Source organism: Hordeum vulgare, chromosome 5H, assembly GCF_904849725.1.
Source record: "Hordeum vulgare subsp. vulgare chromosome 5H, MorexV3_pseudomolecules_assembly, whole genome shotgun sequence".
NCBI lineage: Eukaryota > Viridiplantae > Streptophyta > Magnoliopsida > Poales > Poaceae > Hordeum > Hordeum vulgare.
Window position 1 is genome coordinate 158,966,375 of NC_058522.1, and position 72,089 is coordinate 159,038,463.

A 72,089-nucleotide genomic window follows, 5' to 3' on the forward strand; every position below is an offset into this window, starting at 1 on the left:
TAAATTTGAAATCAGAATCTATAAATTTCCAAAAATGTTGAAAACTTTGGAAATGGTTGGGGATGTTATAACAATTATTTCAGGAGGTCAAAAATAGTTTTTACTTTTGTTTTGGAGCTGAATTAATTAGCAAAACAACAATTAGCAAAACAGAAAAACAAAAATAGAAAAAAATGGAAAAACCTTACCTGACGCCTAGCCTGGCCCGGCCCATCTCCCTCGCTCATCCCCTCCCTCGCGCTAGTAGGCAGCAGGAGGTGGCCGCCGCCCCCTCCGGCGCGGCCACGCACCTCCATGCCTGCCTGGCCGCCGCCTCGCGCTGGCAACGACGGGGATAAGCTCCCCAGAGCCTCCCCTATCCATTCCCTGCCTCGGTTCTCCTCCTCCTCCCGGATCTCCTCCTCCTCCTTGCTGCCGCCATTAGAGCCGAGCTCGAGCTCGAGCTGCCCGTGCCCCTGGCCATAGGATTCCCTCCCAGAGCACGCCATTAGCTCCGCCTCGTCGCCCTGGTCATCTCTGCAGAAGCCGAAGCTTCCTCGAGCCCTGCAACGCCCGCAACACCGTCGTCTTCCACCTCCGGCCGCCGGACCTCTCCCGTCGATTCGCTTCCTCCGGCGCATCCCCGAGCCCCTCTTCCGCGCCATCGGAACCGCCGTGAGCTCGTCGTCATTTCCCCTCTCGCCCCACGCTCTCCCGTGCATCGTATCCTAGTTCCCCACCAAGGCCGAGAGCTTCTCGCCGCCGGCCATGTCGCTGTCGTCGCTGTGATGACCGATCCATGCGCCCGAGCTAGGATTCGAGCTCCTGGAGCCTCCAGGAGCGTGTCGAGCCCTCCAGCTGCCCTCCCCGTGCCCTAGAACCGCCCCGTATAGAAGGCCGAGCTTCGGCCGCCGCTCCGGCTCGTCGCCGACGCCTCTTCCGGCGACCCTAGCCTCCCCAGATGGTCCTGCCATATCGGCCACTTCGCGAGCATGCTGTAGCTGCAAACCGCGTGCGTTTTGGTGCTGTGCAACGCCGTCTAGGTCGCCTCCGGCGAGCCCTCCGCCGCGGGCCTGGTCGCCGGCGACCACCCGCCGGTGGGGGTCGACGTGGCAAGCTAACCCAGCAGCTTAGGGACCTAATCACTCGCTGACAAGTGGGCCCAAGGCCAAGTCAAACCTCAGTTAGGGCTGGTCAGCGCGGGATTAGTCCCAGAGAGGCTGACCAGTGGGGCCCCCATGTCAGGTTTGACCTGAACAGGTCGGCTGACCTGCTGACGTCAGCCTCAGGCAATAAATAGAATTTCTAGTACAAAACTAATTCAGGAAATTGCTAAAAATTGTAAAAATCATAGAAATTAATCTGTAACTCCAATGAAAATAATTTATATATGAAAAAGTATCAGAAAAATTCAAAGATTCTGATTATGCTATTTTCAACTATGTTTGAAAAAGTTATAGAACCCTAAATTGTGGAATAAGGAATAATTCAATTCTTATAATTACTTTTTAAATGGAATTTGGAAAATTATTCAAATTTCATTATGAATACAATGATCACACACTGTCCTACTTATAAATCAGTACCATAACATGACATTTCATGCATGCTAACATCAAGTTGATCTGAGCATCAGGTCGAATCAATTAAAACGGTATCCGAGAATACCCCGTTTGAATTGCTATTTGAATGTGATTCAAATCCACTCTAAACCTAATACATGTTGGAAATAATAACTTATCACCTTGCATTCTCATGCCATGCTCATGCATCATTTTTAGTGCATATGATTGTTATTGAATGTTGCCATTCATTTCGGTAGGCTCCGCACCCCCGGATTCCACCGAATATCCGTCTGACGGATATCGTTCCTCCTCTGAGCAACAAGGCAAGCAACCCTTTTGATCATCCCGATAAATCCCATGTTCTTGCTCCTGCACCTATTTATTGCATTAGGATCAAATGCTTCAACTGCTTTTGCCACGATAGTTGGACCCACTTCCTTTGCATGACTTAACCTTGTCACAGTAAATAGCCAAACCTTGCAACCTAGCAAACCTGGTAGTTGCTTGAGCTATGATGTGCCTTATCCTGCTATGCATGCTATGCTTAGGGTTGTGTATGGTCTGTCATATGGCAGATGAACAGAATTGTGGAATATGTTCGGTGAGCAAAGGTTGTGTGTTGAACTTGATTTGGTAAAGGTACCGGTGAAAGGCTGTGTAGGAGTACATGGCGGGTTGTTTCATTGGAACCGTCCTTAGGAACTGAGTTCCGTGTATGTAATCCAAGACTAGATACTACCACATGCTGGGCCATGAAACATGACCCCGCTCGGCCTATTAATCGCGTAGTACTCGGTCCAGGAGTTGCAAGTAGTTTCTGGTGTTTATAGTAATGCTGGAGGCCGTGCATGGTGCTGACCTGAGAGGTGGGCCGTGATGCGGTAGGCAGTGGCAAGGTGTACCAAGTGGCACCCGGATGGTGGGCTTGGGAACCCTGCGCACATCGTTTGAGGCCGTGGCGGAAACCTCGGCCGGACTTACGTACGGGTTACTCTCAGATAGGCGATAAACCTGGACTAGGTACTAGTGTGGTTAACGGTCGTGGCCGACTCCCTCGCTGGGCTTCCGCTTGAAGGTTGCCGAGGTGCATGAAGTGCACATGGCGATAAGTTGCGAAAGCGTGTGTGACGAAGTACACCCCTGCAGGGTTATGATCTATTCGAATAGCCGCGTCCGCGGATATGGACTACTTGGAGACATATGTTGTTCATAGATAACTTCAATGGCTACTCATAAAATTGTCAAGATAAGCGTGAGTGTCGTGGACGGCATTTCCGTATGGAGATGGAATGATTCCACGATAGTGTATTGTTGTGGTGTTAGTGGACTCGTGTGCGAGAAATCAAGTTGTCAAAACTAATTTCAAAATGCAAGTTGTCTAGCCACGAGTCAAATACCAGCTTCCCGCATGAAACCCCACAATACCTTTTGATACCTTGCATGAGTAGTTAGTTCTCCTAAAGTCTTGCTTAGTACGTTCGTACTCATGTTTGCTTAATAAATGTTGCAGAGATTGCTAATGATCCTAATGGAGGGTTCTTCGTAGACATCGACGACGACGAGTAGCTGGTGTCCCAGCTACGATCTGGCCCTACGTCGGCTCTGTAGTATAGTCAGGCCATGTGCCTTCTAGTTGCCCTGTCTGTACCCAGACAGTTTATAACTCTTCCGCTGGCTTGTACTTGTATGACTGCTATTGTGGGTCGAGAGACCTTAATGTGTAATATTATGTGTGTGGCTCTTCCGAGCCTCTTAAATAAAGGTTGTATGTTTATGGTTATGTTGTGATGCCATCGATGTATCTATACATATCGGTATGCCATGCGTACGTGTGTCTTACTTGATATGTATGGGGTTCGAATACCTAGTCGTGGACTTTAGTAGCACTCCTTACAAGGAAATGCCCCTTTGTGATCCAACGAGCCTTGGTAGTCCGCTACTGCTCCGGACACATTGGTTGACCGGCATGTGTCCTTCTTAGCTGTTGTGTCTGTCCTCTTTGGGGAAATCTCACGCGACGTAACGGAGTCCTTGTAGCTTGCTGCGTCTCGTCTACGTTCGCTGATGACCGACACCTGCTTTGTTGGGTCATGTATGCCTGTCCTTGTGCGGAACTGCCACTTTGGTTTATGACTAGACATGTCGATCCGGGTTCTTTGACATTGGATTGCTAGCGACACCTATCGCATACGTGAGTCAAAAGATGCAAACGGTCCCGGCTAAGGTAAGGCTGCGGCCGTGGAGTTAACCATGCGTGAGACCACAAAGAGATGCGATGTGTTACAGGCTGGATTCCTATGACTTAGGATCGGGGTCCCGACAACGTTGGTATCAGAGCCTGACTAACTGTAGGATTACTAAGCCAAACTGGTCGAAGTTGAGCCTAGAATTTCTTAGTTATATATAAGGGAATTGTTTGTGGAATGGAACGTAACACTCTTGTTCTCTTCTCAAGATATTCTATTCTGGTCATCCTCGTCTTTTCTGCGGGAATTAAGGACTAGGTTTCTCATCTTCTCCTAGGCTCGTATTTCTGATCGGTAGATTTTAGGACTACGGGTCGAGAGATATTGGGTTTCTTTTATTCCTAGGAAGCAGGAAGTAAGTTTAATGATCAGAGAGTGGAACTTGATAGTTGAGTGGTTACGCTATTCAATTATGGGTTGTCTCAAAATTTGTTTTTGAGCATTTACACCCGTTATGCTGCCCAATTTTGCATTCAGAGCTCTAATGCTTTTGCATTACTCTCTATTTACATATGCCTAGCTGTCCTTCTCGTCAGGTGGTACGTCTGACCAGGTGCATTGATGTACCGGGTCATACGGCCATGCTGGTCAGGGTGATGTCGGTGTGCGGTTACCGCTAGTACCCCGAGTACACAGTGGAGGAACAGTACCGAGACTTCAACCAGAGCCAGTACATCTGCACTGTTAGGGTATTTCCAGACTACCCTGGAGCTGAGAAGCCAATCCATTGGTCCTATGGGTTGGGGGTCACCGTTGACATGGCAGTACAGGATGGTGCCTATTCAATGCTGACTATTATGAGAGCGAGACATGCACTGCTGCAGAATTCAGAGTTCTGCTATGTTCTGGCCTCTCAGTCTCGTGAAGAGGGATACCTCAGTGGAGTCTATTTTGATCCTTCTATGGAGGATCCACTTCTGCAGTCCACTGTTGAGATGCTAGAGAACAGAGACAGGGATGCTCGTGCTCTCCGCATGGAGCTTTATGCTACCCGTGCCCGTCTGTGGAAAGCTTTGACGCAGCTGGCACCGGTAGTCCAGACAGGGTATGGAGAGATGGAGATGCTGAACCCTGTTAGAACCCATCTTCCGGCCCACGTTGACTGGCCAGCTATAGGAGGAGTCACACCTCTTCGGGGACCCCTCTTACCCCCAGTCAGGGGACCAAGGCCACATCCGTGTCCTTATGGACCCCAGGGATCTCAGGCTAGAGTGTTTCCTGATCCGCAGGTTGAGCTTCCAGGTCATGGAGGTAATCTCTATGAGATGTTCTATGCGGATGCCTGAGCTGTAAGCGGAAGGATAGTATGGTAGTAGCCGTACGTTCACAGTCCTGCGTGACTTGTGAAGTATGGTAGTAATGTGAAATGAATTCCGGAGGCCTAGATAAATAATGTATAGGAAGCTTGTAAGCCTCTGATGAGTAGTTCCACCATTTCAGTAGTTTGCTCTTCGGGTAAGTTTGTACTGAACTATGTAAGGGTGTGTACGAACCATGGTGTATATATAGCAGTTGCTTGTTACCATGTTGTTCGGATATTCATTTCCGCATTCCGTGTGTTCAGTACATTCTTAATCCATAGCTAGTATTGATATGATATTGGTCTAAGCTATGAGTTTGTTTGTCAGGACGGTGTTCACCAGGTTGAACCGTGCCCCTGCTCATGAGCAAGGTGAGGGTAGTCAAGCGTCGCAGGAAGACCTGCCTCACCCACCTTCTCTGGTAGAAGTGATGCTTGAGGCAGAAAGAAACAAAAGGGAGACCAACCGACTGCTAGAGCGTATTGAGCAGAATACGGCTCGACAGCCTAGGAATGCTGCAGTGTCCCTCAATGACTTTGTGAAGTTGAATCCTCCAAAGTTTCATCATTCCGTCGATCCCCTCGACGCTGATGACTAGCTGTGCAGCATCTCACGCAAGATCCGCTCGGCAAATGTGTCTGAGGCCGACAAGGTGACCTTCACGGCGTATTTCCTGGAAGGACCCGCCAATCTGTGGTGGGAGAATTTTGAATCTATGCGTCCCGCTGAACCAGTGGCCACATGGGCAGACTTCAGTGCAACTTTTCGTCTGCACCATATTCCAGAGGGCCTGATGGACAGAAAGAGAGAGGAGTTATGTGCCTTCACTTAGGGCAAGTTGTCTGTGGATGCCTATAGCCGCGAGTTCGGTAACTTCGCCCGCTATGCAAGAAAGGAGGTGTCTACTGACGCCAAGAAGCAAGCAAGATTCCGTAAGGGTCTGAGCCCTGAGCTCCGTCGAGACCTGCGCCTCCATGAGTGCAAGTTTTCAAGCCCTGGTCAACAATGCGATCAGTGCGGAGACTGGTCATACTGACTTCAAAGCCACAAGGAAGCACTCCCGTGACTTTGGCTCATCTTCTGGTTCCGCGTTTCCAAAACGCAGGCTGTGGGTTCCAAACAGTTCTCTGCCGCCAAGATACACTCCGAGGCCATCCTACGTGGCGCCTCAGACGAATCAGGCCAACCCTCCAGCAAAAGTTTATGGTGGTCCAGCTAGCAATGTTGCACCACGTGCCAACCAGGTGATATGCTATAAGTGTGGAGAACCAGGGCATTATTCCCGTGAGTGTCCTCAGAATGTGGGTGCCAAGCAACCCGGAAAGTCCGTCGGGCAGGCCAAGTCGGGCAAAGCTTATTATGTGAAGCCAACTCCTGCACGTGGCCGTGTGAACTATGTGTCAGCAGAAGAAGCTGCAGAGGATCCCGACGTCATGCTGGGTACGCTTCTTGTTAATCATCACCCAGCGTCCGTTCTCTTTGACACTGGGTCTTCTCATTCCTTCATTTCAGAAAGTTATGCACAGTTGCATAACATGTCATTTTGTGATATGCCAATCCCATTGGTTGTCCAAACCCCTGGTAGTAAATGGCAAACCTCTAGGATAACCTATGACAATGAAATTCTAGTAGACAGGCTAGTTTTTCTAGCCTCATTGATAGCATTGAAATCTTCGGATATTAATATCATCTTGGGCATGGATTGGATGTCATCTCACTATGCCAAGATTGATACTCATTCTAGAAATGTCCAGCTTACCCATCCCTCGGGTGAGATAGTAAATGTCTCTACTCGAGTTGCCAAATGCCAACTCTATTCCCTAAATGCCAACCCTCTTCCGGAACTTGAAGACATTCCGGTAGTCCGTGACTTCCCGGATGTTTTTCTAGAGGAACTGCCAGGAATTCCACCTGACAGAGATGTAGAGTTTGTGATAGATCTTGTTCCGGGAACTGTCCCAATAGCCAGAAGACCTTATAAGATGGCACCCCTGGAGCTAGTCGAACTTAAAAAGCAACTAGATGAGGCCTTGAACAAGGGTTTCATTCGTCCTAGCTCTTCTCCTTGGGCTTGTCCCATCCTCTTCGTCAAGAAGAAAGACGGAATAGATCGGATGGTTGTAGATTACCGACCAGTTAACCTGGTCACCATAAAGAACAAGTATCCGCTCCCCAGGATCAACGACATGTACGATCAGCTCGCTGGATCCTCAATCTTCTCCAAAATGGATTTGAGGTTGGGATATATACCATCAAATCAAGATTTAGAACGGGGACATTCCAAAAACGGCTTTTGTTACTCGTTATGGCCAATATGAGTACACCGTTATGTCCTTCGGTTTAACCAATGCCCCAGCCACCTTCTCTCGGCTGATGAATTCGATCTTCATGGAGTATTTGGATAAATTCGTCGTGGTATACCTCGATGATATTCTCATCTACTCGAAGAATGAACAAGAACATGCCGAGCATCTAAGGCTGGTATTGATGAAACTTCGAGAGCATCGCCTTTATGCCAAATTTTCAAAATGTGAATTCTGGTTACTAGAAGTGACCTATCTAGGCCACGTAATCTCTGGTAAGGGTATTGCTGTCAATCCCGAGAGAGTTCAACCTGTCCTTGATTGGACTCAACCTGAATCGGTTAAGCAAGTTAGGAGTTTTCTTGGTCTAGCGAGCTATTGTCACCGCTTTGTCGAGAATTTCTCCAAGGTTGCAAAGCCTCTAACTGAACTCCTCAAGAAGGATAAAAAGTTCGAGTGGACACCACAGTGTGAGCATAGTTTTCAGGAACTGAAAGACGCCTAACTTCCGCACCTGTGTTGCTACCACCAGATTTTCTAAGGACTTTGTTATCTACTGTGACGCCTCGCGACAAGGATTAGATTGCATTCTCATGCAAGATTGTCATGTGATCGCATACGCATCTCGACAGTTGCGTCCACATGAGGATAATTATCCCACACATGACCTTGAGCTTGCAGCTGTGGTCCATGCACTAAAAACCTTGCGACATTACCTTCTGGGTAATCGTTGCGAAATATTCACTGATCACCAAAGTCTGAAATATATCTTCACCCAGCCGGATTTGAATCTCAGGCAAAGACGATGGGTTGAGTTGATCTCGGATTACGACTTAGGGATAACTTACACCCCGGGGAAGGCCAATGCTATGGCCGATGCACTAAGTCGTAAATCTTATTGTAACAATTTGATGCTACAACAGGTCAACCACATCTCCATGAGGACTTTCGGAAGTTGAATCTTCATATTGTCCCTCAACGATTCCTTTCTACCCTGGTGGCGAAGCCTACTCTTAAGGATCAAATTATAGCTGGCCAAAAGCGTGACAAGGGTATATCACGGATCAAGGAGAATATTTTTAGCGGAAACGCTAAAGAATTTTCCATGAATGATCAAGGTGTTGTGTTCTTCCAGAATCGTTTAGTGGTTCCTAAGAACCCACATCTAAGGCAGTTAATCCTTAAGGAGGCTCATGATTCTCCTCTCACCATTCATCCCGGTAGTACTAAGATGTATCAGGACCTATGCCAGAGGTTCTGGTGGACTAGGATGAAGAGAGAAATTGCTGAATTCGTTGCTAACTGCGACGTTTGTCGTCGAGTTAATGCAGAACATCAAAGGCCTGCTGGCACCCTTCAACCTCTAGCTATTCCTGAATGGAAATGGGATAAAGTTAGCATGGATTTCATTACCGGATTTCCCAAGACCAAGAAAGGAAATAATGCTATCTTTGTGGTCATTGACCGTCTTTCCAAAGTGGCTCATTTTCTTCCTGTTCGTGAGAGTATAACAGCTAGCCAGCTAGCAGAATTATATATCTCCCGAATAGTGTCTCTTCATGGTGTTCCCTTCGAGATTAACTCGGACCGTGGAAGTATCTTTACTTCTCGCTTCTGGGAAAGTTTTCAGAATGCCATGGGGACTCACTTATCTTTTAGCACTGCTTTCCATCCCCAATCAAGTGGTCAAGTAGAAAGAGTGAATCAAATCCTAGAAGATATGCTCCGAGCTTGTGTTATTTCGTTTGGTATGAATTGGGAGAAGTGCCTTCCATTCGCCGAATTCGCTTATAACAATAGTTATCAATCGAGCTTGGGCAAAGCCCCTTTTGAAGTTCTCTATGGACGAAGATGTCGAACACCTCTTAATTGGTCAGAAACCGGAGAGAGGCAACTCTTTGGCCCGGATATGATCCAGGATGCAGAAGAGCAGGTTCGCATTATTCGTGAAAAGTTGAAAACAGCCCAGTCTCGTCAAAAGAGCCAATATGATCGTCATCATAAGGCTGTGACCTTTGAAGTTGACGAGAAGGCTTACCTTCGGGTTACACCTTTGAAGGGTACCCATCGATTCGGTATCAAGGGCAAATTGGCTCCTTGTTACATTGGTCCTTTTCGCATTCTTGCCAAACAAGGAGAAGTTGCCTACCAGTTGGAACTTCCTCCGCATCTTTCCAAGGTTCATGATGTTTTCCACGTCTCGCAACTCAGGCGTTGCTTTTCGGATCCTATCCGTGAAGTGGACCACGAAACGCTTGATCTACAAGATAGCCTTTCATACCGAGAATACCCCGTGCGTATTCTTGATCAAGCTGAGCGTACCACTCGACGTCGAAACCTCAAGTTTCTTAAAGTTGAATGGTCAAATCATTCTGAAAAGGAGGCAACTTGGGAAAGAGAGGATCGTCTCCGACTTGAGTATCCTGCGTTATTCCCGACGACTTCTAAATCTCGGGACGAGATTCTTTTGAGTGGGGGTGAGTTGTCACATCCCTAACCCTTAAGCAAGATAGCATTGTGCTCATGTCTTCTTTGCATTTGCATCTAAGAAGTTTCAACAAAAGCAACAAAGTGGCAAGGAAAAAAAACTCAAAACCCTAGCCACCATTTCAATTAAAGGAAATCTCAAACTAGTTCAAAATCAATGAACCCAAAATGGCCTCAAGAAATGTTCAAACTTTCTGATAAATCATGAAAGTAAATGAGCATTGGAGAAAACTATTTTCTTGACACTTTAAGCATTTTAAATAAATGCAAAAGGCTACTGGTTTCAAGTTTTAAATTTGAAATCAGAATCTATAAATTTCCAAAAATGTTGAAAACTTTGGAAATGGTTGGGGATGTTATAACAATTATTTCACGAGGTCTAAAATAGTTTTTACTTTTGTTTTGGAGCTGAATTAATTAGCAAATCAATAATTAGCAAAATAGAAAAACAAAAACAGAAAAAAAATGGAAAAACCTTACCTGACGCCTAGCCTGGCCCGGCCCATCTCCCTCGCTCGCACCCTCCCTCGCGCCAGTAGGCAGCAGGAGGTGGCCGCCGCCCCCTCCGGCGCGGCCACGCACCTGCGTGCCTGCCTGGACGCTGCCTCGCGCTGGCGACGACGGGGATAAGCTCCCCAGAGCCTCCCCTATCCATTCCCCGCCTCGGTTCTCCTCCTCCTCCCGGATCTCCTCCTCCTCCTTGCTGCCGCCATTAGAGCCGAGCTCGAGCTCGAGCTGCCCGTGTCCCTGGCCATAGGATTCCCTCCCAGAGCATGCCATTAGCTCCGCCTCGTCGCCCTGGTCATCTCTGCAGAAGCCGAAGCTTCCTCGAGCCCTGCAACGCCCGCAACGCCGTCGTCTTCCACCTCCGGCCGCCGGACCTCTCCCGTCGATTCGCTTCCTCCGGCGCATCCCCGAGCCCCTCTTCAGCGCCATCGGGCTGTGAGCTCGTCGTCGTTTCCCCTCTCGCCCCACGCTCTCCCGTGCATCGTATCCTAGTTCCCCACCAAGGCCGAGAGCTTCTCGCCGCCGGCCATGTCGCTGTCGTCGCTGTGATGACCGATCCATGCGCCCGAGCTAGGATTCGAGCTCCTGGAGCCTCCAGGAGCGTGTCGAGCCCTCCAGCTGCCCTCCCCGTGCCCTAGAACCGCCCCGTATAGAAGGCCGAGCTTCGGCCGCCGCTCCGGCTCGTCGCCGACGCCTCTTCCGGCGACCCTAGCCTCCCCAGATGGTCCTGCCAGATCGGCCACTTCGCGAGCATGCTGTAGCTGCAAACCGCGTGCGTTTTGGTGCTGTGCAGCGCCGTCTAGGTCGCCTCCAGCTAGCCCTCCGCCGCGGGCCTGGTCGCCGGCGACCACCCGCCGGTGGGGGTCGACGTGGCAAGCTAACCCAGCAGCTTAGGGACCTAATCACTCGCTGACAAGTGGGCCCAAGGCCAAGTCAAACCTTAGTTAGGGCTGGTCAGCGCGGGATTAGTCCCAGAGATGCTGACCAGTGGGGCCCCCATGTCAGGTTTGACCTGAACAGGTCGGCTGACCTGCTGACATCAGCCTCAGGCAATAAATAGAATTTCTAGTACAAAACTAATTCAGGAAATTGCTAAAAATTGTAAAAATCATAGAAATTAATCTGTAACTCCAATGAAAATAATTTATATATGAAAAAGTATCAGAAAATTCAAAGATTCTGATTATGCTATTTTCAACTATGTTTGAAAAAGTTAGAGAACCCTAAATTGTGGAATAAGAAATAATTCAATTCTTATAATTACTTTTTAAATGGAATTTGGAAAATTATTCAAATTTCATTATGAATACAATGATCACACATTGTCCTACTTATAAATCAGTACCATAACATGACATTTCATGCATGCTAACATCAAGTTGATCTGAGCATCAGGTCGAATCAATTAAAACGGTATCCGAGAATACCCCGTTTGAATTGCTATTTGAATGTGATTCAAATCAACTCTAAACCTAATACATGTTGGAAATAATAACTTATCACCTTGCATTCTCATGCCATGCTCATGCATCATTTTGAGTGCATATGATTGTTATTGAATGTTGCCATTCATTTCGGTAGGCTCCGCACCCCCGCATTCCAGCGAATATCCGTCTGACGGATATCGTTCCTCCTCTGAGCAACAAGGCAAGCAACCCTTTTGATCATCCCGATAAATCCCATGTTCTTGCTCCTGCACCTATTTATTGCATTAGGATCAAATGCTTCAACTGCTTTTGCCACGATAGTTGGACCCACTTCCTTTGCATGACTTAACCTTGTCACAGTAAATAGCCAAACCTTGCAACCTAGCAAACCTGGTAGTTGCTTGAGCTATGATGTGCCTTATCCTGCTATGCATGCTGTGCTTAAGGTTGTGTATGGTCTGTCATATGGGAGATGAACAGAATTGTGGAATATGTTCGGTGAGCAAAGGTTGTGTGTTGAACTTGATTTGGTAAAGGTACCGGTGAAAGGCTGTGTAGGAGTACATGGCGGGTTGTTTCATTGGAAACGTCCTTAGGAACTGAGTTCCGTGTATGTAATCCAAGACTAGATACTACCACATGCTGGGCCCTGAAACATGACCCCGTCGGCCTATTAATTGCGTAGTACTCGGTCCAGGAGTTGCAAGTAGTTTCTGGTGTTTATAGTAATGCTGGAGGCCGTGCATGGTGCTGACCTGAGAGGTGGGCCGTGATGCGGTAGGCAGTGGCACGGTGTACCAAGTGGCACCCGGATGGTGGGCTTGGGAACCCTGCGCACATCGTTTGAGGCCGTGGCGGAAACCTCGGTCGGACTTCCGTACGGGTTACTCTCAGATAGGCGATAAACCTGGACTAGGTACTAGTGTGGTTAACGGTCGTGGCCGACTCCCTCGCTGGGCTTCCGCTTGAAGGTTGCTGAGGTGCATGAAGTGCACATGGCGATAAGTTGCGAAAGCGTGTGTGACGAAGTACACCCCTGCAGGGTTATGATCTATTCGAATAGCCGCGTCCGCGGATATGGACTACTTGGAGACATATGTTGTTCATAGATAACTTCAATGGCTACTCATAAAATTGTCAAGATAAGCGTGAGTGTCGTGGACGGCATTTCCGTATGGAGACGGAATGATTCCACGACAGTGTATTGTTGTGGTGTTAGTGGACTCGTGTGCGAGAAATCAAGTTGTCAAAACTAATTTCAAAATGCAAGTTGTCTAGCCACGAGTCAAATGCCAGCTTCCCGCATGAAACCCCACAATACCTTTTGATACCTTTCATGAGTAGTTAGTTCTCCTAAAGTCTTGCTGAGTACCTTCGTACTCATGTTTGCTTAATAAATGTTGCAGAGATTGCTAATGACCCTAATGGAGGGTTCTTCGTAGACATCGACGACGACGAGTAGCTGGTGTCCCAGCTACGATCTGGCCCTACGTCGGCTCTGTAGTATAGTCAGGCCATGTGCCTTCTAGTTGCCCTGTCTGTACCCAGACAGTTTATAACTCTTCCGTTGGCTTGTACTTGTATGACTGCTATTGTGGGTCGAGAGACCTTAATGTGTAATATTATGTGTGTGGCTCTTCCGAGCCTCTTAAATAAAGGTTGTATGTTTATGGTTATGTTGTGATGCCATCGATGTATCTATACATATCGGTATGCCATGCGTACGTATGTCTTACTTGATATGTATGGGGTTCGAATACCTAGTCGTGGACTTTAGTAGCACTCCTTACAAGGAAATGCCCCTTTGTGATCCAACGAGCCTTGGTAGTCCGCTACTGCTCCGGACACATTGGTTGACCGGCATGTGTCCTTCTTAGCTGCTGTGTCTGTCCTCTTTGGGGAAATGTCACGCGACGTAATGGAGTCCTTGTAGCTTCCTACGACTCGTCTACGTTCGCTGATGACCGACACCTGCTTTGTTGGGTCATGTATGTCTGTCCTTGTGCGGAACTTCCACTTTGGTTTATGACTAGACATGTCGATCCGGGTTCTTTGACATTGGATTGCTAGCGACACCTATCGCATACGTGAGTCAAAAGACGCAAATGGTCCCGGCTAAGGTAAGGCTGCAGCCGTGGAGTTAACCGTGCGTGAGACCACAAAGAGATGCGATGTGTTACAAGCTGGATTCCTATGACTTAGGATCGGGGTCCCGACAAAGTGTGAGCATGAACATAAAGTCAGTGAGAAACACGTACTCCCCCAAGCTTAGGCTTTTGGCCTAAGTTGGTCTACTCCCAAGGTTGGCCCGAGCGATATCCAAAATCATAATGGGGGTTGTACGGGAACGCGGCAGCTACCGCCTGAATCGCTGCCTCACGGAGGCGAGCAGCCTTTGCCTCCCTCTCATACTCCTCTGCCTCTCCTCTGGTTATGTAATATATCCATTTTACCTGAAAGCCAAAGCAGGCAGGAGCGGGAAGGGTAATATGGAAAACACGTTGTCGGTTGAATATTAACCGGCATAGGAGGGATTCATTATCGCTCTCAAGGAACTGATAATGTGTCATAGCGGCACGATCAAGGAAAGCTGTATGGAGCGGGTGGTGTCCTTCGCGGATGGGTACTCCAAGAAAATTTGCTATGCGAGTGGCATAGATCCCACCAAAGAAATCCCCTTCATTAGCATTATTATTCAGCCTCCTTGCTATTATAGCTCCCATGTTGAAACTTCTATCACTTCTTACTGCGCTCTTAAGAATACTAAGGACAGGTGCGCACTGGTGACAATGCTCGATCTTGCCGTTAATGCATCTACCTATGAAGACGGCAAAGTAATGCAAGGCAGGAAAATGAATGCTCCCCATGGTTGCCTGTGTAATATCTCTAGTTTCTCCGATAATTATACTAGAGAAAAAATCTCTAACCGAAGATTTAGGAGGATCACTTAGACTACCCCAATCAGGTCTCTTGCAAATTCTATTGAAATCCTCTAAATCCATGGTATACAATTTGTCATAGAGATCAAATAGTACGGATGTGTCACGGCCAGCTAAAAATTTGAATCTACGAACAAAAGAGGCAGTGAGAGTAGTATACTGTTCACATTTATCAGAGATGAATTCTTCAAGTACAACATTGTGAAGAAGTGTATCAAACTCGTCTTTGAAACCTGCATCAATCATGAATTCATCAGAAGGCCATTCACATGGTTGTACCTGTGCGTTCCTCGGTTGGTAAGGATCGGGTTCCCGAATCGCGAGACGGGGACCCCTCTTGCTTCAGGAACCACCCTGATAGTTTCTCGTGAACATCTTCCTTTTCTGAAATTTTTAGTAACTCAGAGGAAAAGTGAACAAGGCTCAACGAAACTCATAACAACTACTCCGACAAGTGCCTAGAGGCCATATCACGCATCAAAACTACTTGGGACCAGCTAAAATTAGCACGCAAAGCTCAAGAACAGTGTCACCATGGCAGCAAAAATACGCAATGAATAAGGCACTAGAGAAAAAACTAATTGGACCAATGGAGGAGTCACATGCTAAGGAACAATTCCCCCAAAACAGTTTGGTGAATGGGGCTTTGCACAAGGAAGAAGAGCAATAGCACGGGTTTGAGATGTAGAATGATTTTTTCTAGAGGTAGGAGAAGGAGATGGGAGCTGGAATAAGTGGAGGGGGGACACGTGGGCCCCAAAAGCCTAGTAGGCGTGGCCAGGGGGGTGCCCACGCCTCCTGGGCTTGTGGCCCACTGGTGCATCCCCTTGACTAGCTCTCCGTCTCAGAATTTTTCAAAAATTCCAGAAAAAATCATACTTGATTTTCAAGGCATTGGGAGAACTTTTATTTTCGGGACACTTTTCTACGGGATGCAAAAAGCAGAAAACAGGAGAAACTAAAGCTAAATCTATCATTTTTCTTCTAAGCAACCGAAGGTAAAGGTTTGAAACAGTGGGTTGTGACTCTCAGATTCATCCATCATGGTCATCAAAAGAAATCCGTCAATGAGGTTGATGAAGTCTCCTTGACAAACTTTTTCGAATCGCGTAAAAATGGAGAATTTTTGAATAGTCACAAGGTTACCTCAATGGGTATGTGCATATCCCCAACAAGATAATCATACTTCATCTTAACAGTAGGTATAGGGCATTCAAAGCTCCTAATAAGAACCGATGAAGTTTTTTCAATAGCATTGATGCAATGTACCCGATATTATTTCTTCGAAAAGTGCACCGTATGCTCATTACCATCGACATGGAAAGTGGCATTGCTTTTGTTGCAATCAATAACAGCCCCTGCAATGTTTAAAAAGGGTCTTCCAAGGATGGCCACCATGGCATCATCCTCGGGACTATCCAGAATAACAAAGTTCGTTAAGATAGTAACGTTAGCAACCACAACAGGCACATCCTCGCAAGTGCCAATAGGGAAAGCAGTTGATTTGTCGGCCACTTGCAAGGATATTTCAGTGGGTGTCAACTTATCCAATTCAAGTCTATGATAAAGAGAGAGAGGCATAACACTAACACCAGCTCCAAGATCGCATAAAGCGGTTCTAACGTAGTTTCCTTTAATGGAGCAAGGTATAGCGGGCACTCCGGGATCACCTAGTTTCTTAGGAGTTCCACCCTTGAAGGTGTAATTAGCGAGCATGGTGGAAATCTCAACCTCGGGTATCCTCCTCTTCTTAGTCACAATATCCTTCATGTACTTAGCATAAGGAGGCATTTTGAGCATATCTGTCAAACGCATTTCCAGAAAGACAGGTCTAATCATTTCAACAAATCCCTCAAAATCCTCATCATCCTTTTTCTTGGATGGTTTAGGAGGAAAGGGCATGGGTTTCTGAACCCATGGTTCCCTTTCTTTAACATACTTCCTAGCAATGAAATCGTCCTTATCGTATCTCCTATTCTTAGGTTGTGGGTTATCAAGATCAAAAGGTTCAATCTCCACATCCTTATTATCGCTAGGTTGAGCATCTTCATGAGCATCACTATCGATATTATCATTAGGCTCATGTTCATCACCAGATTGGGTTTCAGCATCAGAAACAAAGACATCGTTTGGATTCTCGGGTGTAACAGCAATGGGGTTGCTAGCTTGCGAGTTCCTATCATCTTTCTTTTTCTTTCGAGGATGACTAGGTGCCTCGGTGCTAACTCCTTGAGAATCTTGTTCAATTCTCTTAGGATGACCCTCAGGATACAAAGGTTCCTGGGTCATTCTACCGCCTCTAGTCATGACTCTTACAAAATTGTCATTCAACTCATTAAGCAAGTCATTTTAGCCTTAAGTACTTGTTCTACTTGAGTAGTAACCATAGAGTCATGTTTACTCAAGGACTTAAGATCATTGACGTTTCTATCCACACAAGCACTTAAATGAGTAAGCATGCGAGCATTCTGTTCCAATTGTCTGCTAACATAATCATTGAAACTTTGTTGTTTGGCAACAAAGTTATCAAATTCATCCAGGCATAAACTAGCTGGTTTATCAAAAGGAATATCGCTCTCATTGAACCTACAAAGATAATTTACCTCTACTACCTGTGTCGGGTTATCAAGACCATGGATCTCTTCGATAGGTGGTAGATTTTTGACATCTTCAGATTTAATGCCTTTCTCTTTCATATATTTCTTAGCTTCTTGCATATCTTCAGGACAGAGGAATAGAATACCTCTTTTCTTCGGAGTTGGTTTTGGAGGTGGTTCGGTAATAGTCCAAGCATTCTCATTGCACAAGATATTATTCATTACGATTTCAGCTTGTTCTACGGTCCGTTCCCTGAAAACACAACCAGCACAACTATCTAGTTGGTCCTTAGAAGCATCGGTTAGTCCATTATAGAAGATTTCAAGTATTTCATTCTTCTCAAGAGGGTGATCAGGCAAAGCATTCAGTAGCTGGACGAGCCTCCCCCAAGCTTGTGGGAGACTCTCTTCTTCATCTTGCGCACAGTTGTATATTTCCTGCAAGGCAACTTGCTTCTAATGGGCAGGAAAATATTTTTCAAAGTAGTAGATCATATCCTGGGGACTACGCACACAACCAGGAGCAAGAGAAGTGAACCAAGTCTTAGCATCATCCTTTAGCAAGAAAGGAAACAACTTAAGGATATAGTAGTGGCGGATCTTTTCCTCACTCATGAATAGGGTGGCTATATCGTGCAGCTTAGTAAGATGTGCTAAAACCGTTTGAGACTCATAACCATGAAAAGGATCAGATTTGACCAAAGTGATTAACTGAGGGTCGACACAGGATTCATAATCCGTATCGGTCACAAAGATAGGCGAAGTAGCAAACGTCGGGTCGTATTTCATCCTAGCGTTCAAATATTTTTCTTTCCACTTGCACTGTAATTTCTCAAGATCATAGCTATCCTTACAAGCAAGAAAGTCCTCAGCTATCTCTCCCTCCATAACATAACCCTCAGGCATATCAGGCAATTCATATCTAGGAGAGCTAGTTCTAACACGCGAAATAGCAGGTTCTACTTCATTAATCTCAGTAGTTTCAGAAGTATCATCACATTCAGCAGCAACTCTAGCAATTTGTGCATCAAGGAATGCACCTAGTGGCAAAGCAGTATCAAGCAAAGCATCATCATAAGCAAAATGGACAGCAGAAGTAGCATCATCAAGCACAGGTGACACATCAAAAGTTCTAGCAAGTGGTGGTGTCCCAAACTTACTCATAACTGAAGGTGAATCAAGTGCAGAGCTAGATGGCAGTTCCTTACCTGTCCTCGTAGTTGAGGGCAAGACTTTAGTTTTTGGATCTCTCAGATTCCTCATAGTGATCAGCAGATGTAAATCCCAAGTGACTCAGAGAATAGAGCTATGCCTCCCCGTAGTTGAGGGCAAGACTTTAGTTTTTGGATCTCTCGGATTCCTCATAGTGATAAGCAGACGTAAATCCCAAGCGACTCAGTGAACGGCGCCAGAAATTATTCTTGCTACCTCTTGAGCTTGCATTGGTTTTCCCTTGAAGAGGAAAGGGTTATGCAGCACAGTAGCAATAAGTATTCCCTCAGTTTGAGAACCAAGGTATCAATCCAGGAGGAGTATCAAGCCAAGTCTCTACCATACCTCTACAAAAACAGCAAACTTGCACCCAACGCTACAAAGGGGTTGTCAATCCCTTCATGATTGATTGCAAGGTGAGATTTGAAGGCGGAAAGAACAACAAAATAAAAGTGTAGGGATGAAAATATGATGTGAAGTAGACCCGGGGGCCATAGTGTTCATTAAAGGCTTCTCTCATGATAGCAAATATTACGTTGGGTGAACGAGTTACTGTCGAGCAATTGATAGAACAGCGCAAAGTCATGACGATATCTGAGGCAATGATCATACATATAGGCATCACGTCCGAGACAAATAGACCGATACTTTCCGCATCTACTACTATTATTAACACATCGACCGCTATCCAGCATGCATCTAGTGTATTGAGTTCATGACGAACAGAGTAACGCCTTAAGCAAGATGACATGATGTAGAGGGATAAATTCATGCAATAGATATAAACCCCATCTTTTTACCCTTGATGGCAACAACACGATGCGTGCCTTGCTACCCCTTCTGTCACTGGGCGAGGTCACCGCACGGTATGAACCCAAAACCAAGCACTTCTCCCATTGCAAGAATCATAGATAAAGTTGGCCAAACAAAACCCACAACTCGAAGAAAATTACAAGGATATAAAATCATGCATATAAGAGATCAGAAGAAACTCAAATAAGATTCATAGATAATTTGATCATAAATCCACAATTCATCGGATCTCGAAAAACACACCGCAAAAGAAGATTATATCCGATAGATCTCCATGAAGATCATGGAGAACTTTGTATTGAAGATCCAAGAGAGAGAAGAAGCCATCTAGCTACTAGCAATGGACCCGAAGGTCTATGGTGAACTACTCACGCATCATCGGAGAGGCAATGGTGTTGATGAAGAAGCCCTCCGTGTCTGAATCCCCCCTCCGACAGGGCACCAGAACGTGCCCCAGATGGGATTTTGCGAAGATAGAAGCATGCGGCGGCGGAAAAGTATTTTCGTGGCTCTCTCCCGTGGTTTTGGATTTTTCGGGGATTTATAGGCGGAAGAAATAGGGCAGAGGAGCCACAGGGGCCCACAAGCTTGATATGCGCGCCCCCGAGGCTGTGGTTAGGGGGCTTGTGGCCTCCCCTGGTGCCCTCTGCCTTGGTTCCCAAGCTCCCTGTGTATCATCTGCTCCAGAAAAAATCTTTTCGGAGGTTTTATTCCGTTTGGACTCCGTTTAATATTCTCCTCTGAAAAAGGTCAAAAACATGAAAAAAAAGGAACTGGCACTTGGCACTGAGTTAATAAGTTAATCCCAAAAAAGATATAAAAGGCACACAAAACATCCAATGTTTGACAATATAATAGCATGGAACCATCAAAAATTATAGATACGTTGGAGACGTATCAATACATACGCGAGATTAGTCCGAGTGGCTATTGGAACCCATGGGTTGTGGGTAAAGAGTACACCCTCTCTAGAGTCAAAACTATTCGAGTAGCTGTGTCCACGGTCATGGACGACTGGTTGACTAGTCAAGTGTCGGTCTGAGTGTCGGTCTTTGGAGGAAGTTAAAGAAATCATGAGACCAATCATGAAATATGGTGGATGATTATACTATTATTTTTACTATGGACCAACCCCTATGATTATGATTGTTGGATATCCCTCGGATGGTTCTACCTCCTGGATATTCAATATTTATTATTATATTTCTTATAAGCCCTTTATGTGGTGTCGCTCAGACGCCCGACTGTGGCATGCTTGCTATATTTCTTATAAGCCATTTATGTGGTGTCACTGAGACGCCCGAGTGTGGCATGCTTGTTATAGTTCTTATAAGCCCTTTATGTGGTGTCGCTCAGACGTCCGACTGTGGCATTCTTGTTATATTTCAAATAAGCCCTTTATGTGGTCTCACTCAGAAGCCCGAGTGTGGCTTGTCGTTATTATGTTATTCAAGCCCTGTACGTGGTGTCGCTCAAACGCCCGATGGAGGCATGTCTTATATCACATCCATTAATTTTTACTCTTATTGATTTCTCATTAATTTCTCGGTACAATTAAATTTCCATGGCTAGTACTTGAGAAGTTATAATATGGTTTACAAAATATTATGGTATTATTGCAAGTGCATATTAACCCCTGCCAAATTTATGCATGTTTTCATGATGTTTGGGAGTACATTCAAAGTACTCACTGTCTTGTCCCTGGCTATTGTCTTGGCCACATTGCGTGGTTGGAAAGGAGGAACCTGACGATAAACCAGGAACTCAGGCATCAAAGATAGTTGCCGCATGAGATAGGAAATTAACCAGGTCATTTGTTCGTGTGGGAAATGGAGTCCCATAGATGCTGGAGATCCCCGAACCGCTTCCGCCATCAACCAGTAGAAACCATTTTGATGTACTCTATGGACCACCTCGGTCTTGTACGTCAAGTTTTTATTTTTGCTTAGATAATTGTATCAAGGATTTGTGCATCAGCTAACAGTATTCCTAGGGTTGGCAGGCAGAGGCGCCATTTTGAAGGGAAATTGAAACCCCCAAAAAACCGGTCCTGACAACAACTTCAAGGCTAAGGAACTTGTTCTTGGTAAGGTGGCTATATCTCATGATAGTTCCATTTAAAATATCATGCTTGTTGAATCCCTTGGATACAATCTTCTTTCCGTATCTAGATTAGCTGATTTTGTTTTCAATGTGCTATTTACGGAGGTTGATTGCCAAGTGTTTCGTCATGATAATTATAATATGCACTTTACTGGTTTTTGCAATGGTGATCTATACATTGTCGATTTCACTAAAAAACCCAAACCCCGTACATGTCTTATTGCAAAATCTTCTAAAGTTTGGTTATGGCATAGAAGGTTAGCACATGTAGGTATGCGTAACCTGTACAGGCTTATCAAAGGTGATCATATTCTTGGAGTTAAATATGTTATATTTGACAAACATAGACTTTGTAGTGCTTGTCAAGAAGGAAAGCAAGTCGGTGGAAGTCATCCGGTGAAGGACATCATGACTACAAGAAGGCCACTCGAGCTGCTTCACATGGATAGTTTTGGTCCCGATGCTTACAAGAGCCTTGGTGGAAATTCTTATGTTTAGTCGTTGTTGATGATTGTTTCAAATTTACATTGGTATTATTTCTAGATGATAAGTCGTAGGTACAAATTATCATCAAGAACATGGCTCACAAAGCTCAAAATCAATTTGAAGTGAAGATCAAGAAAGTTTGGAGCGACAATGGAATGGAGTTCAAGAACACCAATGTGGATCCTTTTCTTGATGAAGAAGGTATCTCACTTGAGTTATCGGCGACGCACACACCTCAATAAAATGGAGTTGTTGAGAGGAAGAACCGGATCCTCATAGAGATGCCCAGAACGATGCTTGATAAATACAAGATGCCAAGACACTTTTTGGGAGAAACCGTGGAAACAGCTTGTCATACCATAAACCGAATCTACTTACACAAGCTTCTCGGTAAAATGGCATATGAGCTACGCACCGGTAACAAACCCCAAGTTGGATACTTTCGAGTATTCGGCTCTAAGTGCTACATTCTTGATAAGCATCGTCGTGCTAAATTTTCTTCTAAATCTCATGAAGGTATGTTACTCAATTATGGATCAAACTCTCAGACTTACCGTGTCTACAACAGCTTCACTCGAAAGGTTGAAGAGAAAGTAGATGTGAAGTTTGATGAATCTAATGGTTCGCAAGTCGAATAATTTCCAAATGACGCAGGAGATAAGGAACCTTCGGAAGCCATCCAAGATCTACCTATCGGCAAGATTCGTCCCATGGAGGTGAAGGTAAGTACTTCATGAACTCAAGTGGCAGCTCCTACTTCGCGTCAAGGCGAACCACAAAACAACATGGAAGCATCCACAAGCGGTACACAACATGGTGAAGAAGAGGAATAAGTACATCGTGATGATCTACCTCAACCTTCCTCACCACCACCTCAAGGAGTTGACACCGTAAACGACAACGTGCAAGAAGATGATGATGAAGAAGCTCCACCATCCAACAAGAAAAATTTGTCACGAGTTCCAACAAGAGTGAACAAAGATCATCCGCTAAATCAAATCTTCGGTGACATACAAACCAGGAGAATAACTCGATCTAAATCTCATTTAGCTAACTTTTGTGAGCATTATTCAGTTATTTCTAGCATTGAGCCTTTGAAGGTAGAAGAAGCCCATCAAGTCCCGTATTGGGTGAATGCCATGCACGAAGAGCTACACAACTTTGAGAGGAATCAAGTGTGCACAATTATTGAAAAGCCCGTAGACGAGCACAACATCATTGGTTCAAAATGGTTGTTTTGTAACAAGAAAGATGAATATGGTCAATTTGTATGCAACAAGGTGTGTCTCGTAGCCCACGGATACATGCAAGTCGAAGGTATGGACTATGGTGAGACCTATGCCCTATTGCTATACTTGAAGCCATTCACAATCTTCTCGCTTATGCCAATCACCATGATATTACTCTTTACCAAATGGATATCAAAAGTGCTTTTCTAAATGGTGAAATTGAGGAGGAGTTTTATGTAAAACAACCTCCTGGCTTTATGAACCCAAGAAACCTAATCATGTTTACAAACTTCATAAATCTTTATATGGTCTTAAACAAGCCCCTAGAGCTTGGTACAAATGTCTAACGAAGTTTCTTATAGAAAATGGTCTTGAGATTGGTAAAATTGACGCAACCTTATTCACTAAAAGAGTTAATGGAGAACTATTTGTGTGCCAAATATATGTGGATGATATTATCTTTGGTTCTACTAACCCACATTTTAGTGATAAATTTGTAAGGTTGATGTTAGAGAAGTATGAGATGTCTATGATGTGCGAGCTGAAATTCTTCCTTGGATTGCAAATCAAACAATCGAGAGAAGGTACGTTTATCTGTCAAACCAAGTACACCAAGGACTTAATCAGGAAGTTCAACATGCAAGAATGCAAAGGTATGAGAACCCCCATGCCTACTAGTGGACATATTGACCTCACTAAGGAGGACAAACCTGTTGATCAAAGAGTATATCGATCAATGATCGGTTCATTGCTACATCTACGTGCCTCTCGTCCTGATATCATGTTGAGTGTTTGCATGTGTGCCCGATATCCAGCAGTACCTAAAGAGTGTCATCTATTGGCTGTGAAAAGAATCGTGAGATACCTGATAATACACCAAACTATGGCATATGGTATTGTGGGGATCCCAACTTACGAGTCGAGATCGCCGAATGAACGTGCTCAGTGATCCGAGATATCAATGCTCACCGAACACACAGATACTGAATATTAAGAGTCTTACATCCAAATACCGAATTATTACATCATGTGACCGAATGGTCAAGTTCACAAGGTAGGGCCTAAAAGGCCAAATCACACGGATACAACTAGTAGCGGAAATGTTAGGGCTAAGCGGGTGCCTATGCCATCTTCCTACACCAACAGGCATTCTGACTCGGAAGCGTCCTAGTTCGTAGGGGCGTCTCCGAAGACGTACTCTTCTCCAAGCTCCGGTCCTTCCATGTCTGGTCAATAATACAACCGGTGGCAAGACAATGAGTACTTTTGAATGTACTCGCAAATAGCCCATGATGAACAATGCAAGTGAAGGATAAAAATAACATGCATCTTTGGTGGATAACATCTTGGTTGTAGATAAACATGATCATGGGTATGCAACATAAGTTAAATGCTATTTGAACAACAGGTTACGGTTACCAATATATCTGTCGAGGGCTGAACACTCTCAGTTCACCCTATAATCCAAGTCACTAAACAAGGTCATATCAATTCTTTCATGAAACACCATTTACCACATACTCAAACACACTTGGTTTATGCAGAAACGACTGGACATAGTTTAAGAAGGATTAGCCAACTGTCCTTGACCGTGGATAGGGCTATTCGAATAGTTTTACACTCTGCAAAGGTAGTACGCTGGACCCAGGAGATTCGGGAAACTTTCCTGTCATCCATGACCCGCGGTATATAACATGCCCGAGGTAAGTACCCTATCAATGCCTTTCCCCTGACGATACTAGACAAAGAGGTCCACTCGATAGGTACCCAGCCCACATGTTGTACGTCTTACGAGCACCGGCTCTCGACAATATGAACCATGGGGACCAACGGTGTGCCTGGAACACGTAAAAACGGCATAGTCACCCTACCTGGCACGACCCCATCACGAGAGTGACTACACATCACTCCCGCCACTAGTAATGTGGCTCTTTGCTAGCACCGACCAGAGTAATCGACACAACCCCGTACCATAAAGGGGTAACGTGGTCGTACATGTAAGGTTTGGACCATCGACACATCATAAAAATAACCCCATTTCTGAAACCATACTCACTCAAAATAACTGGTGCACCACTTCACCAAAAGTGGCCAGCTAACTCATCATCACCCTCGGGCATTAGTGGCCCCTGACGGGGTTTTCATAAACCTTTGATTTACACCAAGAACACGCTCATGCTATTGCTATTCTAGCTTTACTTTTCAACATGATATTAGCATGACCCTCATAGGGGGTAGGATCAAGTTCAATGCATGTGCTCCGGAGGAGCCATCGGTAACATCACCTCAATGATTTACCGGTACTTATGATCATATGCAACGAAAATAATTGCTACACTAGCATGCATCATAACATATGCTCAGCTATGGTCAAAGGGTTACTTCCCTTGGTTAGCTAGGTATCTGGGATCTTCGAGGTCTTCCGCTCCGACTCCTTCGTCACACGGGTTTCTATCGTCGTACAAAGATAAAAATAATAAGCAGCTCACTCCAAAACAGATCACAAAGTCATTTTAAAAATGTTGGTTATTTCCGATAAATACAGGTTGTTATCGTAAAAATATTTACTTCTGGTTTTAATGAAATAATAGTTTTAAAATCAACTTAGCAGAAGCAAAACTATTCCAATTTAATCCTTTTTATTATTCTAAAACAGAATAGTTGCTGCAAAAATTCAACCAATGGTTCTGTTAAATACTACACATTTTTAGAAGAATAACAGTGGAAAAATTATATTTTTACATTCGTTAAATATTTTTATAAAAATCATTTAAACCCAGATTTTAAATCAAAAAGAAAAAGGCTACAGACCCTGGCGTGCGCGCCGTCAGGTTTGAACCTGACGCACGGGCCCCTATGGTCAGTGGCTGCGAGCAGCGAGGGACAGAGAGATGGGCCACCGACAGGTGCGGCACACCTGTCGGGGTCGCCTCCAACCTCTAGCCAGAGAGGAGGAGGAGCACGCCGGCGTGGCTACCGACGTCCTCGGGCCCCAACGATGATGGGAATTGGTCCGGCTCGTCGTCACCTTCCTGATGATGGTCGAGATGACGGTGGAGGGGCTCAGGTTCACCAGCGACGAGGTATCCGCGACGGAGGGGTTTCGGGCGAAGGTGGAGGTGGTAGCTAGGGGCACGGATTTGCTCAGCGAAGAGAGAGGCAAGCTTCCTGAGGTCAAGGGGAGTGGTTTGGTGGTCAGAGGAAGCAGGAGCCGACGTGTAGCCGGACATCGACCGAAGCTCCGAGGCGGAGGGGCCTCGATCGATCTTGAGTACCGGGGCTCTGCTTGCTCAAAGAGGAGGCTAGGGAGGTGATTGACGTTGCTGCGATGAGGAATGAGGGGTGCTGGAGCGAGGGGGGAAGCTATATATAGGCCCGTGACAGTGAGCCGACTCGGGAGCGCCGTTGATTCACCGTGGTGCGCATTTTGGTGCAGAGAGAAGCTGGGGTCGAAACCACGGTCTCATGACGTGGTTTTGGACCTCCAGAACTCAATGCGAGAGAGAGGAAGAGGGAAGAGGCGAGCTACCGTGGCCACGCATCTCTGGCCGGTTCTGGTGCGCGCGGGCACGCGTCGCACCAGCTCTTAGTGCAGTAGAGAAGGGGCCCCGATTGCCGCCTGATGCAGAGGGTTTGTCAGGGAAGAGGTTAGACACTTCGGGGGAGGCTAGAACTTGCCGAGAGCGTCACCCCCACCTTACTGGCTCCCTATAGTGTGCCTAGAGCGCAACTTTGGCATGCCATGGCATGCTAGCGCGCCCTGGGGTTCCTTGGATGTGGCTAGCGTGTCCTGGGCACTGGCTGAGAGATGCCTAGCCATTGAAGACCCGTGGGAGCTTCGGCTGGTCAAGGGGGACAAGGAAAACAGGTGCTGTCAGCCTTGAGCTGAAGCTTAGATTGGGGTTTTTAGCATTTCTACTTTGAACCAGAGAGGGGCCAGTTGACTGGGGCTTGGCATTGATGCTAGACACCTAACCTGAGAGTTTGGGAGAAAGGGTTAGGGTTTAGCTAAGGTTAGGAGGGGTTTTAACCATCTGTCAGAAGGTGCTCGATAGTGGTTTGGTGTGGATGCACCCCACCACTGGTTGTGCAACTTAACAGGATTGGGTTTGGTACTAAAACAAGGGGCTTCACCAAGTTTCAGATCCATTGGACAAGTTTATCTTTGTCAACTTGAAAACATCACCAAGTGACCAGATATGTTCCTTCCAAAGAGAGTGTGGGAAAATTAAGTCCTAGAAATCCCATTTTTGGCATGGAGCCCTCATTTAAAGTATTAGGCACTCGTGCAAAGTTTCATCTCCATTGGACAAACTTTGCTATGTAGAGTGGCTCTAACTTCATTGTGGAAAGAAGGGTTTTTGCAACTATTTCGTGTCCTTAATCACCTTGGATCAAGGTGAAATTTTATATGGACACCAAATATGGTTTAGGGATACCACTAGAATTTTCTAGGAATTTATAGAGAATATTTCCTTTGGAAATATTTCAAAAGGTCAAAACAGACAGAAAAGGTTTTCAGGGTTTTACTCCAATAATAATAATACAAATAGGGGTTGAAAATCTTATGTATGGAAAATATATGTCCTTGTCGTTATCTCCAAATTTTCTCAGATTTTTCTAAGGCGGAAAAGTATTTTTCCATATAGGAATACCATGTCTGGCCTCAGAAATGGACATGCAATTAAATTAAGAAAACAATTCATAAAATAATTAATTTATGGTTTTGGTGCAGTAAAATGGTGCTAGAACCAGATCACCAACTTTGCGTAAGGACACTCCATGCCATCAAGGACTTGTAGTGCAATCCCAAAGCAGGGTTTTGCTTTAACCAGAAATAAGAAAAAGGGTTTGGAAAATAATTAAGTCATGAGAAATGTGGTTTTTAATATCACATGATCAAGCATACAAGCATACAATGACAATCATGACACTCACAACATTAGTTTTGAAAAAGTTTTAATAAACTCAGATTTTTGAATTACAGAAAAAGTGGTAGTGAAAACAGGGTGTGACAGGTATCCCAAGGGATCTTCTTTTAATCTTGTTGCCTATTCCGACTTGGACTATGCCAGAGATAGGCTTGATAGAATATCCACCTCGGGTACATGTCAATTTCTTGGGAGATCTCTTGTGTCTTGGTCATCCAAGAAACAAAACTCGTATCTTTATCTACTGCTGAAGCGGAATACATTGCCACCGGATCCTGTTGTGTGCAATTACTATGGATGACTCAAACTCTTGAGGATTATGGCATTTATGTGAGACATGTTCAATTATTGTGTGACAATGAAAGTGCTATTAAAATTGCCGATATTCTTGTGCAACATTCTCGAACAAAACATATTGAAGTGCGGCATCATTTCATTCATGATCATGTTGGTATAGGAGATATATGTCTCAAGCATCACTAGTAGCAGAAAGGCTACTAGTAGCGCTGGTTTTAGCCTTACTAGTAGCGTTTGGGCCAGTGCTACTGCTAACGCGCTACAGCTAACATGTTAGCAGTAGCGCTGGAATGGAAGCACTACCGGTACCTACCTTAGTGGTAGCGCTGGAAAAAAAAGCACTACTACTAAGCCAGCACTACTACTAATATTCCAGCGCTACTTCTAATATTCCTCCTTTCAATATTAATTCACGTCGTATTTATGCCCCTCTATGTATTTCTGCATGCTCTAAACAGTAGTTCCAACGAATCATAATAAACATGCATTATTTTCATCATATCATACACATAAAGTAGTATCATCATTTATACCAACACATCATCATCTTTATCATATACCAAGTTAAAACCTCATAAAACAAAAAAACATCATAATAATTATCATATGCATGCATCCTAATCGATCATGCCAAGTTAGTATCAACCAGATAAACTTGTCTCTCATAAGACGTAGTCCTCGCTCCTAGGTATAATGTCATAATACAAAATAACACCTATGTCCCCGTGATGAAGCACAAAGATCCAACGGTCTCCAACTCGTGTCTTGCGATGCTTCTTTATTTCTCTCCATGCTTCAATTCAGAGCCATTCCAATTTGCGGTCAGTCGAGTATAGACATTAAACTCAGCCCTCGGCGGTCTTTTAATTTTCATATGACCTTCTGGGTGCATCAACAGAGGCACTACATCATTTGGCAGTAGCTCCTGAAGAACATAATAATACTCTAGTTAGCAATGTAATCAACACCATTTATGCAATAGTAGAGCGTACTTAATTAGTAAACTCTTACCAATATATTTTGGCGAATGTCATCCGCCCTCAACCTATGCACTAGTCGCATGTAAAATGTATAATTTGGGCTTGTTCCCAAATTATACGGGAGGTTCTCCCTACCAACCAGGACACCAACAAGAAAGTAGAGAAGACCATCTTTCTCCTTCCAAGTTAGATGTGAGCCATACGTGTAGTGTGTCGTGTCAATTAATTTCCGTAATTCACTCGAACTACCGAAATAAGATGTAAATTATAATTAAACAAAATTAGTATATGGATGAACACCAACTATTTTTAAATATAGAATGCAAATTACTTGAAAATATGGTTGACAAACTTACATGGAGGTAAAACAAGAAGCATATTGACATCCACCCAAATGTCGATGTTACCTGGCATATTATCTTCAGGACTAAGATCGAAGGTTATTTCCATACCCTCCTGAAATCCAAATGCCTTGCAAAGACTTCCCAATTTGGGCACCCTATTTCTATGTTAAAAACTGAATTAATTACTTTGATCACAAATGTGTGACCATGTATAGTCCTCAGGTTAGTTGTTCTCGTCTCCATACTTTCTTGGTCTTTGAAACTGAGCCTCTCCAACACATACCTTCTTGCATGGAATGGGAGGAACTACTCGAATTGTATAAAACAGAAATTACATGTTGAAGTAAAGAAACGGAAGTCATGCATGCTTATTTACGAAAAAACACTTGTCATCATTGCATACAATACAAACTTCGAAGGTCTCGTCAAGCTTGATGCTGAAGAATCTGTCGTCTCGCATGTGAGGCATGTCGCACACACCCCGATAGTCGTCGCAATATTCACACTCCCAATAATCACCGTCAGACATTTCTTGTTTTAATGTGGTAATTTAACTCATATTCATGGAACATGTTTGTAAATGCGTAAACAACAACCGTGATTCTATATCTATAGAATTGAACATCTATATATAAACAAAAGCATGAATAACAAAAGCGGGATTATATTTGGTCGGAATGTTGATTCATTCCCTTTCCGGCAATTCCTGGGCACTCAATATGTCCTAGTTTATAGCACTGGTCATGCCGAAATGCACGGAAAGTTTTGGCATGACCTTTCCTAAAAATGGACATATGGAGCGCCTGAAATTTGCCAGAACGGAAATGAATCAACATTCCGGCAAAACATAGGCCACACGGACTTCCTCAAACAAAATAGTTTGCCTGAATAAAAATGCAATAAACTCGTAGAAACTAGTGGAATCCTAGTGATTTTGTATTCCCGTCCTATACTACATAAATTAAATATTTATCTGACTCTTTTTTGTGTGTGTTTATTTTCTAGGGCATTACTATGGATGTGAATGCTACAAGCCAACTGTTGTTCACCTAGCATCCAAGCATATGGCAGGGGTCCTAGATGCTCTATAGAACATGACTAAGTGTGTGACTGTCAATGTGAGGATGAATCGGCAAGCTGGAGCAATCTGAAACAAGAATAAAAAATAAAATTTCCTCTCCTTCATCCTCCTCTTCTTCCTCTTCTTCTTCTTCTTCTTTTCCTCCTCTTCTTCCTCTCCTTCCTCTTCTCCTCCTCCTCTTCTTCCTCTCCTTCCTATTCTTCATCTCCTCCTATTCTTATTCTCCTCCTCCTCTTCTTCCTCTGCCACAGGAGCACTGCTGCTGCTGCTGCGGGGCTCTATTGCTGCTGCTGATTCTGCGGCTGTTGTGGGGCACTGCTGCTGCTGCTGCTGCAGGGCATTGCTATTGCTGCTGCGGGGCACTACAAAGACGACAAGGACGATAGAACGCGGCAACATAGAGGTGGAAGGAGGGTACAGGCAGTGTACCTTGGGGGGAGAAGAGGCAGAGGAAGCAGGCACGAGGTGCTGACGGCAATGGCGACGAAGCAGGTCTCCGATGGGGGGCGTTAGGTTGAAGGCGCGCAGGGACGGGCGGCGGCGACGGTGACACATGAGCGGGGGAGAGGAGGGACAGGAAGGAGTGAAGGGAGAGGGTGATTTAGGGGAGTTTTGGAGCTGGTTAGGACAACATAGTAGTAGCGCTGGATTGGAACCAGCGCTACTAGTACGTTAGTAGTAGCGCTGGTACTAATCCACCGCTACTGCTACGTTAGCGGTAGCGCTGGTACCAATCCACCGCTACTGCTAACTTTATTTTTTATCTTTATTACTTTATTTTTATTATTTTTCTTTACTATTTTACTTTTTTATTACTATTTTCCTTTCCTTTTCTTTTTACTTTTTTTTGTATTGCTTTCTCCCTTCTGTTTTTGTTTTTTTATCCCGACGGCCTCGCACGCAGTCAACGACGAGAACGTATCCCTCCAACACTACGCGAATATTACTGGAACCATGTGTTGTTTCGTACACAAAATACATACATATATATAAATGATTGTTTCTCAGCTCCGTCGATGACGTTTCACATTGAGCTTCTTTCCTTTCTTGATCGTTGTGTTGATTCTTCTTTTCCGGCACCATGGAGTACGATCTTTCTTAGGTAATGTAGTATTGTTTCTTCTTTTCACGTACACTTCGTCATCATCATCATCTTCCCTCATCGGCTTGCCATATTGGTCGTAGTCTTCCTCGTCGGTGATTCCATCCATTCCGACGATGTTCCTTTTGCCTCTCCTCACGAAAACACAGCTGGGATTGGTCGGGTCGGATATGAAAAAGCATTGTGTCACGTGCTTAGCATTTATCGATGGCTCAGTTTTGGCGTGGATGTTAACGTTCACGGTATCTCTCTTTGCCTCGGGTATAGACAAGGTAGTGAAATACTTGTTTTCTCTTACGACAGCCTTAGCCCACCTGACACGGAACATCGTCGCATCATGCTTTCCAGCACAGTTAAGCTCCCAGATCGCTTCGACCCTTTCGTAGAATCTTTCAGTTGTGTTGTTGGACTCAGTCACGCATTCAGTCGTCACCCCTGAGTTCTGGTAATCACTGTCCATGTCTTTGGCCTCCGTGTAGAACGTGTAACCATTGATATCGTATGTCTCATAGGACACGAGTTTGGGAGCGGGGCCCTTTTCTATGGCATGTATGAGAAACCCGTCTGTACTGCCCTCTTCGGGGGGATTAGCATGAACCTGCTCTTTGAACCAACGCAAGAAAGTAGTGTTGTGCTCTATAGTAACTTTGTCGTTCGTCTTGCGCATCCCCTAATCATGGTACTTCTTTGTGATGATTTCTTTGTGAAGTGCCACATAATCATCTACCACATCTAGGTGTTGTAGCAGTACTAAGTTAGCCCTGTCAAAGTCGTCCCGTCGATCCGAGTAGTCCACGTGCAATTCCCTCCTGCCGTTGTTAGGACCTTCTCCTCCGAGCCTCCCCTGGACGATGCTCCCCTCGGGACGATTCATCCTCTCGAACGGCATCATGTTGTGAAGGAATGTCGGCCCGAGGTCGATGATGTCGTCCACGATGTGGACACACAAATGCACCATGACATTAAAGGAATTTCATTTTTTAATCTTATTTCAAAGAACTTCTAATATGCAAAAAAATAACATATAAAAATAGAAAAAGTCAAAATACATGCGCTTGTAGAGAAAATTCAACCTAAATTCAAAGTGTTAGTTGTACATCATCCGCACAACTAGCACTTTGAATCTTATGTTGAGTTTTCTCTATAGACGCACTTGGAGTTGGCAGCCGTGGAGGGGCTTATAAACCACTACCAGCGCATTTCGTTTGGCGAGGTGGGACTAAAATTGTGGATGCGCCAGCCATGTGTAGCAGTAGCGCTTTTATAAAGCAGCACTACTGCTAAGTGGGTGCAATAGCCGTAGCGCTGGCTCCAGGAAAGTGCTATTGCTATTCTACTTAGCAGTAGTGCTTTTTACAAGCGTGTGCTGCTACTACAACTACTGTCGGTGGCCTCATTGGGCCTCCTTTAGCGGTAGTGCTTGAAATATATCCAGCACTACTGTTATGGACCCTAGTAGTAGTGCTTTACATATCCAGCGCTACTGCTAAGTAGCAGCAGCGCTTGCTTTTTTTCCAACGCTACTCCTAGGATCCTACATATAAGGTTTTTCCTACTAGTGCATGTTCGTACCGACAAACAATTCGTTGATATCTTTACCAAACCACTTGATGATAAAGTATTTTGTCATTTGAGTAGTGATTTGAACAGCATTGATGCTTCAAACTTGAGCTAGACTCACTCGGATGCATGCAAGGGCATGAGCTTACCTATCTATTCCATGATGCTATTGAATTGATACTATCTTATATCTTCGAAAAGTATGCTCCCATGTATTTCACCTAACCTTTTGTATGTACTTGGAAGAACAACACTCCACAAGATTGCCATCAACTCACATCAAAATCAATCTTGACATAGCCAAGTATCAACAATCCCCTTCTTCGGAGATGAAGGAAGAAGACAAAAAAATCATATCCTTGACAATTATATGATAATTAAATTCACTCATGTCATTTGGATATATTATGTTCTTCCTTCATGACCTACCATTGTAGGTTAAAAGTGAACCAAAACGACAAGGATAGCTCCCAACTCAAGATGATCTTCATCAACCTTGAGCATCCACGACAAGTTCACTTACATGCCATGTCATCAACATCATTCGAAGGTATGTACTCATATCATTGATAAAGCTTTTCACCAAGTCATGAGGTAAAGCAGCTCAAGTGATATGAAGATATCAAAAGCTTAATCGAAAAATGGTAACCCCATCTGATGCTTAACGATGAGTATGACCTATGATCAAGAAATCTTGCTTGACTCCCCAAGTCAAATACTCTAATATAGGTGACCTAGTCACCGCCCCACATCTAGATGGAGATTCTTGTATGGTTCACATTTTCATTGCACGCTTTCTCGGAACCATTCAACTCTCATCTAAATGTATGTATATATTTAAAAAATGTTTTTTCTTTTCATCCTTGGAAATTTCTTTTTTCAAAGTCTATGGATATTTTCTGTCAATTATAAGTGTGGGAGTTCATTTTCATTGCAACTCGGTATCATCGATCGGGAAAACTCGGTCCAACCAATTTCTCCCAGAGGCCTGCTATAATTCTCGGTTCTACCGAACATATAACCTGGGTGACTCTGAAATTTATCACTGCCTTTGATTTTCAGATATTTCTCGACTTTTTCCTTAGGGGGAGAAAGATCATCAATGATCCCAAATCCTATTACCTCCTAAGCTCTTTTTTAACATTTCTATTGTTGCCAAAGGAGGATATAATCTTGTTCCCCATAATTTTCGAGGGGGAGAAAACTTCTCTAGAGGGACAAAACCTCAGTGATCCCATACAATATAAGAGGGAGAAACATCTAGGATCCCTAACATAGGGGGAGATAGTTCAAGGAACTCTTATCTATTCTTAAGGGGGAGAAAACTCAAATTCAAGGAACCCTTATCAAGAGTGAGGAACCAAGGACCCCTTTCTCTAAATGAGCCCTTACCCTGTGACCTTTTTGGAAATTAATGCCAAAGAGGGAGAAATATCAAAGCTTCCAATAAGCTTCCATAAAGGGGGAGAAATATCAAAAGGGATTATATATGTTCCTAAGGGAAGATCTGCCAAAGGGGGTATATCAAACCTTACATATTCAGGGGAGGCATATCATTTAGCGGGAGAGAGCTAAAATTGTTTCAGATAGCAATAAAACACTATCTGCATTCTACCACTATCTTTGGATTGAACTTGTCTCACCCTACCGACTCCCAATATCTACATGCTATGATTCAAGGGGAGAAAAAATTCTTACATATTCATCCTTAGGGGAGAAAGTTCTAAATTCTCTTGGAGACATATCTATCATCAATTCCTATTATCAATATGTCTTTAGTATCTTGGTACTTTTGAAGCTCTTTGCATCTTTACAATATAGTACTCTTGTGTTATTTAGCATTTGTTTTCCCAGGTGTACTCCTACTGCTAAGACACTCAAGAACCACAAGGTAAGTATATACATCATATCCTTGCCATGATGATCTCATGTCTCTTGTACATATTGTTCGCAAGAGTGAGTCTGAACATGGAAGCTCTTCATTCACATATGTTTGATTCATATAGCCAAGATTTATATGACTTGTCTTTTCCTTCTACCATGTGTGTGCCCATGCAGTCCAAAGAAACTATCATTTAAAAGGGACTGCACACATTTAGGGGGAGCCTCTACTAGTCATGTATCTTTCAAAGCTGTCATATTCTAAATGCCTATATTTATTTGAAGCTTTATTTGTATCTTGTCATCAATTACCAAAAAGGGGGAGAATGAAAGCACATATGATCCCTTGGTGGTTTTGATGATTCATGACAACATACATTCACTATACGAATCAGCTTCTTTGTCATCCGCCATAATAGATGGCAAAGAGGACCACACCGACGGCAAAGAGATTTGTCGTCTTCCTCCTGTCGGCAAAGATTCAGCGTCAGCTTACGACGACATTGTAGCTTCTTTGCCATCGGGCTTCCCTAAGCGGACGGCAAAGCTAATTGCCGTCAGTATCTGGCACGGACCAGTCAGGAAAGAACTTGAGATGGCAAACGACAGGGGACGCCTCCATTAGGGCTAACGGAGGCTTTGCCGTTTGCTTGCCCCTTCTCTTTGTCGTCTGCTTCCCCCGTATCCTTAGTCGTCTTCTTCCCCCGTCACCTTTGTCGTCTGCTTCCCCCGTAGTCTTTGTTGTCTGCGTGTATGTGCCAGCCCATAATAGCCCAGCCGTTTTTCTTGTCTTTGCCGTCAGCCTCCCCGGGCAGCAGACGGCAAAGAAGCTATATGGCCAGCTGCTGCTGCCCCCCAGGGTGCATAGCTGGGTGCCATGTGGCACCTTTGCCGTCGGCCCGCTGATGGCAAAGGGCTGGCAGACGGCAAAGAGCCCATGTAGCTTCTGTTTTGTTTGTTTTTTATTTTTTTCACAACACACACACATATATATATATATATTTCATAGCACATATATGACATATATTTCACAACACATATATATAGTTCACCACGCATATATGATATACATACAAAGTTCATCAATGTACATCCCATATATCGAAAGAACCAACATACAAAGTTTTAAACTGTTCATCCATAGATACATATACATATAGTTCGACATTGTTCATCAACTGAAATGAAAACTAGAACTAATAAGGCACTCCATGAATGCCATCTTCCATGCATGTAGTACATCCAATCTGCAAAAATGTGAATAAGAAAGTCAAAAGAAGAACAACATATGATGTTTTGAGCTAATTATGTCATTTTAGAGGAAAACAAGCTAAGTATATAATATTCATGAGCTAACCAAGGTTCTTATGCCATTTTGAACTTATTATGTCATTTTGGAGCTAAATGGGTTAATTATGTCATTGTTGGGGAAAATAAGCTAAGGAGAATATGAAAGAGGACGAGAAGAAGAAGAAGAAGAAGAGAAGAAGAAGGAGAAGGAGGAGGAGGAGAAGAAGGAGAAGGAGGAGGCTTCTCCTTCTTCTCCTCCTCCTCCTTCTCCTTCTTCTTCTCTTCTTCTTCTTCTTCTTCCTTCTTTTCATTTTTCCTATTTCTTCTCCTCTTATCCTCTTATTGGAGCTAAATTATCTAATTATTTCTTTTTGGAGCTATATGGGCTAATTATGTTATTTTAGAGGCAAACAAGCTAAGAATATAATATTCATGAGCTAACCAAGGATTTTATGCCATTTTGAGCTTATTATGTCATTTTGGAGCTAAATGGGCTAATTATGTCATTGTTGGGGAAAATAAGGTAAGGAGAATAAAAAGAGGAGAAGGAGAAGAAGAAGAAGAAATCAAGAATAAGGAGAAGAAGAAGAAGAAGAAGGAGAAGGAGGAGATGGAGGAGAAGAAGGAGAAGGTCTTCTTCTCCTCCTTCTTCTCCTCCTCCTCCTCCTTCTTCTTCTTCTCTTCTTCTTCTTCTTCTGCGTTCTTTTCATTTTTCCTATTTCTTCTCCTCTTCTCCTCTTGTTGGAGCTAAATTATCTAATTCTGTCTTTTTGGAGCTATACGGGCTAATTATGTCTTTTTAGAGGAAAACAAGCTAAGAATATAATATTCATGAGCTAACCAAGGTTTTTATGCCATTCTGAGCTTATTATGTCATTTTGGAGCTAAATGGGCTAATTATGCCATTCTTGGGGAAAATAAGGTCAGGAGAATAAGAACGAGGAGAAGAAAGATGAGAAGGACAAGAATACGAACAAATCTAGAAGGAGAAGAACAAGAAGAAGGAGAAGGAGGAGAAGGAGGAGAAGGTGACCTTATCATCCTTCTTGTTCTCCTCCTCCTCCTCCTTCTCTTTCACCTCCTCCTCCTCCTTCTCCTTCTTCTCTTCTTCTTCTTCTTCCTTCTTTTAATTTTTTCTATTTCTTCTCCTCTCCTCCTCTTGTTGGAGATAAATTATATATTGATGTCTTTTTGGAGCTATATGGGCTAATTAGTCATTTTAGAGGAAAACAAGCTAAGAATATAATATTCATGAGCTAACTAAGGTTTTTATGCCATTTTGAGCTTATTATGTCATTTTGGAGCTAAATGGGCTAATTATCTCATTGTTGGGGAAAATAAGGTAAGGAGAATAAGAAATAGGAGAATAAAGAGGAGGAGGAGAACAAGAAGAATAAATCAAGAAGAAGGAGAAGAAGAAGTAGAAGAAGAAGGAGAAGGAGGAGGAGGAGGAAAAGGCTTCTTTCCTCCTCCTCCTTCTCCTTTTTCTTCTCTAATTCTTCTTCTTCTTCCTTCTTTTCATTTTTCCTATTTCTTCTCCTCTTCTCCTCTTGTTGGAGATAAATTATCTAATTATGTCTTATTGGAGCTATATGGGCTAATTATGTCATTTTAGAGGAAAACAAGCTAATAATATAATATTCATGAGCTAACCAAGGTTTTTATGCCATTTTGAGCTTATTATGTCATTTCGGAGCTAAATGGGCTAATTATGTCATTGTTGGGGAAAATAAGGTAAGGAGAATAAGAAAGAGGAGAATAAAGAGGATAAGGAGGAGAAGAAGAAGAAATCAAGAAGAAGGAGAAGAAGAAGAAGAAGGAGGAGGAGAAGGAGGAGAAGGTACCCTGAAGAGTCGGTTGTATTAGTTAGTAATGAAACAGACATTACACACATGATTTCGCTAATGTGAAAAAAAACTTACCACAAAAAAGCTCGTACAGGGCCCGTTGACCCGCGTCATTCCGGGTCTTGTCCTCCTCAATCAATCGTGTCGTGCTCTGGTCCATCTCCTCAAGAGCAGCCTAAAGAGTAGCTTGGCTTGCCAATCTCTCTTTCTCAAGAGCAGCCTGGTTTGCCGCTCTCTCTTTCTGAAGAGCAGCCTGCAACACCATTCTCGTTACCATAGTAATGATGGATGGTCATACATAGAATGAAATGGATGAAAGTTTTCTGAGTCCGTACAACTAACCTAGATGGCAAGATCGATTGGCCGTGGACGAGGCATTATCTCAGGACAGGAGCTCAACTGGCGCGCCTTGATCTCTGGGAGAGTGAGTGGACAACGTATTATCCCATCTCCAATGGAGATCAAGCCATGGGGCCTCCCGCCACCAGATATCATCACCAGCTCTGGATCCAAAGGTTCCTGTCTCGGGTTAAAGTCCTCCCTTTTCCTAGCCTTCCCCGTGTCCCTGTATGTCACGAGCTTGTGGTGGGATGATATGTTGGTGAAGTTATTTGGATCATCCAGGTCAGACTCAGAGAATGCCTTTGCCTTCTTGTAGGAGGCACTATGGTCCATGCCATAAAGGTCATACAAGTGTGGCATCTCTGTCTTATTGTGATGCACCTAAAAGAGAGGAACAAAGTATTAGTAAGGGGCTCAAGCTAGCATGAAGAATGAATTGCGTGAATCATGAAGCAAACCACATACCCAGTTTCGTCCGAACTAAAGTAAGTTGGCGTTGCCTTGATGTTGTGGCACACCAACCATTTGGCTACGCCGATCCTTCGCATTGTCGTGGACGGCTCGCGAGTTGCATGTGCACCACTCATCAACCAACGCCTCCCAACAATCCATCTTATTCGCACACCATCTCGGGGGCACCTATAAGTTATTAGAAAGAATTTTGAGCGCTACGCCTATGAATCCAATCAAGAAAACTACATAGAAGGCCTTAACAATAGGTAAATACCTTCATGTACTGCTCCTTCTTCAGATAGTTTCCGCAGGACTCCTTCTTCTGCTTCTTATACCATGCGTGGCGTAGTAGTCTCGAATAGCCTGTGGCCGAGCCTCGTGGCGTAACTTCTGTAATAACCGCCTACACTCGGCCTCGAGAACCTTGGCCGCCTCCTCCTCATATCCCTCCTCACACCTATAGAACGTCTGCAATCAAACGAGACAACACCGATTAGTATAATAATTAGCTATATTGTTAATTTTATATTGTGTAAAAGGATAATTTAGCTAAAAGCTCTTGATCACCATCTCGGCCCTCGTGTGGCACAAGACACCATCTATAATCTCCTCCGGCGGGGCCTGCGCAGCCTGGTAATGCTCCCAGGAAAATTCTAGTGTAGGAACCTGACCCTCACGGGGCAACTTGACAAACTCCAGAAAATTTGTCCGGCAAAGCACACCAAGGACGTTGTTTGGCTTGCGGACTCCACGAGGGTGTGCCCATCCCCTGCAGTATGATAAGGTCAATGCATTAGATATTTAAAGAAACTTGAACGGAAAAGCTAAAAAAAGAGTAAATGTACTTACCTATCCCCTTAAGGCTTAATAACCGGCCTCTGCTCATGGGTAGCCGGCACGACTGGGAGACGTGAACTACCACTCTTGTACACGGTGGCCCCGTCCACCTGCAAGCCACCCTCACTATCCGTAGTCTCATTCTTGTCATCCCCGCCCCCTGAGCCATCCGGACCCTCGGTCCAATCCGGGACCTCGGTCTGCTCCGGCCAGGCACCCCATCTGGGTGTCTCCACGTCGGGCGAAGCCTCAGGAACTGGAGTCTCGTGGGCTGAACGCACCTCGACCCGAGGCTAATCCTGGACCGGAGTCTCATGGGCCGAATGCCCGTCAACCCGAGGCTCCTGGACCGGAGTCCCCATAGCCTCCTCTGCAAACGGGTCAACCATAGTAGTCGTGTGCTCGGGTGAATGAGCTAGTGGTGGTGGAGAGGATGGCTCAACAGTCCTCCTAGATCTTCCGTGGCCACCACCTCTCCCTGTACCCTTCCCCTTATTCCCTACTCGACCAGCACCTCTCCCAGTGGGCAATGCCGACGACGAAGAAGAACCCGCGGGTGGTGTCGTTAGACTGTCTACCAAGGCTCTATGGAGATATAGGGGTGGAATGTAAGTACCACCCCTCATGCGGGCCGTCGAAGCACAACCCGTCAAGCGATCTGGACCCGCGCCCACCATCTTTCAACACCTGCTGACCTGCCATGATAAAGATTAAAAGAAATTAGTCCAACATAAAAAAATTGAATAACTGACATGAATAATAATATGTACATGAATAATAAAGATTAAAAAATATATAATTTAAGTTGGGAATCTTACAAACTAATAATCATCATCAATAAATGCATCATCATCATCATTATCACACATGTCTTCATGAATGAGGTGCTCATCGGGTTCAACGGCGTGAAGTTGTGAAAGGCCTTTCTGTAATCGGTCAAGCATTGTTAGGTCATCCGCATCAGTAACCTCTTCTAGTTCCAGCTCTGCTAGTTCCGGCTCACGGGAGAAGTCGGATTCATTGTCGCTGTCTACTTCCATGTTCTGGGGTGAAGCACGACGGTTCTGGAAACGTTTCTTGGAAAGACGTGTTTCTTGGAAGAATTCTCCATCATATGTGTCTGGTTTAATGTGAGGTTCATAATCCTGTTCATTTGGGAGAGTTAGTCTAACGTGTGGTAGCACTTCATAAACAACATACCAACCTTCCAGATTCTTATCAGTTTGGCATGCCCACGGTAGATAGAAAACTTGGGTCGCCTATTGAGCCGTAATATAGACATCGGGAACATCTAAATGGGTGTTTGGATTGATTTCGACTAGTCCTATATGTTCATGAGTCCTTCTAGTCTCCTTCGGGTGGAAGCAATATCATTAGAAGATTAGGACGTTTGGTGGTTTTCACCATAGAATTGAAGTTCATAAATTGCTTCAACTCTTCCATAATACTCGATAACACCTTCACTGATAGCAGAGACATGACGTCAGCTATGCTTCCCTGGCAATAGCTCCAGAAAAGGGTTGATCGTGCAATCTCTAGTGTTAGCTAGACGAATGGTTATAACAACTAACCTTCACCTGCAACGGCACCAGAAGAATGCTGATAGCACTCACCGGCAATGAAACTGGAAGCATGTTGTTGATGGCCCACTAGCGCGTGGGTTCGCAGCAGTTATTGAGGGTATAGTATTCGACCCAATTTGTAGGTACGCTAGTCAGGATGTGAGAGTATACTCTCAAGTATTAGCAGCTGAATTTTTCAGATTCAACCACACCTGAAAACTTAGTATCTGCAATCACAATAGTGACAGCGAAGTAGTAACAGCGAAGTAGCGGGTATCAGCAGTGTAACGAGCAAGAGCAGTGGCAAGGAACAACAGTAGTGATAGTAGTAGAAAGTAGCAACAGTAGCAAGCGACAGTAGTAGCAACAGTAGCAGCAGAGCAAGACAAGTAACAGCAGTAGCAACAGTAGTAGCAGCAGCAGAGCAAGACAAGTAACAGTAGTAGCAACAGTAGTAGCAGTAGAGCAAGACAAGTAACGGCAGTAGCAACAGTAGGACAAACTCGTAGGCATTGGGTCGGTGATTGGTTTGGATGATATTCATCATGCAACATCTATAACATGGAGAGATAAGTGGCTAGCTCTCGTTCGTCAATGTGATGTAGGCATGCATTCCGTGTGTCGTCATACGTGCTTAGGGAAAAGAACTTGCATGACATCTATTGTCCATCCCTCCCGTGGCAGCGGGGTCCAAAAGGAAACTACGGGATATTAAGATTCTCCTTTTAATAAAGAACCGTACCAACGGATTAGCACTTGGTGAACACATGAACTCCTCAAACTATGGTCATCACCGGGAGTGCTTCCGGTTATTGTTACTCCGGGGTTGCCGGGTCATAACACATAGTAGGTAACTACAACTTGCATGATCGGATCTAAAACACACATATATTGGTGACAACATAATAATTTCAGATCTGAAATCATGGCACTCGGGTCCTAGTGACAAGCATTAAGCATGTCAAAGTAGTAGCAACATCAAATCTCAGAACATAGTGGATACTAGGGATCAATTCCCATCAAAACTAACTCGATTACATGATAGATCTCATCCTACTCATCACCGTCCAGCGAGCCTATGAATAGATTACTCACGAACGACGAAGAGCTTCATGGAATTGGAGAGGGAAGAAGGTTGATGATGACGATGGCGACGATTTCCCCTCTCCGGAACCCAAGACGAACTCCAGATCTGCCCTCCAGATGAAGAACAGGTGGTGGCGGCACCTCCATATCGAAAACGCGATGAAAACTTCTCTTTTTATATTTTCTGGGACGAAAGACAACTTATAGAGCTGGAGTTGGGGGCGGCAGGTGCCTGTGGGCCCCACAAGCCTGCCCACCGCCACCAGGGGGGTGGTGGGGGAGCAGGGTCTTGTGGCCCATTGGCCCACCCCCTCAGGTGGATTCCGGCGCAGGTATTTTTGATATTTTCCAAAACTGCTCCCCGTAAATTTTCAGGACGTTTGGAGAACTTTGATTTCTGCACAAAAATAACACCAAGGCAATTCTGCTGAAAGCAGCGTCAGTCCAGGTTAGTTCCATTCAAATCATGCAAATTGTAGTCCAAAACAAGGGCAAAAGAGTTTGGAAAAGTAGATACGTTGGAGACGTATCAAGACACCACAATTTGTAGATTTCCTGTTGGGCATAGATAGCTCTTTGTGTACGAAAGAGATACCCGTTGATGTTGTATTTCTCTAATGAACGGACCTTATAGTCAAAACCATTAGCGGCTTGTCTCAATTCGGCGTCCATAGACTCTGAATTAGCCTACAAGTTTAATACGAAACGATTGTTGCATTAGCCGCAAGTTTGACCAAGAAATGAAATGGTCCATTATTGATAATTACCATTTGTTTGAACCAAGAGATGAAACCGGGATAGCCGCCTCCTGTCTTTGCCAGACGCTCATACTCTTCGACGGAATCATTTTCGATCACCGCTGCATCCGAGAATTTGGCGACGTATCGGTTGTATGAAAAATCCGAGAATAAGAGCAGTTCAAAGGAATTATAAGTTACGGGAAAATGTATCGAGAGCTTACTCGATGTACGGCCGCACTTCTGTTAGGTTGTTGAAGATATACAATGAAATGTTCCATCATTCTTCGACATCCAACGTTATTGGTTTCGAAGCACCGGCTGGTGCGAGCTTCCCTTTGAATAGGCTGAGGTTGGACCCACCTTTTTTAGGGTCTGCTTCATTGTGTCGAGGCTTCGGATTATGCAAATGATGATTTTTGGCTTCGTAGTGTGCTGTCACAAAGTTTGCCACCTCCTCAGTAATGAATGCCTTAGCCATCGATGCTTCAATTCTACGCTTATTTTTACATTTAGCTTGAAGTGTCTTCTGCATCCTGTCAGTTGCATAGCACCAACGATTTTGCACGTGCCCACCCAATCTTGCCTCGGTCGGTAGATGTAAAATCAAATGCTCCATTGGATTAAAGAAGCTCGGCGGAAAGAACTTCTCTAACTTGCACAACAACTCCGGTGCAAACTACTCCATGTCATCTACAATTCTTTCGCACAAATAACACGGAAGAAATAGCTCGGCTCCGCTAGTACTAGCCATTTATCCTCAGGAATAAAGCCACATAACATCACCAGCATTACCCGCTCTAGCCATATGTGCCAATCATGACTCTTGAGACCAAAGATTTTAAATTTTTCAAGACTAGCTCCCCTCTTTAGATTCGCTGCATACCCATCGGGGAACATCAAGTGCATTTTGACCCACAATATAATTTCCCTCATAGCTGGCCTTCCAAGATTGAACCAGGCCTTTGGCTTCGACCACTTCTGCTTTCCTTTGCCTTCTCGCAGGTTTTGTAATGGTCTATGACATAGTGTCTCTTGATCGACTCTAGCCTTAGTATTATCCTTTGCCTTCCCATCTATGTCGAACAATGTACCAAAATTAGCCTCTCCGATATTCTTTTCAGTGTGCATCATGACGATATTGTGTGGAAGAAGGAGGGCTTTGAAGTAAGGCAGGTCCCAGAAGCATGGCTTGTGAGTCCAGGCGTGTTTTGAATTATACCCCTTGAAATACCCTGGACGCTCTGGATCAGGCTCGAGGGCGTTTAACTGATCCAGGATCTGTTGGCCTGTCAACGCAGGTGGTGCAAAGTTTTTGACAGCTTTACCTTTGGTAAAGTTCTTCTTGTCTTTTCTGAACTGATGGTCATGATCCAGGAACTATCTATGCAATCAAAGCAAGAATACTTCCGACCCTCCTACAACCAATGAAACTGAAGAGCTGCCTAGCATTGGGGGCACGGCAACCTTCCATGCACACACCATCTAGAGAATAGCGCATACACCGGCAAGTCATGCATAGAGTACATGCACCACACAAGCATTTTGAAGTTTTGTTTTCTAGCGGCATCATATGTCTTGACCCCCATTATCACAAGCTTCTTCCAACTCATCCTGAAGCGGCTGCATGTACACATTCATATTCTTCCCCGGATAATTGGGCCCTGGAATTATCAACGTCAGAAATATGTTCTTTCTTTGCATAATCTGCCCGGGGGAGATTGAGTGGAATGACAAATACAGGCCAACAACTATATTGGGTTGTCCTCATGCCGAAGGGATTAAAACCATCTGTGGCGACGGAGACTCGAGGATTCCTTGGATCTGCCGCTTTATCCTCATGCAGTCCATCGAAATGTTTCCACTCTTCCCCATCTGATGTGTGTACCGCCATCTTATTCCCATCCGCATCTAGTTCGGTTCTTTTGCCCAATTTGTGCCAGGTCAGCTGTATCGTTGTCTGTGCGACCATGAAAATAAGTTGAAGCCTTGGTACGATTGGCATATACCGAAGAACACTAACTGCGATTTTGGCCTGCCTCTTCTCACCCATACCGTTGTCTACCACAAGCTACCTGCAAGACTCGCAATTGGGACAACGGTCCAAGTGTGCGTACTCCTTCCTAAATAAGACACATCCTTTCTCACATGCATCTATCTTCTCATAGGGCATCTTAAGTACACGAACTATTTTGTCCGACTGGTACAAGTTTGCACGCATGACATGGCCTTTGGGTAGGAAGCGTCCAAATAGTGACATCATCGCGTCGTAGCATTCTCTTCCCAAATTGAAATGAGCCTTCAGAGCCATTACTTGTGCAATTGCATCCAGCTGACAAAGCTCAGTGTGGTCATGGAGAGGAAGTTTTGAAGACTCCAACATTTCATAGAAGGCCTTTGCAGATTCCTCCATCTCATCTTCCGAATCCCGAGCATCATCAAAGTCTTGCACCATGTCTTCGATCCCGGTACCATGCTCGTCGGTGCGACGACGTACCACCTCAGCTCTGGTGCATTGTATAGACTCACCATGAAATGTCCACACCGTATAATTATGCTTAAAACCCCTCCTCTTCAGGTGTTTAATCATTACAGCCTCTGTCGTCTTTTTATAGTTGTCGCATCCAGGACAGGGGCAATTGTTTCTTTCCTGGCCATTTGCAAATGCGGCTTTCACAAATTCCTTGGTTTTTAGAAACCATTCTTTCATCATCTCTTTCTGACTAGGGTGACCGGTATACATTCACGCATGATCACTCATCTTGCCTAGCTACTAAAGACACAAGAAATCTATTTATATACACTTTAGAATATATATTCATCAGTTAATCAAGTTCGCCATTTTTATTACGTCCATGCAACCTACACGCTAATAGGTAAAGATAGGTCCTAATCCCACCCGAGTATGTGTAGATTGGGTTCAGTTTCCCATGCTCTGCTCCGGATGCAACGCAAAATTTCGGCAGCACCTCCCAGTTGTTCTCCTGATACACGTCTCCGCAATAAACAGAGAGGATGTGTATCCGGAGAACAACAGGGAGGCACTGACGAAATTATGCATCGGATCCAGAACAAAGCATATGGGAAAACGAACCCAATCTACACATACACGGCTTGTCCATGGATAACGTTGGACAATTCAAAAGAATCACAGTTATAAATATAAGCAAATGCATGCATATTTATAAATGTAACCCTTTCGAACGGGAGACGCATACTAGTCATGCATACTGATAAATTAATTTAATTACCTAAATCTAGCAAGTTTAATCCGAAAACCGACCCACAGTAAACGAAGGGGCGAGGAGGAGATGACATTTGTACTGACCCACAAATGTAGGGGCGGAGGTCGTACAACGCACGGGGAGGTCTTCGCACAACATACCTCACAGCGACGAGACAACTGTCACATGTAAATCCACCCGATAACCACAAATATGCTAATTATGTATTTTTGGACCTATATAGGCTAATTATGTCATTTTAGACGAAAACAAGCTAAGAATATAATATTCATGAGCTAACCAAGGTTTCTACGCGATTTTGAGCTTATTATGTCATTTTGGAGGATAAATAGCTAAGTTGTGAGCTAACCAAGGTTCTTATGATGTTTTTACCCTAACTAAGCCAATTATGTCATTTTGGAGGATAATTAGCTAAGTATGTCTTTGTTGGGGAAAATAAGCTACGTAGAAGAAGAAAGAGAAGAAGCAATAAGAGAAGAAGAAGTAGAAGGAGGAGAAGGAGGAGAAGGAGAAGGAGAAGGGGGAGGAGGAGAATGAGAAGGAGGAGGAGGAGAAGAAGAAGATAAGAAGAAGGAGAAGAAGAAGTATAAGAAGGAGGAGACTAGAAGGAGAAGAAGAAGGAGAAGAAGGAGGGCTCCTTCTCCTTCTTCTTCTCTTCTTCTTCTTCTTCCTTCTTTTCATTTTTCCTCTTTCTTCTCCTCTTCTTCTCCTCTTATTCTTCTTCTTCTCCTCCTCCTCTACTCCTCTTCTTCCTCATCTTCTTCTTCTTCTTCCTCTTATTTCTATTTCTATTTTTCTTTATCCTCTTCTTCTACTTATTCTTCTTTTCTTCTTTTTTCTCTTCTTCTCCTTCTTCTTTTTTTATTCGTCTCTTCTTCTCTTCTTATCTTCTTCTCCTTCTTATTTTTTTCTCTTCTTCTTCTTCTTCTTCTTCTTCTTCTTCTTATTCTCCTTCTTTTTTTTCTCCTCTTCTTCTTTTTCTTCTTCTTCTTCTTCTTCTTCTTCGCCTCCTCCTCCTCCTCCTCCTCTTCTTCTTCTCCTCTTCTCCTCCTCCTCTTCTTCTTCTTCTTACTCCTCTTCTTTCTATTAAGCTAACTAACTAGTGGCAGATGGTCTGTATATGAAAAGCTAAGAATATAGGGCTCATCGACCGGTACACCGACTACTACAACAACTACAATAACAACAACTACTACTACAACAACTACAATAACAACAACTACTAAAACAACTACAATAACAAGAACAACTAATACAACAACAATAAAAAAGCAACTTTGTAGTTATAATCTAATTCCAAAAAACTAAATAACAAATACTTAATTTCCCCGTGGGGGTGGGGTGTGGGGGCTCACCAGCAGGGGCGGATGTGGCGTCGTGGGCGGCGGGGCCGGGGGTGTTGGGGCGGCGGGGCGGCGCCGGGGGTGTTGGGGCTGCGGCGCGGCGCCGGGGGCGGTGGGGCAGCAGCCCCGGGGGGTTGTGTGGCACCGGGGCGGCGGCAGGGGCGGTGGGCCGATGGCGGCGGGGCTGTGGGGCACCGGGGCGGCGCCGGAGGCGCCGCGGGCTACGGCACGACGGTGGTGGCAGCGGTGAGCGTCGGGGAGAGGAGTGAAAGAGAGTGACGGTGTGGAGTCGTTACACAGTGGCCAGGGTAAATAAGTGAGGGAGAGGGGGTGGGGTGGGGGCAATAAGCCGTTACGGAGTTAGCTCTTTGTCGTGTGCTGGCGGACTCTTTGTCGTCCGGTAGCAGACGGCAAAGAAGGGACTCCAGTTTGACCTAACGTCCCCGCGGTCAGGTGGGTCCCACCTATATATTTGTCGTCTGCTCTGCGGCTGACGACAAAGATGTAACTGATGGCAAAGACTTTCTATGCCATTAGCCAGTTCTTTGTCGTCTACTTTGTGGCAGCTGACGGCAAAGACACTCTTTGCCATCAGCTAGTAGACGGCAAATATTTGGCAGACGACAAAAAACTGAATTCCGGTAGTGATTGTCTCTTGGACTAACACTTTTACCTAGTATATTTCAAGTATAGTCCACAAAGATCCTTGGCTATATGATTGTGAGAAGAAGCCCCTTGGTGAAGAAAGGAATAGGATTGGCTCAAGCTTCAAGCAAGAAGACTCTACATTTTACATTTTTGAGAAATCACGTTGAGTCCATAGGAAAACCATATTATTAAAAGGGGATGAGGTATTATGATGAATTGGTTGCTCAAGTGCTTAGAAGTAGCCACCAAAAATACTCAAACATTGTCCCACAAAACACCCCTGTCCGAAGCTAAACCTGCAAAATCGTGCCACCAACTATTTCCATTCGGTTGTACTGATTTTACACTTGACAGAACCTATGCCAAACCCTACCATCTTAGTACCACCAACATTCACATCGGTGCCACTGCGATTCAGTGACCAACTTTCTGTTGATAAGATTTCAAGAATCGGAATTTACGAGTTTGAATCTCACCGAGATGTGGAAACTGGTCTAGGTCATCGTATCGGTACCACCGAGATTCCTATAATTGTCTCACCGAGAATTCAAAAGTTACCACATTTAGTGCAACTTGGTACCACCGAGATCCATTTCGGTGTCACTAAGTTGGGAAATAATGTTGTAACGTTTGGATTTTCGGGGATGCCTATATATACCCCTCCACCTACCTATCATTCGTAGAGGAAGCACTCACAACAAACTTACACTTGCTAGATCCATTTTTCTGAGAGAGAGCCACCTACTCATGTGTTGAGATCAAGAGATTCCATTCCAACCATTTGAACCTTGATTTCTAGCCTCCCCAAGTTGCTTTACACAAGATCAATCTCTCCTACCCGTCCCAATTCTGAGAGAGAGTGCTTGAGTGTTGAGGAGATTATCTTTAGAAGCACAAGAGCAAGGAGCTCATCTTTCTACCGCATCTATTACCTTATGGAGGGTGGTGCCTCCTAGATTCGTTAGGTGTCGCTTGGGAGCCTCCTACTTCGTGTTGTGGAGTTGAACCAAGATGTTTGTAAGGGCAACGAGATCACCTACTTCGTCATGATCTGCCGTGAGTGAGGCTAGTCTTGTGTGGACAAAAGTCGTGGTGGAATAGATAAGGTCGCTTCTTCGTAGACCCCTTGTGGCTGGAGCGCTCCATGGACTCTCGCAGTCGGTACCCTCTATGGCTTGAAGTCTCCACTGACATGGACGTAAGATAGCGCCACCTGTCGAAACCATGCCAAAAATCATTGTGTCAACTTCTTTGTGTTTGATCTTTCTAAACTCTACTCCTTACTACATATGCAATGTCTTTACTTTCCGCTGCCATATTTGTTGACTAGCATGTGTAGGATGCACTAAACTTGTTAGGATCGCTAAAATCTGCCAACCATTAAATTGGAAGGAGGGTAGGATTTTGATTTATGCAAGTAGTTTATTCACCCCCCCTCTATACACCTCTTCTATCGATCTAACATTTAAGTAAGGAAAACATTGAATTTTTAAATGCTAAATATAAAATTGCTCAAGATAAAAGTAGAAAACATGTTGTCTTTGCACATGAAGATCTTATTTGGTTACATTTTCGTAAGGATAGGTAACTGATTTGCACAAGTCAAAGCTAATGCCACGTGTTGATGGTCCTCTTAAGGTGTTAGAGAAAATAAATGATAATGCATATAAACTTGAGTTTCATGTAGATTTTGCGGTTAGTCCCACTTTTAACATTGCAGATTTGAAGCCTTATTTGGATTAGGAACAGGAGCTTGCGTCGAGGACGACTTCATTTCAAGAAGGGGAGGATGATGAGGACATCACTATCATTGTAACACCCACAACCCCTATTGATATACAAACTAGACCAATTACTAGAGCTCACACACGCCAACTGAGTTATTACATACTTTTGTTTCTTGGTAACAATTCTAATGTCCGTGGGAATAAGATTGTGGCACCCCGATTCAACGATCCGGATTACCAGTGTTTCCAACCCAGAGATCATGTCTTCTCGAAACACTCAACAACTTGGAACATAACTAAACTGACTTTATTGATGGCATAAGGTTACAAATACATATATTACAGTGATAGCGAGGCCAAAGGCACCCATGGTGCTGCATCCGTATCTACATTATTTATGGAACAAAGTGGGGCCTGGGAACTACTAAGTACTTCTACAGCGTAGCGGAACATAGCGACAACTCTATACACAGGGACACTGCTATGGACACATCCTAGTACGAACCATCAGGACCTCCGTCCTCGGCTTCTCCTGCATCTGGCATGATATGCTTGGTGAGTACTTGGAATGTACTCGCAAGCTCATAATAACCAAGTAATGCAGCAAACAATGGCAATAAATTATGGATAATACCACTATGCTTTCGAGTCATCAACTTACTCATGTCCGGGGTTGTCTCACAACCACCGGGATGCCTATCAAGCATCTCCATTCAGTTGAAGGGTTCTTCCATCATTACTAACATCAACATGGTTGACCATCTACTGAGGTCTGGTCGGGTTGTCTACTACCGTGGACTCGGCTATTCGAATAGGTTTTACACTCTGCAGAGGTTGCACACTTTACCCACACTATGGAGTACTAGCCTCGTGATCCCATTCGGGTGGACCATCATTACTCCAACGAAACTTGTCTGACCTATGACTCTTTCGTCGTACAACCGGCGATCATCCTCCCTTCCGGAGTCCTGCCCTGGGTGGCCCTGTGTGCTCATGACACCTGCCACCGTCGTGGCCAAAATGAATTGTCCCACCTATGGACGGTACCAACTCACCTTAACTGGGCTCACGGGGTTATCACCGCCTACCGGGCCAAGTTAGCACGCGTGCATAACCCTCCCTCTCCGGGGTATCGGTGAAATATCACGCGGACAGCCCAAGTCACGACCTTCCCATACCGGCAAGACGTGGTTGTACGATTTTGCCCGGACAGCTGACTCATGATCAACCACTAAGACATGATACACATAGAGATTGTTAAAAGTAAGCACATATTTATATATGATTGTTTATTAGACGGTTATTTTCTAGCAAGTTAAGTAATTATAACGCACGAAGATGTAGGTTATGCTATGCAAAACTACATCACATGGATATGATGGCTTGCCTTGATCAGTGGGGTTGTTCAAACACTCGTGGTCTTCAAAGTTTCCCTCTGAAAATATATTTGAAATAGCAAAAGAAAAAGAAAAGTCATTCATCACCTTTTTATTAACCAGAAATTCTATGCGTGTGGGAAAAATATCAAACTTTACCAGATAATAAAGGGGATCAGTACCAACTCAATGCAAAAAAGAATCAAGTGATTTCGACTTATAAATAAAAAGCTGCAAATGGTCAAAGTTGTTGGTCAAATCTGAAATAAAAGAAAAAGAAAAAGAATCTGACAGGGGCCACGTCGAAGGTGTAAAGTGGAGGGGTGCCTCCACTTACCGCTTCGGCCGCTGGCCTCGATCACTGGCAGGTGGGGTCGGCTACTTAAAAACAGAGAGAGGGGGAGGGAGACAGGGACACGGCGGCTCCCCGGTGATGGTCGCTGGTGCTAGAGATGGCGACGAGGCTTGGGACTAGGGGGAATGGAACAAGGGGTCTACGACGAGCATGCACGTACCCGCAGATCGGCGAGAGGTGGACAAATGGCGTTGTCCCCTTCTTCTCCGGTGGCAGCGGCTTCGGGTGGTTGTCGGAGACGGCAATGCAGGCGAGGATTGGCTCGGGTGAGTGGTCGAGGAGCACCAGGGGGAAACCCTGAGCTCGATGGAGGGGTGCAGGGGGCTCTGGAGAGGGTGGTTGGCACTGGCGACGGTGGGGCTGCAAGCGGAGGAACTCCAGCGATGATTCGAGGCCGGAGGGCCTTTTGGCCTCGGCTCACTCAATTGGGGGTCGATTGGAGGCTGTAGGAGGGGGATGGAGAGCACGAAGGTGTCGGGCGCCCTTTAATTAGGCCGGCGACGAGCACGACCGATCTCTCCCGAAGCGGCGAGGATAAGCTCGTCCACTCGCGCAAGGGGTGAGCTGGCCATTGCTGTGAGACCTGAGGTGACAAAGGAGGCCAAAGGGTCGACGGGACGTCTCCTGCACCATTAATGGCGCGCGGACGCCCACAGTGGCCGGAGCCGACTGTTCGGTCCATGGAGGGGCTTTGCAGGGAGCAGTGGCGACCCTCTCCGGCGACCCAGGGCCTTCCTGAGGTGCCACGCGGCTGTCAGGGATGTCCTCAATGCTAAGGACACGAAGGGGCAGCGGTGAACAGCTCGAGTGGCTCGGCCGCCACAGGGGCTGCACAGCGCGCGCGCTGTGGCATGCGAGTACCGTGGTCACCACGGTTACTGCTGCCATAGAGCCTCGCAAGCCTGGGAACCTTGTCCAGGGTGTCGACCTTACTCTCCCCAGTCACTCCCTATCAGATCGACCAGTCATTCACTCCTACGAAGTGTGGCATCAACAACAGGTTCTGCCAACAAACTGGGGGAGGATCTATAGCTCAAATGGGTTAAGATTAGGGCAAACTAGCATGTCTAGGTTAATCATCATAGGAAAGACTACAGACTAGCAAAGTTGGGGAGGGTTTGAAGATCAAATGGATAGGTTTCCTTTGTAAATCACCTTTCTGGTCCACAACAATGGCACTCTCATGCCATCCCTGTTAATGGTGAAACTTGGTGAAGGAGTGTCATTTAGTAGTGCACTTGTCCAAAAATTTGCAAGTCATTTGTGCAACTCTAGCTAGCACTTCCTTCACAAAGGTTCATTTTTAACAGAAACTTACCACAGTCTTACTGCTCAAAATTTGTAATAGACCATCAGATGTTTTTACATATTTGAACTAGTTATAATCCCTTGGAGCTAAGGAAATTTATTGGGAATTTTCTAAAACAGGAAAAATAGGGTTGTTCCACAAAGTGATAATTCTGGTCAAAAAAGAAATAAATTTTCTAGCCAAAATTTAATATTGGGCAATGAAATATTTTTGAAGATTTTGAAGTCATATGATACTGAGAACATGTGGAAAAAGTTTTCGGGTCAATAGCTTATCCCAACTATAGGTTGCTTCACAACCAATTGTGATGCCATAATTCCCCAAAATAGAAAAAAAATTATTTAAAAGATTTGAATATTGCAAATTATTCCAAGAAAGGTCTTGGCAAGAAACAAAAGGTTTTGGGTTGCTTGAGACAAGAAATCAGAGACTCACAATCCAACTTGCTTGAGAAAATTTGAAAATCCACCAAATGGCAAGTGAAACTCCATAAATATTTAAAAAGGAAAAGGTTGAAAGAAAATCAGGGTGTTACAAACCTACCCCCCTTAGGATGAATCTCGTCCTCGAGATTCGGTTGCTCAGGAAACAAGTATGGATATGCGGATCTCAAGAAATCTTCTCTCTCCCATGTAGCTTCTTCCTCAGTATGGTGTTCCCATAGCACCTTATAAAACTTAAGTACCTTACTCCTGGTAGTTCATTCCATCTCATCCAAGATTGTGATGGGTTTCTCCTCATAGTTCATTCCATCTCATCCAATTACAGCTCACTCATATCTGCCTGCTTAATTCGTGGTGTAATGCACTTTCTTAGTTGTGAGATATGAAAGTCATCGTGCACATGTGAAAATTCGGGGGGTAGTTCTAACTGATAGGCGACTCTGCCTATTCTTGAGATCACTTGAAAGGGGCCAATATACCTCGGTGCGAGTTTTCCCCATGTGTGAAACCTTTTCACTCCTCTCATAGGGGTTACTCAGAGGTAAGCATATTCTCCTGGTTCAAAGGTTAGTTCCCGGTGCTTCGGATCATAATAGCTTTTCTGACGGGACTTGGCTGCCTGAAGGTGTTCCTGAATATCCTTGACCTGTTTCTCTGCCTCCAGCATCAAGTCTGTTCCAAAAATACGACTATCTCCGGTTTGGGACCAGTTCAAAGGGGTACGACACTTCCTTCCGTATAAGGCTTCGAATGGTGACATCTTCAGACTCGTCTAATAGCCGTTGTTGTAAGAGAATTCTGCATAGGGTAGGTTGTCTTCCCATTTGGGTCCATGGGTGAGAGCACATGAGCGCAGCATGTCCTCTAGTATTTGATTCGCTCTTTCTGTTTGCACATCCGTCTGAGGGTGGTATGATGTGATGTGTTTTAGCATGGTTCCCAGGGCTTGGTGTAATCGTAGCCAGAATGCTGAGGTGAAAAGAGAGCCTCTATATGAGGTGATCAACTTGGGTACTCCATGTAGGCTTACTATCCGGGTCATGTATAACTGTGCCAGTTGGTGGGCATTGAAAGTAGTCTTTACCGGGATGAAATGGGCTACTTTAGTGAGCATATCCACAATGACCCAGATAGCATCATTGCCCCTTGTCGACTTGGGTATTCCTACAAGGAAGTCCATGCATATGTCATCCCACTTCCATTGGGGAATCGGTAAAGGTTGTAGTAACCCGGGGGGCTTTTGGTGTTCCGCCTAAACCTTGTTGCATATATCACAGAAGGCGACATGATATGCTATATCCCTTCGCATCCCTGACCACCAAAATGTCTTTCTCAAATCTTGGTACATCTTCGTACCTCCTGGATGAATAGAATATGCGGCATCGTGCACTTCTCTGAGTATTTGTTGTCTCGGGCTGTTTTGGTCAGGGACGCATACCCGTTTTTCGAACCATAAAATGCCTTCGTCATCCATTCGGAATGATTTGTCCTTCCCTTTTGGTAGTGACTCTTTTATCTTCTTGATTCCCTCGTCTGATCCTTGAGCTTCTTGATTTCTTCTATGAGAGTGGGGGTAATTCCCAGGGTCTCTGGGGTAATTGGACCGCATAGTATCATGTTGAGACTAACGAATTCTTCTTGCAGTCTTGGATGCATACTTACCATTAATGCATTTACCGTGGTTGGCTTTCGACTGAGCGCGTCTGCAACCACATTGGCTTTTCCTGTATGATAGTTGATCCCAAGGTCATAGTCCTTGACTAGTTCAAGCCATCGTCGTTGCCTGAGATTCAGGTTTGGCTGGGTGAAATTATACTTAAGACTTTTGTGGTCCGTATATATCTCATATCGTTGGCCAAGAAGGTAATGCCTCCAAATCTTCAAGGCATGAACCACAACTACTAGCTCCAAGTAATGCATGGAGTAGTTCTCCTCATGTGGCCATAGCTGTCGGGATGCGTATGCTACAACCTTTCCTTCCTACATTAGCACATAGCCAATTCCTCGTCGGGAAGCATCACAATAAATGTCAAAACTCTTGTGAATATCCGGAAGGATTAAGACAGGTTATGTCGTTAGCCTTGTTTTTAATTCCAGGAAACTGCTTTCGCATGCTATCGTCCAGACAAATTTCTGATTTTTCTTGAGTAATTTCGTCTGTGGTTTGGCTATCTTGGAGAAGCCTTCTATGAAACATCGGTAGTAGCCTGCCAATCCCAGAAAGCTACGAACTTCGGTCACCGAGACTGGTGTTCTCCAGTTTAGTACTGATGCTACCTTACTAGGGTCGACAGCCACACCTTGTTCTGATAGGATGTGTCCCAAAAATCCCACTTCCTTCATCCAGAACTCGCATTTACTGAATTTAGCATACAGTTGATGGGATCTCAGTTGTTCTAAGAGAGCACGGAGGTGACGCTTGTGGTTCTCTTCATCCTTAGAATATATCAGGATATCATCAATGAACACTACCACAAATTTGTCCAGGAAATCCATGAAAACCTTGTTCATCATGCTCATGAAACAGGATGGAGCATTCGTCAGTCCAAATGACATGACTGTAAACTCATACATGCCATATCAGGTGGTGAACATTGTCTTAGATATATCTTCTTTTCTGATTTTTAACTGATGATACCCAGTCCTTAGGTCAACTTTGGAGAATACTCGTGCTCCACTTAATTGGTCGAATAAGTCATCAATGCATGGTAGTGGGTACTTATTTTTAATAGTGACCTCATTTAGCTGACGATAGTCTATGCACATTTGCAAACTTCCGTACTTCTTATTGACAAACAGTACTGGTGATCCCCATGGTGAGATGCTTGGGCGGATGTATCCTTTTCGCAGTAATTTGTCCAACTGTTTCTTTAGCTCTGCCAATTCCGGTCCTGGCATACGATAGTATTTCTTGTAAGTTGGGGCAGTACCGGGAACTAATTTGATTGTGAACTCCAACTCTAGGTTAGGTTGCATTCCTGGCAATTCCTCGGGGAACACATTTGGAAATTCGCATACCACCGGAATCAAGTTCATATCCGTGACCTCTTCTTGGTATGCCATACCGTTCCTTGACTTCATATTGTTGGCGAGAAACTGGACGGTTTGACTGGCCGAATTAACCAGTGTCACAGTTCTGGTGGCATAATAGATACACACTTGATGGGGTGTCAACGAGTCCATCCCCAGTATTACGTCTAATCCCGAGGATTCGATGGCAATTACTACAGGTGGAAAGGTAGCTCCTTGTATCCGTATTTCCAGATCCCGGTATACGAGATTTGTTCTGAGCATAGAGCCAGGGGATTGTACCACCATGATTTTATCCAACAACGAAGGGGAAAATTGGTGTATGGCGGAAAAACTCCTCGAAATAAATGAGTGGGAAGCCCCTGAATCAAATAAAACTATTGTTGGTATGTTGTTAACAAGGAACATACCGATAACGACTTTTGGAGCTTCGCACGCTTCTTCGGCGAAGATGTGATGGATGCATCCTTGATTAAACTTAGTGTTAGGGCGGCGTCCAATATTGTTGACCTGTGGTTTGATGTTAGAGGATGGTTTTCCGCTATTGGTGGGGCACTGCTTTGAATAGTGTCCACTTTGGCCGCAAGTGAAACAGGTGTTGTTGCGGCAGCAATCCTCTAGCAGTGGCTGCTTGCCGAAGGCCTTGTTCTAGCTCACTGTCTTGTTGGTATTGTTCCTGTTGTTCCAAGTGGACTTGTAGACAGTGGTGTTTGGTTGTCAGGTACATGGCTTCTGTGCAATCTGCTCCTTACTGTCCTTCTTGGGTTCAAACTTCCTCTTGAAGTCATCGTATCCAGTCTTAAGCTCTCATTCGGCTATGAAGTCTTTGTTTACCAGCGTCTGGAAGTCTGGAAAGTCCAACATACAAAGTTGTCAACGAAGGGTATGGTTTACACCGCCTAGGAAGCGATCAATCTTCCTTTCCTCACTAGATACATCATGAGTAGAATATCGTGCCAGATTGTTAAACTTGTTCAGATACTCGGCTATAGTCATGCCTCCTTGTTTAAGAACAAGGAATTCGCTTTGCTTCACTTTCATAATACTTGTAGGAATATGATATTTGCGGAATGCTTCCTTGAATCTTTCCCATGTAATCTATTCTCCACAGGGCCATGTTGCCTTGGTATTATCCCAACATATAGCTGCTAGCCCTTCTAGGTAGTGAGTGGCAAAAGGAATCTTGTGTGGTTCCTTAGAATGGGCTATGTCTAGCTTCTTCTCCATAGTCCTTAAACAGTCGTCGGCTTCAATTGGATCCACAGCTTGGCCAAAACTGGGAGGCTTAGTACGTTGAAAATCTGACAACTTGGATCGTGCCCCGTTGTTGTTACTCTAGCCTACCATAGCATGCATGCTTCTCAGGAATTCCATGAGGTCCTGATTCCTCTTTTCCTCAATCATCCTCATGATCTGCTCAGTATTTGATGCCTGGGGTGGTGGAGGTGGTAGGTCTTCTGGTGGTTGACCTGCCTGTCTGGCGGATCGATGGATAGGAGTTCCATCTCCGCCTTGACTACAGCTTCCTTTCATCCTAAATTATTGTTCCCATTGCAAGGTACCGAATCGGTGAGCAACATCCATAAGGAAAAAAGCATGGTCATAAACACCAAAAAAAGTTCTCATGGAAAAGACGAATAAGCAAATAACATAATTATACAATATGACTCAACATTATTCACGACAAGCTAATAGGGGTAAATATCATGGCTAGACTGCTCATACGACAGTTGACATATGCAAAGATGCATGCTTCAACAACTCCAACCTCGACTCTAGTGGCGCGGATGGCACGAACACTGGAAGACCTCTGACTCCTCATCGTCTGATCCTGAGTCAGACTCTGAACTGATGATGTTGACCTCAGTCTCCTGAGCAAAGACCACACGGCGACACTGACGAGACGGTCCTGCTTCGGAAGGAGCATGTCGCCTCAGCATCGGAGCACAGGAGTGGCAAGGAGTGAGGCCCACTCAGAAGGAGTCTCATGAGCCTGCCTGATGAAGTGCCTGGCGGTGCTGAAGAACTAACCGGGATCTCAAATCCAGGTGGTGGTGGAACTGGTGGTGCATATGACGATGGAACAGAAGACTAGGGTGGGGGTGGTACTGCAGTTGCAATAACAAGTGCCGCCCGAAGATGGGATAGCTCCTCAGCCGGGGATACAATTGTACGATAGCTGGCGCTCACATAGCGAGACAGCACAGCGGTCGCACAGTCAAATGTCGGGTCTACAGGAGCAAAAATGACTCGCCCTGTCGACGGCGACAAGGTGGGGTACTGGAAGAAACCTGGATGAGTCTGCATCTCAACCTCGTGGTGGCGCAAGTCGGTGAGAGCCTCCACTGCAGCAAACTGGATTGCCATCTCTGGAGTAGAAGCCGTTCCGCCCATAGTAGAGCGAAAGTAGCTGCCTATCTCCGAGCTGACAACCATGTCAGCCTGAGCATGGAACTCGTACACAGACTCGGCAAGATGCTCCGAAAACACGTGGTACACTGGTTCCTCGCCATGCGGGTACAGTCGAAACCAGACATTCCGAAGCAGTGATGGGAAGGAGGATGGTGTATGCTCATACGGGAAATGATACGGAACTGGTGCCATCTACACTCACAAATCCAAAGATCAGTAAAATAATGAGTCATGATGTATGTCATGCAACAATCAAATGCAGCATTCAAAAGGCAACAAGTAAATGCATACTCATGACCCTAAGCTACCCGTTGTGCTAACGCGGCGACTAGGGTGTCCTCCAGTTAGTCCTGCTCTGATACCAAGCATTGTGGCACCCCGATTCAACGAATCGGATTACCAGTGTTTCCAACCCAGAGATCATGTCTTCTGGAAACACTCAACAACTTGGAACATAACTGAACTGACTTTATTGATGGCATAAGGTTACAAATACATATATTACAGTGATAGCGATGCCAAATGCACCCATGATGTTGCATCCGTATCTACATTATTTATGGAACAAAGGGGGGCCTCGGAACTACTAAGTACTTCTACAGCGTAGCGGAACATAGCGGCAACTCCATACACAGGGACACTGCTGTGGACACATCCTAGTTTGAACCATCAGGACCTCCGTCCTCGGTTTCTCCTGCATCTGGCATGATACGCCAAGTGAGTACTTGGAATGTACTCGCAAGCTCATAATAACCAAGTAATGCAGCAAACAATGGCAATAAATTATGAAAAATACCACTAGGCTTTCCGGTCATCAACTTACTCATGTCCGGGGTTGTCTCACAACCACCGGGATGCCTATCAAGCATCTCCATTCAGTTGAAGGGTTCTTCCATCATTACAAACATCAACATGGTTGACCATCTACTGAGGTCTGGTCGGGGTGTCCATTACCGTGGACTCGGCTATTCGAATTGTTTTTACACTCTGCAGAGGTTGCACACTTTACCGACACTATGGAGTACTAGCCTCGTGATCCCATTCGTGTGGACCAGCATTACTCCAAGGAAACTTGCCTGACCCGTGACTCTTCCATTGTACCACCGGCAATCATCCTCCCTTCCGGAGTCCTGCCCTGGGTGGCCCTGTGTCCTCATGACACCTGCCACCATTGTGGCCAAAATGAACTGTCCCGCCTAGGGACGGGCCTAACTCACCTTAACTGGGCTCACAGGGTTATCACCGCCTACCAGGCCAAGGTAGCACACGTGCATAACCCTCCCTCTCTGGGGGTACCGGTGAAATATCACGCGGACAGCCCAAGTCACGGCCTTCCCATACCGGCAAGATGTGGTTGTACAATTATGCCCGGACAGGTGACTCATGATCAACCACTAAGCCATGATACACATAGAGATTTGTAACAGTAAGCACATATTTCTATATGATTGTTTATTAGACGGTTATTTTCTAGCAAGTTTAGTAATTATAATGCATGCAGATGTAGGTTATGCTATGCAAAACTACATCACATGGATATGATGGCTTACCTTGATCAGTGGGGTTGTTCAAACACTCCTGGTCTTCAAAGTTTCCCTCTGAAAATATATTTGAAATAGCAAAAGAAAAAGAAAATTCATTCAATACCTTTTTATTAACCAGAAATTCTATGAGTGTGGGAAAATATCAAACTTTACTAGAAAATAAAGGGGATCCGTACCAACTCAATGCAAAAAGAATCAAGTGATTTGGACTTATAAATAAAAAGATACAAATGGTCAAAGTTGCTGGTCAAATCTCAAATAAAATAAAAAGGAAAAGAACGTGACACGGGCCACGTTGAAGGTGTAAAGTGGAGGGGTGCCTCCACTTACCACTTCGGCCACGGGCCTCGGTCACTGGCAGGTGGGGCCGGCTACTTCAAAACAGAGAGAGGGGGAGGGAAACAGGGAAGCGGCGGCTCCCCGGTGATGGTCGCCGGTGCTAGAGACGACGACGAGGTTTGGGACTAGGGGGAATGGAACGAGGGGTCTACGACGAGCACACACGTACCCGCAGATCAGCGGGAGGTGGAAAAATGGCGTTGTCCCCTTCTTCTCCGACGGCGGCGGCTTCGGGTGGTCGTCGGAGATGGCAATGTAGGCGAGGATTGGCTCGGGCGATGGGTCGAGGAGCACCAGGGGAAACCCTGAGCTCGATGGAGGAGTGCGGGGGCTCTGGAGAGAGTGGTTGGCGCTGGCGAGGGTGGGGCTGCAAGCGGAGGAACTCCAGCGATGATTCGAGGTTGGAGGGCCTCTTGGCATCGGCTCACTCAATGGGGGGCGATTGGAGGCTGCAGGAGGGGGATGGAGAGCTCGAAGGTGTTGGGGCGCCCTTTCAATAGGCCGGGGACGAGCACGGCCGATCTCTCCCGAAGTGGCGAGGATAAGCTCGGTCACTGATGCAGGGGGGAGAGCTGGCCGTTCCTGTGTGACCTGAGGTGACGGAGGAGGGCAGAGGGTCGACGGGACGTCTCCTGCGCCATTAATGACGCGCGGATGCCCACAATGGTCGTAGCCGACTGTTCGGTACGTGGAGGGGCTTGGAAGGGAGTGGCGGCGACCCTCTCCGACGACCCAGAGCCTGCCGGAGGTACCACGCGGCTGCCAGGGACGCCCTCGACGCTAAGGACACGGAGGGCAGCGACGGACGGCTCGAGTGGCTGGGCCACCACAGGGGCTGCACAGCGGGCGCGCTGTGGCATGCGAGTACAGTGGTCACCATGGTTACTACTGCCATAGAGCCTCGCAAGCCGAGGAACCTTGTCCAGGGTGTCGAGCTTACTCTCTCCAGTCACTCCCTATCATCAGATCGACCAGTCATTCACTCCTGCGAAGTGTGGCATCAACAACCGATTCTGCCAGCAAACTGGGGGAGGATCTAGAGCTAAAATGGGTTATGATTAGGGCAAACTAGCATGTCTACGTTAACCAGCATAGGAAAGACTACAGACTGGCAAAGTTGGACAGGGTTTGAAGATCAAATGGATAGGGTTCCTTTGTAAATCACCTTTCTGGTCTAGAACAATGGCACTCTCATGCCAGCCTTGTTAATGGTGAAACTTGGTGAAGGAGTGTCATTTAGTAGTGCACTCATGTCCAAAAATTTGCAAGTCATTTGTGCAACTCTAGCTAGCACTTCCTTCACAAAGGTTCATTTTTAACACACACTTACCAGAGTCTTACTGCTCAAAATTTGTACTAGACCATAAGATGTTTTTACATATTTGAACTAGTTATGATCCCTTGGAGCTAAGGAAATTTATTGGGAATTTTCTAAAAGAGGAAAAATAGGGTTGCTTCACAGAGTGATAGTTCTGGTCAGAAAAGAAATATTTTTTCTAGCCAAATTTTTTTATTGGGCAATGAAATATTTTTGAAGATTTTGAAGTCATATGATACTGAGAACATGTGGAAAATGTTTTGGGGTCAATATCTTATCCCAACTATAGGTTGCTTCACAACCCATTGTGATGCAATAATTCCCCAAAATAGAAAAAGAATTATTTAAAAGATTCGAATATTGCAAATTATTCCAAGAAAAGTCTTGGCAAGAAACAAAAGGTTGTGGGTTGCTTGAGACAAGAAATCAGAGACTCACAATCCAACTTGCTTGAGAAAATTTGAAAATCCACCAAATGGCAAGTGAAACTCCATAAATATTTAAAAAGGAAAAGGTTGAAAAAAATCAGGGTGTTACAAAGATGCTGCCTAAATTGGATTTATTTGTGTTGATTACTAATGAAGGGCCTAGTATGGAGAAGAGGGATGGGCACTGAAGCGGGATCAAGCATGGAGATGAAGGCACGCGCGAAGGGAACCAAAACTGTGTTTCTACTAGAGAGTTCAGTTCTTTGAATCCCACATGATGGCATACAAGGATATGAATGAAATATACAAGATACCCTTCCATAAATTTTATCTGCTCTTAATATAGGTGTTGTGCCACCTTATTTTTAGAGCAGACCCATGCAATTTGGAAATACAGCTTAATAGGCTAGTTTTAGTCTGTATTGTAGGGAAAAGGACCGTGGAGACATATTAGTCCCACCTTACCAACTATGGACGGAATCCCTTCATTTTTTCTAGAAATACAGCCCTCCGGGACACCGTTTAGACTTGGGTTTGTTTAGATTAAAAGTTCGCCATAGCTGAAACTTTGCATCAGGTCAGTTTGATCGTGCTCCAACGTGGTCAATAACCTCTTAGAATTGATTTACCGATTGCTACGGCGCGATATCCTCGCACGTTCGTAGCCAGATCATCAAAGCCTATTCCATCGGAAACAAAAGTCACCATCTCATCAAAGGATGGGTCACCTTTGCCGCTATCTCTCTTGCCAGGTGTACCACTTCACTGCCTCGCATGCCGCAATGCCTCGCATGTAATAGAGCAGTCACGTTCGTTTGGGCATCAATTACAATAAGCCTCGCGTCAATGGCGCCTCCTCTCACATGCCACATCATCACACATACAATGAAAAAACACGTTACCAAGGTGGGAGAGGGAAAAGAAAATTGAAGGGTCATGCCAGAATCTATTCTTTTTTCTTCCTCAACACGTAGCCTTCTCTGGTAGCAACATTCAGGTTTGAGTCCATCCCCTGAGTGATGGAACGGTACCCCACGGTGACATGTTGGCGATTAGGGTTACTGTTGTCCGCTGCCGCCGCCACCATGGATCCCTGGTCGGCGTCCTCGTGGTCCCCTCGTGCGGGTGTTGCCGAACACGAGAACCGGCTTTCCTTGTGGTGGCTGCTCGCGGAGTCCTCTCTTTGGTAGCGAGTGAGAAGGTGGGTGAGGAGGGGAGGAAGCTGGCGACCGGATCTGGGCTGAGGCCGGGTGTCCGCCGCCGCTCTCGCGGATCTGCTCCGACGCCCCTCTTGTCCTCCCTAGTGCAGGTGTCGCCTGCCACGAGCGTTGTCTCCCTTTGGGTTGTTGGGGCGGAGCTGCTTTGGAGGCAAGGAGGGAGGGTGAAGAGGAAAGGAGGAAGGGGGCTTTGGGATCTGGGAGTGGCCGGCTGGCCCCCGATGGGGGGTTGCCGCTGTGGTGTGCCCCTGCCACAAAGAGCCTTCCCAGGGGTAGGGCTGACGACGGAGTGTTGTGGCTGTCTGCCCCTACGACCAAATGAGGGGTGGCGCCACTCCTATGCACCCCTGCCACCAAGAGCTGCTGGGGGTGCCCGTGGCCGACGAGGAGGTGTTGCTGTTGTACGCCCCAGCCACCAAAAGAGGACGTGGTGATGCTGCTGAGGAATGGCATCGGGGAAGAGGAATGGAAAGGAGGAGGGGTCGAAAGGAGTGGAAGCTATGCTCAAGAACCCAAGGATTGCACAGAAGAAGAAGTGTGTGGTGTTGGGGTCGGCAACTGCAAGGGCCAAGGTAAATCCAAACCAAGCCATTGGGAAGGTGCTGTCAGAGAAAGCTGCATACGCGGATGGCATTGCTTAGATGCTGGGTAGGATTTGGTGCCAAAGGGACGGGACGGTGTGCAAGGAGCTCAGGAGGAACCTGTTCCTGCTCACTTTCGGCCAGGCAACGGGGAAGAGGAAAGCGCTCTAAGGGGGATCGCCGTTAGTGGGCAAGGATCTGCTGCTGCTAGAGGATTTCGTTGCGAGCAAGACTCTGGATGAGTATGAGTTACGGTAGCTTCCGATCTAGGTTAGGGTGTCCAACATCCCCTTGGGAATGATCACAAAACAGACAGGGGAGCTGATTGGACAAGAAATGGGGGAGTTCCTCGAGGCGGAGGTGGACGCAGAGGGCATGTCAGTGGGGGAGTTCTTGAGAATAAAGGTGAAGCTCGATGTTCAAGAGCCACTGATGCGCAAAATTCAAATTCAAGTATGCCTAGGAGATGGGGAAGGGGAGGAAGAGGAGGAGGGGAGTACAGTGAGGAGGAGAGCGATGAAGACCAGGGTAGCGAGAGGATGGAAGGCGTAAAGAGGAAGAAAAATAAGAGGAACTGGTGCTCGTTTGCCTATCAGTATCTACCGGATTTCTCCTACACTTGTGGGATCATTGGCTACACGGATAAGGAGTGCACTTTTAAGTTGAAAAGGGGTGAAGTGCAGCTGTACACAAGGAGATGAAGGTTAACATGTTGGTCAGTGCAAGGAGGATGCATGGTGAGGCGGAGAGAGGACAGTGGAGTAGCGGAAGGGGGGTTTCTTTGACAGAAGCAATAGCTCGGGGTGGAGGGGAAGCTGGACCAGGAGTGATTCAGAGACATGGAAAAAGAAGGAGGATGTGCAGGATGGGGACATAAGAAAGAACATAGGTGAAGAGAAGGACGTCATGATCCCTTTAAAGCTCCCTAATCCAAGAGAGTTTATGCCAAATGCCAACAAAAATTTTCTTTTCCCGTACGGATCTATGGTGAAGGGTGATAATAAGAAGGAAAGCACAGAGGGGAGTGGTGAGACCAAGGACGGTGGGAAAGAGAGAATGTAGGGGGACAAGGGATATGTGATGCAGAAGGAGGGAGAGTCGTGCCTCCTGGGGATCCCCGCATCCAATGAGCCGGGGGCGAGAGTGCTGAGGCTGGTACTAGTTCAATGGACAAGAAGAACAATGGAAAGAGGAACGGGGAAGGAAAACAGGTAATAGGGAGAACTTTCAAAAGGGTGGACACAAAGGAAAGGGGGGAGATGCTCGATAAAGGGGTGCGGCGTGTGGTGGGCACAAAACGAGACCTGGTGGCAATGGAGGTGGAGACGGACCTGGAGGAGGAGATAAAGGCGAAGAGAAAAAGGAGTGTGGATATTACCGTGGAGACGGCTAGTGAACTTCCAACAGAGGCGGGTCTGCAGTCACATCCCTACAACAGCCAATGAAGATTGTGACTTGGAACTGTCCGGCAGTTCGCGGCCTCTTGGACATCCAGAAGTCCGAGGAGCCAGACATTTTATTTGTATCCGAAAAAAAACTTTCAGCAAAAAAATGGAGAGGTTCAAGTTGTTGGAAATATGCCCTAGAGGCAATGATAAAATATTTATTATTATATTTCTTGTTTCAAGATAATTGTTTATTATCCATGCTATAATTGTATTGAATGAAAACATAGATACATGTGTGGATACATAGACAAAACAATGTCCCTAGCAAGCCTCTAGTTGGCTTGCAAGTTGATCAAGGATAGTCAAGGTTTTTTGACTATGTGCAAGTGTTGTCACTTGATAACTGGATCACATCATTAGAACAATCATGTCATGGACTAGACCCAAATTATGAACGTAGCATGTGATCGTGTCATTTTGTTGCTATTGTTTTCTGCATTTCAAGTATTTATTCCTATGACCATGAGATCATATAACTCACTGGCACCGGAGGAATACCTTGTGTGTATAAAATGTCGCAACGTAACTGGGTGACTATAAAGGTGCTCTACAGGTATCTCCGAAGGTGTCCGTTGAGTTAGTATGGATCAAGACTGGGATTTGTCACTCCGTGTGACAGAGAGGTATCTCGGGGCCCACTCGGTAATACAACATCACACACAAGCCTTACAAGCAATGTGACTAAGTGTAAGTCATGGGATCTTGTATTACAGAACGAATAAAGAGATTTGCCGGTAACGAGATTTAAATAGGTATGCGGATACCGACGATCGAATCTCGGGCAAGTAACATGTCGAAGGACAAATGGAATGACATACGGGATTATATGAATCCTTGACACTGAGCTTCAACCGATAAGATTTTTGAAGAATATGTAGGATCCAATATGGGCATCCAGGTCCCGCTATTGCATATTGACCAAGGAGTGTCTCGGGTCATGTCTACATAGTTCTCGAACCCGCAGGGTCTGCACATTTAAGGTTCGATGATGTTTTAGTATCGTTGAGTTATATGTGTGGTTACCGAATGTTGTTCGGAGTCCCGGATGAGATCACAGATGTCACGAGGGTTTCCAGAATGGTCCAGAAACGAAGATTGATATATAGGATGGTTTCATTTGGTCACCGGAAAGTTTTGGGCATTTTCGAGAGTGTACCGGGAGTGACGAATGGGTTCCGGGTGTTCACCGAGAGGGGACCACCCACCCGGGAGTGAGCCCATGGACTTAGGGTGGCGCACCAAGTCCTTATTGGGCTGGTGGAATCAGGCCAAGAAGGCTATGGTGCCACAAGTGAAAAAAACAAAGGAAAGAAAGAAAAAAAGGAAAGAGGGAGGTGGGAAGGAAGAGGAAGACTCCTCCTTCCCAAACCGAATTGGAGGAGGAGTCCTCCACCCCCTTCGGCCGGCGCACCCTTGGGGCCCTTGTGCCACAAGGATAGCCCCTCCCTTCCTCCTATATATATTGATGGTTTAGGGCTTTTTGAGATCGGATTCCACAACTTTGCCACGTGCAACTCAAGTCTATTCCACATAGTTTTGCCTCAAGATCGGATTTCTGCGGAGCTCGGGCGGAGCCCTGCAGGAGTAGATCATCACCACCACCGGAGCACCGTCACGCTGCCGGAGAACCCATCTACTTCTCCGTCTCTCTTGCTGGATCAAGAGGGCCGAGATCGTCATCGAGCTGTATGTGTGCTGAACGGGAGGTACCCTCCGTTCGGCGCTAGATCGGAACGAATGGTGGGACAGATCGTGGGCCGACGGTGATTTGAATCACGAAGCTCTAGCACTACATCTACCGCGTTTCTTAATGCTTCCCGCTTAGCGATCTACAAGGGTACGTAGATCTAATCTCCTCTCGTAGATGGACATCACCATGATAGGTCTTCGTGTGCTTAGGAAAAAATTTGTTTCCCATGCAACGTTCCTCAACAGTGGTATCAGAGCCAGGTTCATGCATAATTGTTATCTCGAGTAGAACACAAAAAAATTTGTGGACATTGATGTTCGATTTGCTTCCCTCCTTAGTCTTTTCTCGATTCGGCGGTATTGTTGGATTGAAGCGGCCCGGACCGACATTACTCGTACGCTTACGAGAGACTGGTTTCATTGACTAACATGCAACTCGTTGCATAAAGATGACTGGCGGGTGCATGTTTCTTCAACTGTAGTTGAATTGGTTTTGACCGAGGAGGTCCTTGGAGAGAGGTTAAATAGAAATTTGCACATCTCCGTTGTGGTTTTTGCATAAGTAAGATGCGATCATACTAGATACCCATAGAAGCCACGTAAAACATGCAACAACAAATTAGAGGACGTCTAACTGTTTTTGCGGGGTATTCTTGTGATATGATATGGCCAATGACGTGATGTGATATATTGGATGTATGAGATGATAATGTTGTAATAGTTAATATCGACTTGCACGTCGATGCTACGGCAACCGGCAGGAGCCATAGGGTTGTCTTTAAACTAATGTTTATGTTTGCACATGCGTTTACTATATTGCTAGGTCGTAGCTTTAGTAGTAATAGCATAGGTATCATGACAACCTCGATGGCGGCACGATGATGGAGATCATGGTGTGGCGCCGGTGACAAGAAGATCATGCCGGTGCTTAAGTGATGGAGATCAAGAAGCACAAGATGATGGCCATATCATGTCACTTATGAATTGCATGTGATGTTAATCCTTTTATGCACCTTATTTTGCTTAGAATGACGGTAGCATTATAAGGTGATCTCTCACTAAAATTTCAATATGAAATTGTGTTCTCCCGACTGTGCACCATTGCGACAGTTCGTCGTTTCGAGACAACATGTGATGATCGGGTGTGATAGACTCAACGTTCACATACAACGGGTGCAAAACAGTTGCACACGCGGAACACTCGGGTTAAACTTGACGAGCCTAGCATGTGCAAACATGGCCTCGGAACACATGAGACCGAAAGGTCGAGCATAAATCATATAGTTGATATGATTAGCATAGAGATGCTTACCACTGAAACTATTCTCAACTCACGTGATGATCGGACTTGAATTAGTGGATTTGGATCATGTACCACTCAAATGACTAGAGAGATGTACTTTTTGAGTGGGAGTTTATCAGTAATTTGATTAGTTAAACTCTAATTATCTTAAGCATAGTCTAAGTCCACTTTGCAATATTTGTGTTGTAGATCAATGGCTCACGCAACAGTCATCCTGAATTTTTATACGTTCCTAGAGAAAGCTAAGTTGAAAGATGATGGAAGCAACTTTGTAGACTGGGCTCGTAATCTAAAGCTGCTCCTGCAAGGTGGGAAGAAGGATTATGTCGTTAATGATGCGCTAGGAGATGAACCACCCGCTACGTCTAGCCAAGATATTTTGAACGCCTGGTTAAAACGTAAGGAGGACTACTCAGTAGGTCAATGTGCAGTCTTGTATGGCTTAGAGTCGGGACTTCAACGTTGCTTTGAGCGTCATGGAGCATATGAGATCTTCCAGGAGTTGAAGTTTATCTTTCAGAAGAACGCTCGGATCGAGAGGTCTGAGACCTCCGATAAATTCTATGCTTGCAAGTTGGAGGAGAATTCGTCTGTCAGTGAACATGTGCTCAAAATGTCTGGGTACTCAAACCATCTAGCTGAGCTGGGGATTGAACTCCCGCAAGAGGATATCACTGACAGAATTCTTCAATCACTGCCACCTAGCTATAAGAGCTTTGTGTTGAACTATAATATGCAAGGGATGAACAAGTCACCCGGCAAGTTATTCGCGATGCTAGTAGTCGCAGAGTAAGAACTCCGGAAAGAGCATCAAGTGTTGATGGTCAATAAGACCACTAGTTTCAAGAGAAACGGCAAAGGCAAGAAGGGTAACTCCAAGAAGAGCGGCAAGCATGTTGCTAATCTGACGAGAAACCCAAGGCTGGACCTAAGACTGAAATAGAGTGTTATTATTGCAAGGGAATGGGTCACTGGAAGCGCAACTACCCCAAGTATTTGGTTGATAAGAAGGCGGCCAAGCAAAAATCAGGTATATTTGATATACATGTTATTGATGTGTACTTAACCAACTCTCATAGTAGTGCCTGGGTATTCGATACCGGTTCTGTTGCTCATATTTGCAACTCGAAACAGGAAATGCGGTATAAACGAAGGTTGGCGAAGGATGAACTGACGATGCGCGTGGGAAATGGTTCCAAGGTTGATGCAATCGCCGTGGGCACAGTTTCACTTCAGTTACCATCAGGATTAGTTATGAACTTAAATAATTGTTATTTAGTGTCTGTGTTAAGCATGAACATTATATCTGGATCTTGTTTATTACGAAACGGTTACTCGTTTAAGTCAGAGAATAATGGTTGTTCTATTTCTATGAGTAATATCTTTTATGGTCATGCACCCAATGTGAGAGGATTGTTCATATTGAATCTTGATAGCGATGATACACATGTACATAACATTGAGACCAAAATATGTAGAGTTAACAATGATAGCGCCATGTTTTTGTGGCACTGCCGCTTAGGTCATATTGGTGTAAAGAGCATGAAGAAACTCCATTCCGATGGGCTTTTGGAGTCACTTGATTTTGAATCACTTGACACGTGTGAACCATGCCTCATGGGCAAGATGACTAATACTCCGATCTCCAGAACAATGGAGCGTGCAAGTGACTTGTTGGATATCATACATACCGATGTATGCGGTCCGATGAGTGTAGAGGCGCGCGGCGGATATCGTTATTTTCTCACCTTCACTGACGATTTGACTATGTATGGATATATCTACTTGATGAAGCACAAGTCTGAAATGTTTGAGAAGTTCAAGAAATTTTAGAGTGAAGTTGAAAATCATCGTAACAAGAAGATCAAGTTCCTACGTTCTGATTGTGGGGGTGAATATCTGAGTTTCGAGTTTGGTGCTCACTTAAGACAATGTGGACTTGTTTCACAGTTGACACCACCTCGAACACCACAGCATAATGGTGTGTCCGAACGTCGTAATCATACTTTGTTAGAAATGGTGCGATCTATGATGTCTCTTACTGATTTGCCATTATCGTTTTGGGGTTATGCATTAGAGACAGTTGCATTCACTTTAAATAGGGCACAATCAAAATCCGTTGAGACGACACCATACGAAATGTGGTATGGAAAAGACCGAAATTATCATTTCTTAAAGTTTGGGGATGTGATGCTTATGTGAAAAAGCATCAGCCTGAAAAGTGGAACCAAAAGCGAAAAAGTGTGTCTTCATAGGTTACCCAAAGGAGACGGTTGGGTACACCTTCTGACTCAAATCCGAGGGCCAACTGTTTGTTGCTAAAAACGGAGCTTTTCTTGAGAAGGAGTTTCTCTCGAAAGAATTGAGTGGGAGGAAGATAGAACTTGATGAGGTTGTCGACCCTCTAACCCCTCTAGATAGTGGCGCAGGGCAAGGGGAAACCCCTATCGTAGCGATGCCGGTTGAGGAGGAAGTTAATGATGATGATCATGAAACTTCGGATCAAGTTCCTATCGGACCTCGCAGGTCGACAAGATCACGTACTACTCCTGAGTGGTACGGTAATCCTGTCTTATCAATTATGTTGTTAGACAACAATGAACCTGCGAATTATGAAAAAGCAATGGTGGGCCCGGATTCCAACAAATGGCTAGAGGCCATGAAAGAAAGTGTGGACTTGAAGAAGAAGAGGGACGCAGACGGTAATGTGACCGTTTATAAAGCTCGACTTATGGCAAAGGGTTTTTCACAAGTTCAAGGAGTTGACTACGATGAGACATTCTCACCGGTAGCAATGCTTAAGTACGTCC